At 36.2% G+C, this 72,089-nt stretch overlaps 3 protein-coding genes across 3 annotated transcripts; 2 read left to right on the top strand and 1 right to left on the bottom strand.

Annotated features, from left to right (window-relative positions):
- Positions 1-24,502: 24,502 nt before the first annotated feature.
- On the top strand, positions 24,503-25,537 carry LOC145565403 (uncharacterized). Its single transcript, XM_081625422.1, has one exon. The coding sequence runs from the start codon at positions 24,503-24,505 to the stop codon at positions 25,535-25,537; it is 1,035 nt and encodes a 344-aa protein (XP_081481548.1).
- Positions 25,538-36,337: 10,800 nt separating this feature from the next.
- Positions 36,338-37,666, top strand: LOC145564106 (peroxidase 41-like). The gene is made up of 2 exons (XM_081624450.1): positions 36,338-36,841; positions 37,145-37,666. The coding sequence occupies exons 1-2, from the start codon at positions 36,338-36,340 to the stop codon at positions 37,664-37,666; spliced, it is 1,026 nt and encodes a 341-aa protein (XP_081480576.1).
- A 971-nt stretch (positions 37,667-38,637) lies between these two features.
- Positions 38,638-46,672, bottom strand: LOC145562534 (chaperone protein dnaJ 16-like). The gene is made up of 10 exons (XM_081622837.1): positions 46,144-46,672; positions 43,881-44,004; positions 43,576-43,770; positions 43,276-43,380; positions 41,624-41,674; positions 41,160-41,249; positions 40,967-41,075; positions 39,609-39,757; positions 39,343-39,396; positions 38,638-39,229 (listed from the first exon to the last, which is right to left on the bottom strand). The coding sequence occupies exons 1-10, from the start codon at positions 46,314-46,316 to the stop codon at positions 39,011-39,013; spliced, it is 1,269 nt and encodes a 422-aa protein (XP_081478963.1). The 5' UTR covers positions 46,317-46,672; the 3' UTR covers positions 38,638-39,010.
- Positions 46,673-72,089: the final 25,417 nt, after the last annotated feature.

Genomic DNA, 72,089 nt, shown 5'->3' with positions numbered 1-72,089 from the left:
CGAACCATATTTTAGTAAACCCGAAACCAAACTGACCCAAATAGTGTTAAATCGTATAAGAACCGAACCCGTTCTAAGCCAAAATAAAATAAAACCAAACTGAAAAAGAACCTAACCATTTCTAACTCGAAAATGTTTAATTTGAACCAGGACTAAAATTGTTTGACCCGAACCATTTACAAACTGCAAGTCGTTTTGATGCGAGAGCATCGACACTACTTTTGGTCCATATTGACTTGACAAGACCGGAAAATATTTGGACTCGATTTGAATTATTTAGATGATTTTCATCATATGTGGGATGCGACTTAGGTTGTATTTATTTTCGTTATTATCTTGTAATTAATCTTAGCCTTTCATTTTGTATGGATTAGATTTAATGAGGGGTTAGGGTATTATTTCATGAACTAAAGCCTCCTTATAAAAGGATTTATTTATGATGTAATAGATAGACTTGTTTTGATTATTGAAAATGTGAGAGTTTATGGTCAAAAAAAAAAAAAAAAAAAAAAAGGAAAAGAAGAAGAAAATATGAGAGCTTTTCTCTTTATTAATTGAGTTCTTTGTGATCTCTCCTTTGTTGTAAAACCTCAATCTTTAACAAACTTTGTGATTGATTAGATTGAAACCCTTGTTTCTCTAGACTTTGTGACTAATGAACCAAGTTATTTTGCTAAATAATCTTACTTGGTGTTTGATTATTTTAGTTTAGTTCTTAGATCTTGATCCAAGATCATATCTTTATTTTTCATTTCCCTTAAAAACTCATAAAAATTCCCCAAAAGTAGATATTTAATTTGTTCCTCTTTTTCACATCACGTTTGCACCGAACCATTTACTACCCAAACCGTTTACAACCCGAACCGACACTATAAGAAATCAGCCATTTTGCGACAGCCATTTTTTGTCGCAAAAAATAACAAAAACTGTCACTAAAATTAATTACGTCGGTCAACCGTCGTAATCAAACTGTCGCAGAATTTCATTTTTACGACAGTTTGGTTGTCGTGACGGTTTAACTAATTTCAACGACAGTTTAATAATTTGTCACTGAAATTACTTTATGACGACAACTTAAAACTTTCGCAATTTACGAAGGTCCATGTAAACTGTCATAATTAAGTTTTAGCAATGGCCTGTAACGATCGCAAAAACCGTCGCAAATTACAAAAAAAAAAAAAAAAAAAATAGAAAACCCATCCCAACCCTGGTGCATCCCACCACCACAACCCCTTTCTCGTTTCCACTGCCCACTACCCACTCCCCACCGCCTACTACAATAGCCCCCCTTTTCCCATTAGGCCACCACCACCGTTCCCACTATCACACTCCCTCTTCCCACCATCTCCCATCACCTATTCTACCCAAAACCAAAATCAACATCAACATGAAAAACCTAAAAAATTGAAAATAAGAGAAAAAACCAAAAACACTAATATAATAAAGAAAAAAAATCGAAATTTTACATAAAAAACCCCATAAAATACAGAAAATAAATCAAAATTAAACCCAAATTAACATGAAAATTAACAAAACAACACAAGATCTGAAATTAAAGGCAAACAAACCAAAAAAATACAAAAATTAACCAAAATAAATTGATGAACAAAATATTCATAAACCAAAAATAACAAAAGAAAACAAAAAATTAAAAAAAACAAACAGTGAACTAATCAAATAAACGGAAAAAAATCAACAATATAATAAATAAAAAAATGCGCAAAGGAAAACTACATACCTTTCCACACTCTACCTTCAATGGGTTTATATGGTCAAATTCGACCATGAAAACTCCACATCTGGAATTTTCATGGTCGAATTTGACCAAAAAAACACTAAACTTTTTCAAATTCATGCCCACATTTCCATGGGTTTGCTTGAAACCTTTGTTGCTCGAAAATTTTGACCCAAAAAAACCCAGGAAGATCCGAGAGAAGAGGAGGAAGTAACATAGAGAGGAGAGGTAAAAGAAGAACGATAGGAGAGAAGAAAGCCACTGAGAGAAGAAGAAGAAGAAGAAGAAGAAGAAGAAGAAGAAGAAGAGGAGGAGGAGGAGGAGAGAAATAACGAAATTGAGAGTCTGAGAGAGGATAGAGAAACAAAGAGAGAAAGAGAGGAGGAAAACGGCGCCTCATAAAATTAGGGTTGGGACTTAGGAGTTGGGTATTTAAAAACCATGAAGTAAAAAAAAAAATACAACTTTACGACAGCTATAAACCGTCGCAACGTACGACAGTTTTGCTAAACCATCGTAGTTTGCGACAATTTAGTTGTTGCAAACATTCAATTTTGGAAAAATTGTCATATATAATACGACCTTTCACCCGTCCGCTAAAAACAAGTCGACCTTTTGATTATCTCTAAATAATACCACCTTTAGTGCTAATCCGCTTTAATTAGGTAAAAAAAACTGGCAACCTAGAACTAATTAGTTAACAGGTTAAAAAAATCCCTTGACTTTTGTTTCCCTCCCAAATTGCACAGCTAGTGATTAATTACTCCAACTATCCAAACCTTACTGCTCTAACTCTTCCGCCATTATTGAATCTGACCTAAATTTGTACCAGTTGCAGATAAGGATGAAGGCAAATCGGGAAACAAATCATAAGATACGAATTGCGCTGGAAATTGCCCTAAAATTGGTTACTTGCGTCAATTCGCCATTAAAGTTGGTTAATTTAAGGTACGATCTCAGATCAAAACTTTTGTTGTTCTTTCTTCTGGGTTTTGTGGACTGATTCGATTATGCATGTTTAGCATTTGGGGGAATTAAATGTGTGAAATTAGTTTGTGTTTGATTCACTACTAAATTCGGGCAAATTGCGATCGTTTTTCAACGACCGTCATTAAAACGGTCGCAAAATATGAGATTTGCGACTGATTTTTATGCGGTCGACCGTTTTCAAAGCGGTCGCAGATTTGCGACCGTTTTTCGGCTATTAAACCGTCGTAAAGCTATTTAAATATTATTTTTTAAAAACAATATGTGTGAAACATAATTCTAAATAAAAATAAATCTGTTGCGACCGCTTTTAACGGTAGTAAATAGCACAAATTGCGACCGTTTAATAGTCAGTGGCAATTCTGCGACCGCTTTTACCGGTCGCAAAATGACTAATTTTTTTTTTTAAAAAAAAGGGTATAAAACGGTTAGCAAACTCACACTAACCCTAATTTCAGCCAAGAACGTCGCTCCCTCTTCTTTCTCTCTCTCCCTTTTTCCTATTTCCTGTCATTCTCTTCTCACACCCCTTTCTCTCTCTTCTCTTTCCTTTCTTTTCTTCTCCTTCTCCTCCTCCCTTTGTTCTTTTTTTCACCGGCGATCTCTTCTCTTATTTTGTTCGTATCTCACGGAGTGAAGCCGCTCCATTTTTGTTTTCATTTTCTTCTTCATTTTCTCCAGATCTGGAGTTTTGTTGTTCGAACTTTCGTCAACAAACGAATTATGGTGTTAGAATTTTCTTCAACAAGCGAAATATTGTTTTCATGGTCAAATTCGATAATAAAAATTCCAGATCTGGAGTTTTCATGGTTGAATTTGACCATGTAAACCCAAAGACGAAGAAACATTGTGAAAGGTTTGTTGATTTTTCTGAAAATATTGTTTGTTATTGTTTATTTTTTTGGTGTTTTTTGGATTTTTTGGTCAGATTTAAGTTTGATGTATTGGTCGAATTTGTGTTTGAATTTTCGATTGATTTTTATTCCAACTGTAATTTGATTTTTGTTCAAATTTTTTTTTCCGGATTTTTGGCCTTATTTTCTGTTGATTTTTAGGTTGATTTTTTGGGTTTAATTTGTTTTGTTCATTGTTGTGGTATGAATTTTCAAGGTATAATTAGTTTTGTGGGTTTAATTTTGTATGTTGAATTTTTGGTTGTAATTTTGTGTGTTTCCTTTTTAGGTGTAATTTTGTGGGTTTAATTTTTGGGTTGAATGTTTGATTTAATTACGTGGGTATTTTGATAGGTTTAATTATTTTGATAAATTCATATTTTTTTAGGTAATGGGTAGTTAGTGGTTGGCGGTGGCGTTACTGGTGGGCGGTAGTGGTGGTTTATGGTGGGATGTGTTTGGGCTAAATTTTTTTTTATAATTTTAGCGACCGTCTTCGGCGGTCGCAAATTTTCAGTTTTGCGACCGACACAAAAAAACGGTCGCAATTATTATAAATTGCGACCGTTTCACACACGGTCGTTGAAAATTAGAAAATGGTCGCAATAAAATCTGCGACCATCAATCAGTCGTAATTTTGGATTTTTGTCACCAAGTAAATAACGATCACCTTGTTACGACCGTTGATGGTCGCAATTATTTTCAGCGACCATTTTTACTATTTTCAACGAGCGTTTGAGACGGTCGCAAAAAGCGGTATTTTTAGTTGTGATTATGCTTGTTGTATCTTAATTTGGTTTTGTCAAAGATGTTTGATTTCTTGTAGAGTAACAGTAATTGGCTTGCTAAATTTAGGGTTTTTTTGGGTTTTTTTTGGGTGCGATCTATTACTGATCTATGTGTGATGATAAATCTTGGTTAATGTGCTTAATTTTAGGTGACAATGAGCAATAATAGGTTGTTTGAGAATTAGACTTTGAGGTATTGGCATGGGGGAAGATTTAAGCATGTTGGTAATGGAGAGTTAGTGTACATGGGTGGTAAGGGAAGGTGTAGACACCTGATTGTGTCTCCCCAAAAACTAAACCAAGTGATGAATATATTTCATGTCATTTGATTATTGAACAAGGTGGAAATGTGAAAAGTCTTGTGATGTGGTCGTTTTAATAAAAAATACTTCTTTCGGTTTTCGAAAATATTTCTTTTCGCACTCTATTTATGGAAAATATTCAGTCCAGTTTAGTTTGGTCTATGATAACGGTCCAACAGTAATGTAGTTGGATTGGGCTCGAAAAGAGCTTTCCAACAATATATTATAAGCCCAATTCCGATGAATAATGAGGAAGTTATGGCCAAAATACTAAATTAGGCCTTAAATGAGTTTTATATACGGCCCAATGATCAAGTGGAGGGCCCATTAATGATTATTCCTAAAGTCATTAGGATTGATTTTAATCTTCTAAAATAATCTAGAAGGTTATTTTAAGTTCTAGTGGGATTAGGATTAATAATTATATTCTTTAGAAAATAAAGAATTTTATTTTGGAATAAAACAAGTGTTTTAAAAGATTATATCTCATTTTAAAAGATAAGTACGGACTTTAATTAATCTAATTTAATTAGATTAAGGATTCTGTACGAATTTTAGGTAACACATTCTTCATTGCGAAACGACAAGATCCATCGCGTCGCGATGGAGCCTGTCGCACCGCAATGAAACCATCGCGCCACGATGGACCCTGTCGCGTCGCGATGGAAGAAATTTTACTTTGAATCAAATTCGATCTTTTTCTGATCGTTTCGGGGCCTTTTGTCATTATAAATAGGGTCTTTTTCCCCGTTTACAATCATCAACAATCATCTAATTCTAATCTCTTCTTTCTCTTAAGCTAAAGCTTATTCTTTCTTTATCTCTCTTGATTTCTAAGCCTAGCCTTTTCAAACACAATACCGCATTCACGAGTTCTAGACATTTTCCTAGCCAAGTTCGAAGTTGCTTTCGCCCTAGACGTGAAAGGTTGATAATTTTTGAGGGTTTGGTCCCAAATCTCTATTTCAATTATTTAAATTAATCGTTTGATTTAATATTTTCATTATTGAAGTCACTAACGTGTGTATTGATTTGATAGAAAGAGATACGAGGCAACAAAGTAAGTTGTTTTATTGCTCTATATTTTTAGAATGCATGTTTAGATTATTTTAATTCCTAGTATCTTGTTAGGATGCTTTTATTGCTTTCTAGTATCATATTTAGGTTGATTCCTATTTCTTCTATCATGCTAGTATCATGTTAGGGTTTAAGCTTTGATTTTTAATGTTTAGTGACATGCTAGGGTTTGTTATTAATCTTGTTAGTATCATGCCTAGGATCTTGCTAATATTATGCTTTGGTGAGATTTTTTATGGTGATGATGATTTGTTGTATCTATAATTATTATTATGTTGCTTGACATATATTTTTGTTATTGCTTGATCACGCCCTCTCTTGTAGGATTAAAGGGAATTTGTACTTGAAATCACGCTTAATAAGATAATTAATAATTTTATTTAGGCTAATATGATTTTAATTCAAGTGATCGCCAATAATAATTTTGTTTGTGCATTAATATTCAACCAACATAGATTAAACAGGTTTAAGATTAATATATTGATTGTATGTTAGTCAGAAAGCGCACATGAATATGAGAAGAATAAAGTAGAGGCCTATTTTTAGGGCAGGTTCAATCTCTTTTAGGTTGGATTTGTACCTTCATCCCCGAATATGCAGTCATGGTTCCAGACCACTATGGAGTAGCGATCTCATGGATCGTGAAGGGGTGTAACCTTCACCCTGTGAAAGGTTTACAAGTTCCTAAAACTTGTTGGCGACTCTTTTGCTTTAGCTTCCTGCCCTTTGGATGCCACCATACTTAAGTGTATGATCACAGTAGGGCTCAAGTGTGGGATGCTTGAAATATTCCCTACAGAAGGACATTTCAAGTTGTTCTTGATGAATTATGTTATTGGGAGCTAGTTCACTTTGGAAAGAAATGTGAGGATTATAATAACATTGCTGGGCTATATTATTTAGTTCCCAATATGTCTTTAGCAGATGGGTTAAGAAAGATATCAGGGGATGCAGAAGTCTTAGAAATGGGTGAGATAGTGATGAAGCATAGGACTGTTGATGTGTATGTGTTGCACCATCTAGAAGAGCCACATTTGTCACCATAAAACTCATCTCGTTCTGTTAGCCACTCAAGCTCACCAATTTCAGAAAATTTCCCATCTCCCATACCAACTAAGCCTAAAAAATTAACTCCAAAAAAAGGGTCCATAGTCACTACATTTGGGCCCACCTAGAAGAAGCCCTAGAAAGCACATGGAATCCAATGTAACAACATCAACTTCTTTGGCTGGTCCCCCTTTAACCAAAAAAGTTGGCTCAAAAGCATCTACTTCAGCACATGCTGATAATAGCACTTTGGCTGAACCATCCACTACTACAAACCCTATTTCCAACTTAGAATCTGCACATGAAACTCTCAACCAAAATCAGCCAAACCCTAGTGTGACTACAGAGTATGAGTGGGAAGACAATAGGCCAGATAGTCCTCTAATCCTTAAGGAGCTTTGTGGTTTTGGTACTGAATCTGAGGATGAATTAGATTCCGAGTTTGTGCCTGATGAGGGTCAGGATGATGAAGGAATTGATGAAGATATTGATATAGATCTAGAGGTAGAAGATGATTTGTTTGAGGTTGATGAGGGTCTTGATAGGGTTGATTTGGTCACTGGTGAGCCAGACAACAGTGATGAAGAGGTTGAATTAGCTAGACAGAGGGTTAAAAATTGCAATAACCAGATCCTTGAAATAGCAAGTCAGCTTTAAAGAGAGGCCTATGAAGGGAGATTTGGAGGTCCAAGACAACCAAAGGGTAAAGTAGACAGTGCTGCTAAAACATCTGGTGCTGGTGGTTATGTTAGTGAGTATAAAAATAGTGAAGATGAGATTCACACACCTGAAAATAGTGATGATGAAAATGCAGAAGCAAGAAGGAAGGGAAGGAGAGGTATGCTTATGAGTGGTGAGACAGATTTTTCTACATTCACGTGGGTTGTAGGGCAGAGATTTGCAAGTAGGAGTGACTTTAAATAGGTTGTTGCTAGGTATTCAATTATGCAGGGCAGGGATTTGAGCTTTGTTATGAGTAACAAGAACAGGCAGCAGCATGCAGGAGTGAAATGTGTAGGAGGGTGTCCTTTTTATTTGTATGGTACATGGCATTCCAGAAATGCTACATTCTTGGTGAAGAGGGTGGATGGCAGTCACACCTTCCATAGGAATATGAACAAGAACAGACAGCTCAAATCGACATGGGCTGCAAGAGAAATGTTGGAGGTTTTTAAAGCTAGGCCTCACTGGCCAGCTAAGGAAATCATTGAAGCAATTAGGAGAGCTTATAAGGTTATTATCAGGAGGGACTTTGCATACAAAGTCAAATACCATGCACATAGACTGCTCCATGGCTCCATGAAGGAACACTATATCAAAGTTGAGAGGTATATACAAGCTGTCAAGGAGTCAAGCCCTGGATTAACTATTCAATTGGTAGCGGATACTTCCAAGCAGACAAATCCACCTATTTTCCAGAGACTCTACACCTATTTTGAAGGAGTTAAGCAAGGTTGGAAGGAAGGCTGCAGAAAAGTAATATGTGTAGATGCAACTTTCTTAAAGACCTTCCTTGGTGGGCAAATTCTAAGTGCTGTTGGTAGGGATCCTAATGAACAAATGTACCCAATAGCATGGGAAGCAGCTGAAGGTGAAAACAACTCATCTTGGACATGGTTTATCACCCAATTGCAAGCTGATTTGGAGCTAGGTGATGGCACTGGGGTTGCTATTATATTAGATGAGCACCAGGTAAACACTAAACCATACTTAGTTAATTAACTACTACTAGTTAATGTTGGTTTTGTTTGATGATCTATGTTTGTTCAAGGACTTGTGGGTTTACTTTGTCTTGTTATCATGTTTGGTGATTTATGTGTGTTTGGTGAGCTGTAGTTGATTTGTGTTGCTGTCCTTTTTTTTTTTTATGTTTTTACAAGGCTATTATTCATGTTGTTGTTGTTGTCCTACCAAAAGTTGAGAATCGTCACTGTGCTAGACACATTTTTGCATTATGGCATAAAACATTTAGAGGAGGTGAAATGAAATTACAATTCTGGAAAATTGCTAAATCCTACAACTTGGCAGATTATAATGAGTATTTAGAGGAGTTGAGAGAGTTAAATCCAGATGTAGCCACAACTTTCACTTCATATAACCCAAAGCTCTTTTGTAGAGCTTACTTGAATTCTGACATTAAGACAGATGCAATAACATCTAATATGGCTGAAACATTCAAATCATACATTATTAATGCTAGAACAAAACATTTGATATATATGTTAGAGGACATCAGAGTGGCTTTGATGAAAAGGTTGGTGAATAAAAGACAAGAAATGCAGAAGTCAACATCTGTTCCATGTCCTAGAATCCAAGCCAAATTAGAAAAGGAAAAAAGTAAGGCTGCATTCTGTGATGTTTTTCCTTCTTCAGATACAGTGTTCAATGTGAAGCATTTCCTTGACCAACTCAAAGTAGATCTAGAGGCAAAGAAGTGCACATGTAGAAGATGGGACATGTTAGGTGTCCCATGTTGTCATGCCATTGCATGTATCTTCATTAAGAACAAGGATGTTGAATCTTTTGTGGATGATTGTTATAAAAATGATGTATACCTCTGGGTTTATGGTGGGTCTATCCCTCCATGTGAAGGAGAGAGGCATTGGCCTAAGGTGCCCTATAGCTTAGACCCACTTGCCATCAAAATAGGTCCTGGAAGACCTAGAAAAAATAGGATCAAAGATCCTTATGAGAACCCAAAGAAGCCAGGCTCTTTGTCAAGGACAAGAATTGAAATGACATGTAGTCTCTGCAAGGTTAAAGGCCACAATAAGAGGAGAAGTCCTAATAAAGACAACTATGTTCACCAAGAGCCAGCAGCAAAGAGGGGAAGAGGAAGACCTAGGAAAGATGGTTCTGCAGGAACATCTTCTGATCAACAAGTAATTGACCCCACCTATGCTTCATCTTCTTCTGTTGGTGTACAACACCATTCCACCACTGCACAACCAAATCATTTAGGCAGGAGTGGAAGGGTAATTTACAGTGGTAGGGGTGCTAGAGCTGTTGCTAGAGGTGATGCTAGAGGTGGTGCTAATGCAGGTCCTTTAGTTAGGGGAACCAGAGGAGGAAGCGGGAGAGGCAGAGGAAGGGGTCAAGTTCCAATTGGGGTTGGTGTGATTTTCAGTGCTGATGGTACCCTAATACTACAAGTAAGCTTATTCTGATCTGTTCTTTGCATCTGTTCTTTGCTAACTGTTAACTTAATTTTTAAAAAATCTGTTTCAGGTCCCCTTTACAAAGAATAGAGCAAGGAATCAAGAGCCACACATATCCACACAGTCAAGCCAAACCTCTACAGTCCATCAACAACAACCATAAAAACTTGTTTTCAGATTATGTAATTTTGAGACACTATGATTAGCACTAAGTCTTTTGAACAACAATTTAGTGTATATTGCTTTGTCTTTTGAACAATGTAACATGTGTAAGCTAAGTCTTTTGAACAATCATTCTCTATGTCAAATTTGCATATGCAATTACTACTGAATTATTATCAGCTTTCACATTTATAAAGACAAGGCATATGTTATCAAATTAGCTCTGATTGCATTTCATTATTGAAGTACCATTACATTTGCATACCAACTACAAATACAAAACCAAAAGATGACAAATCAAGTCCCCTTACTACATCTTCAAGGAAATCTTAAATTACAATCCCACCTAAAATTTGACATAAAACAAGACTACAACAAAGAAAATCCAAGAAAAAACCAAAGCCATGGATAAATTCTTCTCGTTCCTCAAACACTTCATCATCTCTACTCGCATCGCATATACTTCGTTCTTCATTTCTTGAACATCCTCTTCTAGGTTATCCTTCTTCAATTATTGTAACCTCTTGATTTTATCATCTCTGCATTATTGCTCATACTCTAACTCGCAAATTCTTGTTTCCTCCAAAACATGATATTGAAGATCTTCCATGGGGTTGCTCTGATTAACCCACCTAAACATCTCACATTAGGTGTTCTACAATAATGTAACGGAATTTGCAATTACAAACTGTCAAACTCAAATTAATCAACTTTAACAAAATTGATAGCAATTTAGAGCAATTTATAATTCGTAACAAACCGGCCATAAAGGACAACCGAAAAACTTCATCCCAATGTTAGGACCCTATTTTACAGATCTCACCACCGCATAATTGCCACAACTGCAGCGAATTTTCTGATTTTCCTCCCTCGCAAAGCTTGACGAAGAACCACTGGATGACTGCCTTTTCCCAGCCATTCAATTGCAATTTTTATTTTAAATTCACAGAGATGAACAAGAAGCACTGAAAAAGAGAGCAATTGAGCTTTCATTTTAATGGTGATAAATACGAAGAACAACTTTTTTAAGAAGGGATAAATAGAAAAGATTAGGGAAAGGGGTTTTTTTTTAAATATTAAAACAAATTTCCCAACGGTCAGTGACACGTCACTAGTTCACCTACTGTAACCGGTTACAATTTAATGAAACCTAATTAAAGCGGATTAGCACTAAAGGTGGTATTATTTAGAGATAATCAAAAGGTCGACTTGTTTTTAGCGGACGGGTGAAAGGTCGTATTATTTATGATAATTTTTCCTTTAATTTTTTTATAATTATTTTTTATGTCTTTTTTATTTTAAATACCTATTGCGACAGTTTTATTGGCTAAAAACCACCGCAAATCAGCGACAGTTTAAATAACCGTCGTAATATTACGAGAGCTACTAAAACTGTCGTAAAATTAAAAAATTACGACAGTTAAAATCACGACAATTTTGTTAACTGTCGTAGAAAATGTAGTTATTTGCCCGGATTTTAGTAGTACGAATGAAAACCGCTTAAGAATAAATCGAAACCTAACCAAATCGATAATAATTTGAACCGAACTGAAACCGACCCGTTTTCAATCCGAACCAAAATCAAACTGTCAAACCGTTTCGACAATGCTGTGTAGAACTAATAAGTGCAACTTTTGAGGCATGCATATGCACAACCTGCTTAATATAAATTATTTACCCTATTAAATATGTATATGCTTAAGCAAACCTTTGTCACAATAGTGTAATTTAAGTAGTTCGTACACCATGACATCCTTACATAAAATAAAAATTATACTGATTGACATACATATAGCCTTTGTAAACAGGGGGGATGAGATTAAAACTAGTGACACTATAATTGATATTTTATTAGGATCAACTGAATAAAAAAAAACAAATAAAAAATAAAATAAAAACTTTAATAGTTGAAGCCTATTACTTTTTCTGTTCAACTCACATCCCTTTCCTTTCTTACCAACCCTTGAACCCTTGTCCTCGTGTAACCAAGCAAATGATTTATGCCAACAAGACACAAAGAAGGTTGGTGTTGAAGCCTATTACTTGTATTATAAAAAGAGCAATATATATATATTGATTAAGAAATATCAAGTTCGGCCAAGGTTAGAAGACCTTGAGGAAATGGACTCATACAAATTCTTTTGACACAACCATTAGTATCCCACCTTACTAAGTTGTGAGCTACTACATTGCATGCTCTTTTTACACGAGAGAAACTACAAACATTAAAAGACTTAGATAACAAGCACACATCATCATAAATAAGCCAAATAGGGGGACCATCCATGTGAAAAACCGTCTAAGGTGTTGGTCACTGTCAAGGCATCACCCCCAAGCCACACCCGCAAATTCCCCCAACTTTTTTCCCAACCTGGCAGCCAAAGCGAGCAGTAGCCACCTATGCTATCTTTGCATCCTATCCCATTGGAGTTCGTCTTACTGCAACCCATAACACATAACCCTCATTGTTCGCTCCCTTGCCACTACACCAATACCAACAGCAAAATTCGAGCTGACATGGGCATCAAAATAATTTTCACTATATTTGCAGGGGGTAAACCAAGCAGCAACACTTTGATTCTTCATGGAGCACTTGGAGCCTTTGAGGAAAGACATTAGTAGCATAAATCTTATAATCGTGGATCAACTTCGATAACTTGCTGCCGTTACATTCATATTCAGAGTAACTCCTTCAAAGATGCTCTTATTACTGTAAAATCGTATTAACCACGTAATTGCCTACAGGAGACAGAGATCCTCGATCTTTGTTGATCTTGTTCACTATCCACAACATTCTTTCAATAAATGAGATATGCAAGAGAATTAGAGGTAAGTGCCACATGCTCATAATTATCCCAAACATGCCTGACCACAACACAATCACATTGTGATTGACTCTGCGTCATTCCCACAGGTCGTGCACATACATTTCACAATCAGCAGTATGTCGTCTATACAACACCGTCCGAGGCAACCCATACAAGCTCTCCACACAAATTAGTGGCTCTCTTTTGGAGAGTCATGTAATAGAATGTTATTCTGCTATAACAGAAGCTAGTAAGTTATTACTGTAGTTATAAATAAATACATGTAATAATTTCAAAATCACAAGTTGGAATTACAACTCAAAACCCTCCTATCTTTTTCTCTCTATCTATGTCTCTCTCTATCTCTTTGTCTCTCGATCACTTCTATCCTACTATCTTTCTGTTTTCTCTTTAGTTCAACTCCATTATAGTAGTTGAACTGAGCTTAATGTAATAGGTCACCCAATCCCACACCAATTTCCACATCTTTAGTTCATCCTCATTTTGATTCAAATTACCCATAAAATCCACACCCATCTTACCAAGCCAGTATGTTGACTTAATGCTTTTATAGGCCACCAGAAGCAAATATCAAAAGTATGTGCAGTAGCTAAAGGTAAGTTGCAAATTCGAGAACATAGCTCAACATCAAATAGAGTATTAAGTGTATTAGTGTCCTTGTCATTGCAACAAGTATCAAGCAGCGAAGAAAATCGCAATTCAGTATCAAAATTAACACCATGAGAAGGGGTTACCTCAATATTGGAAAGGTCAAGGAGCCACGAATCAGTCCATACTCTTACCACATTTCCATTGCCTACTCTTCATTTAAGCCCATATAACATCTCAAGAAGCAGTAACAACTTACAGTCTAAGTACATTTAAGATTCAAGTTGGGTATATTTTGGCGTAACGTTTGCATGGCACGTGGATTACCATATGATCAGGATGTCAAACTTTAAATATTAGTAAACGGACGATCAAGATTGAAGGATATGGAATTACCACAAGAGTATTGTGGTAACTGTAGACTTCAATTGAAGCACCTCTACTTAAGTATGTGGTAAATATGCTTGGCAGTTATAGGAAGTGGGATTTGACCTATACGTAAAGGGACAAAAATTAAGGAGCCGCTAACAAGTTTTTAAGGGAACTTGTAAACACAGATCCTTAAAGGTAACCACGAAAAGGTACAAACAAAAGGCAACAACAATTAATCCACGAAGGTTAGATGTCATTCATAATACATGTGATTACTAACTGCATAGGATTACAAACCACGAATAAAGGATCGGGGATGATAATACGAAGTGAGTCATGGAAGTCAATTTCGCTTGTATTGGCGTCTACTCGATTCTTATTGTGAAAAATATTTTTTGCGATTTCAAAGGCATACAAACAACATTGAATTTGCTCCAAACTAATATTACTAAATTAGTTGAATATTTAATGCTCATAAATTCTAAACATCATGATCGCGTATTAAAATCCTCAAGATTAAAAGGGAACCCAAACTTGTAACACCCTGAACTCAAATCAAGGTGGGGCCTATTGTCACGAAATGCGCATCCGGACCAACAACGGTCCCTCAAAAACCAACACAAGTCCTCCTGGCGCATTTTGTTCTCACTCATGCGCACCCTGAAAAAACTTCTTAGGATTAACTAGAGAAGTGTCTTAGCATATGAGCTTCCTAAAAGGAAGATGTATCTTGTTGGTATGAGTAGTACATTAAGTTTCTTTAAAGCAATCATGAGGGATATTACAAAAACGAGTGTCCAAATTATCTTATTAGGTGTGATTTTCAATAACATATTCTTGATTAAACATGCAAAAAGGTGATCAAAACACACACAAAAAAATAAAAAAAAAAATAGTACAACATAAATATTGGAAGCTAAGCAACGTCATAACATTGTTAATTTAAGCATAATAACAACACTAAACATAATACTAGCAAAATAAACAAAATAAGTAATTAAATAAATTAATTACTTACATTACGCGTGCTCCTTTGAATTACTACATCATGAATAAGTTGTTAATAACTTCAAGGAATAATAAATTAAATCGAAATAATTAAATTAAAATAAGAATAGAAGTATAGTTGATTTGGTCAAACTCTCAATCGGTTCTATCTTTCACGCCTTGGTTTAAGTAAAGAAATTAGAGTATAGTACGATCTCCTTGGAGTGCTTAAGGGAGGTATAGTGACGTTATAATAACCATGCTTAATGTGTAGTATAAGGGGGGGGGGGGAATAGAGAAATTTTCTTGCTATCTTGGAATTCGAAGAATAAGCCCCATATTTGTAGGCGAAAAGGAGTAAATATGTCCCAAATGGAAAAAATAGAGTCGTATAAAAAATATAGTGTATCGTGCTATGATAAAAGGTATCGTGTCAGATTTGAATTAAATTTATGGGGCCAAAAATTCAGTATTGCTTGGTCTTAGGTTGTGCCGTTGTGGTCACGAAAAGAGAAAAATGGGTTATGGTTTGTGGATTTGGGCTAGGGAAAGGGTATGAATGAATGTTTGGCACTACTAGAAATAGGGCCATTTCCGACGGAAAAATTCCGTCGAAAACACCTTGAAATCCGTCGGAAAAGGGGTTTCAGACAGAATTCCGTCGGAAGTGGTTGTCCGAAACGACATGGTAGGAAAACTGACCTTTTCCGACGGAAATTCCGTCGGAATTTTCCGTCGTAACATATTTTCCGGCACCGGATAAATCCATCGGAAATTTCCGACGGAATAGTAAATTCGGTCGGAAACTTCCGACGGGAATTCCGTCGGAAAGCTATTTTATGCAATTAAAAAAAAACGTCGCGCCACCACCGGCACGGCGTTTCACCACCCACACCAAAGCTGTCAACCCCACCCCAACACAAAACCACCCCACCTGACCCTAACCCTCCACGCCCCCCCTTAACCCACCACAGCCACCACGCCCCCCTTAACCCACCACAGCCACCACGCCCCCCTTAACCCACCACAGCCACCACGCACCACCTAACCCACCACAGCCACCACGCACTACCTCACACAACTAGACCCACCAACCAGATCTACCACAACCCGAAAAAAAAACCACAAAACACAAACCATAACAAACTCCAGATCCCCAGCCACCCCAAACCCTAGCCGACCACCGAATCCCACCAATTCTGGCCCAAACCCTAACCGCAAAACACAAACAGAAAACTTACCACCACCACCACCACGTACCCACCCACCACGGCTTCCTCCTTCTCGTCGGAAAACCCAAAAATTATTAAAAAAAACACATACATACCTTAAAACTTGAATTTTCTTCGAAATTAACCTCGAAATTGGTTTAATAAGGCCAAATTCGACCACGAAAACACTAGATCTAGTATTTTCATGGTCGAATTTCACCTTAAAAACCATTAATTAGTTTTAAACCCACCACCATCGTGAGAAGAAAAGGGGGAGGAGGAGAGGAGATAGAAAGAGAAGATGAGAAGGCCGAGGAGGAGAGGAGAGAAGGGGAGTCAGAAGAGAGGGGAGGAGGAGAGGAGAGATAAAGAGAAGATGAGAGGAAGAGAGGAGAGAAGAGAGACGGATCAGAGAGAGAGCACTACTAGAAAACAGGCAAATAGCGACGGACTGGTTCCGATGGACACATTTTTCCGTCGGAAAAGTCAAAATTTCCGACGGATTTTTGATCCGTCGGATATTTCCGACGAATTCAACAATTCCGTCACAATTCCGTCGGAAAATATGTGTAATCCGACGGAATAATCCGTCGGATAAGACATTTTCCGACGGATTTATAGTCCGTCGGAATATATTTTTACTATTTAAAAAAAAAAACCAAACTTCTTAAAACCCTAGACCCCCCTTTCATTTCCGCCTCCTTCTTTCCTCTTCTCTCTCCTCTCCTTATCCTCTTTCCTCTTCATTCTCCCTCTATCTCCTCTCTGTCGTACCTCCTCCTCTCTCTTCTCACCTCCTCCTCTCATTCTCGATCTTCTCCTCTCTCTTCTCCTCTCTCCTCTCATTCTCGATCTTCTCCTCTTTCTCTTCGTTGTTTTCCTCTCCTCTTTCACCCCCTACCACCACCAACAACAACAACACCATAAAACACCAAGCAAGCAACAAAACGGCGACTACAACAACACCGTAAACACCAAACAACAACAACACGGGGGACTACAACAGCACCGGCGACCAAACCAACAACGGCGACCAAAACAAGAACGACGACCATAGATCTAGTTAATTTTTTATGAAATTGTAATGTTAATTTATAAATTTTATTAGATGATTGTATAATTATATATTTCCTTTAATTTTTATGGTTTAATTATCGTTTTTTTTAATTTTCTTTATGAAATTCTTGCTAAATTTGTAGATCTATTGGTTTTGATTTATTTGTGTGGTGTTTTTCGATTTTATTGTCTCAATTTTCGTATTTTTGGGTTGATTTTCGATTATGGGTTATTTTTGGTTTTTTTTTGCTAAATTTTGTGTTTTTGGGGTTTATTTTTGGAGTGGTGGTGTTTGAAGGTGGGTGGTGGTTGTAGATGGGTAGATCTGATTAGGTAGGTGGCTGTGGCGGTGGTGATTTAAGTGGGTGGTGGGGTGGTAGATCTGGTTAGGTGGCTGGTGGGTAGGGGTTTCGGTGTGGGCTGGTGATACGGTGGATGAGGTTGGGTGTGGGTCTGGTGAGGGTTTGGCTGGTTGTGTGAGGTAGGGGTAGGTTGTGGGGTGACGGCTTGCGGCGGTGGTACGGGGTGGCGGTGTGTGTTTTTTTTTTTTGGTTTTTTAAAAGCGTTTTCCGACGGAAATTCCGTCGGAAATTTCCGACGGATTTTCCCGGCACCGGAATTACCTCCTTCGACGGAAAATTCCGTCGGAAAAGTGTTTCCGACGGAATTTCCGACGGAAAAGGTGCTTTTTCCTACAAAGCCTTTTCCGACAACCAGTTCCGACCGAATTTCCGTTGGAAACGTGTTTTCCGACGGATTTCAGGGTTTTTCCGACGGAATTTTTCCGTCGGAAATGGCCTGTTTTCTAGTAGTGGAGAGAGAGGTGAAATGAAATGGGGTGGGGGGGGGGGGGGAGTCCCGCCATTTTAATTAGGGTTTTTTTTATTATTATTTTACTAAAATCCGTCGGAAAGGCTTTAAATTCCATCGCAAATTTCCGACGGAATTAATTTCGGTCGGAAATTTCCGACGGATTTTTAATTAGTCGGAAAATATACCACTTCCGACGGATTTTCCGTTGTAAATGGTATATTTTCCGATGGATTAAAAATCCGTCGGAATTTTCGTACTTTTCGTCGGATTTCCGTATCCGTCGGAATTGGGCTGTTTTCTAGTAGTGTGGGTTAGAATTGAGTTTTTTAGGAAAATATGTTGGATTAAGGCTGTGGTTTTAAGAACTTCACAGATTCAATACGCAATCCGACCAAGAACGGCGACAAAAGGTTAGTTGTTCATCATTGAGTTTGGATTTCGGGAGACATTTTTACTTTTTTAGGTGTCTACGGTAAGATCCTCTTTAATGCAGTTTGTGTTGAAAAAGGCAGAAGAAATTACATGCAAACCATTGTGGTATGCTGTGAAAAAGATTCATGAAGCAATTAAAAAATTGGATGATATTGAGTACTTGAAATATGCAATTGATTTATTGAAATCACAGTCAAATCTTATACTTGCTTTGTTTTTTATTTATTGCACCACTTATCTTTTAAGGAAATTTCACAAATATTACATCATTTCAATTTTAGGAAACAAAATATCTATGTTCACACTACAAATACCCAATGAACCCTTTTTTTTGCCATTTGATTCTTTAGTTTATGCTACATTACATGGATAACTTTGTAATTTTACCCCTCTATGTTCCCCTTTGCCAAAAAAAAGTGTGCCAACTTCTATAATGTATTAATAAAAGAACGGAGGAATGAAGTAGATATCTTTCATGCATGGGCCACAAGCTACTATTGTCCATAAATACTTTGGCTAAATTGCCATTTCATGAAGCCGATTTTATCCAGCTATTTTATAATTGTATGATGAATGTTCATATTTAATTTAATATAATAAATGTTCATACTTAATATACTAAATGTGCAAATTTTTTTGACGTGTTTACTTTTTATTACTAAATGTTCATTTTTTTTATGAGTTTATAATTTTTTTTTTTACTAAATGTTCATTTCTAAGGTCGTGGTCCAACAATTCTATAATTATATGATAATCATGTTCATTTTTAATAGGATAAATTGCAAATAATAATATACAATCTTTAGCCCGTTCTTTTTTAATAATACAACCTTTGGATTATACATGAATATTACAATTTACAACCTTTGAGAGGTGTCAATTTTAACAAGACAAAAAACCTATAACTTACTAAACTGGTTACCCATGACACATGTCATCATGTAATTAGTCTAAATATTAAATTTTGATTTTTTATTTTAATAATTAATTTTAGATTAAAAAAAAATAAAAAAAAAACCCTCTTAACCCCAACAACCACCACGATATCCCCCTTCCTTCCCTGGCGAACAAATCACCCCAACCCATAGCCCCGGCCGACCAACCCCACTCTGGCGAATTATATGACCGACTCCACATCCCTAGACACGTGAGCCCCACCCGTTGGATTATTTAGTGGTGGCTACAAGGGTTGGAATGTCAAGGTGGTGGTGGTTTAAAGGGTGGCCGCGGTTGACCTCCATTGATATGGAGAAGGAAGAGTAGAGAAGTTGGAAAAAAAAACTTAAAAAAAAAAATAAAAGCTCAACAAATTATAAAGCAACACGTGTCCTATTAACTTGTAAAAACAGGTTGCCAACCGGTTTTGACAATTTAAAATGAACACCCCCAAAGGTTGTAATATTTATGAATAATCCAAAGGTTGTAATATTAAAAAAGAACGGGTCAAAGGTTGTTATATTTTTTACAATTTTTTCTTTTTAATATACTAATTGATCATTTTTTTTATTATATTCACTTTTTATATTAAATATTCATTATTCTACGTTTTCATTCTTTATTACTGAATGTTCATTTTTTTAACATGTTTATTACATATTCATTTATAGGATGCAGCTAAGATTTATTGTTGATTTATTGGAATCATGCTCAAATCATATATTACCTCCGTTAATTATTATGTGCAACTTTAGGCTATTTTTTGTGAGATATAAAAAATTCCAAAGTTGCACGTAATATTGAACGGAGGTAGTAGATATCTTTCATGGGCCACAAGCTACTATTTGTCCACAAATTCTTGGGCTAAATTGCCTTATCATTAAGCTGGTTTTGGATCTGGCGGACCCATATTAATGAGGGGAAATCTTACATTGTAGCAAGTTCGATTAGTGATGGAAGGTTTTTTGTGACGATCAAGTTGTTCACTTCTCATGTGAGGGCTTTTAAGGAGTACTTCTACAAGATTATTAACAGCAAACTTTGAATTATTTGTACACTCACTGCTGATCAATTACTCATCAACTGGCTGAAAGTAGGAACAATCTTGTAGAATTGATATAAGTACAAATTTGACAACCCCTTTTATATACATCTGGGTGTACATAGAAATAGGTGCATCTAATGGTAGTTGTTTGCAGACCTAGCAAGCGGGTTGTTTGAGTTGGGTCAGTTCAGGTCGGGTCAATTTCGGGTTGGGTCAGGTCAATTTGGGTTTCGGGTCGGGTCAGTTTGGGTTTCGGGTCAATGGTAATTCAGGTTGGGTCGAGTATCGGGTCAACACTTCATGTCGAGTTTGGGTCGGGTCAATCTTTGGGTCCAATTATCAAGTCAAGTTCGGGTCGGGTTGAGTTCGGTTCAGGTCAATTTTCGTCTATGTCGATGTAGAAATTTGACCAATAATATAATATAATCATCAAAATGTATAAAGTATAACAATTGAATATTAATAATATATTCATTAGACAATTCGAACAATACTATATACACAAGATTATATTGGTTCATATGTATGATCACTATCATTGATTAATTGGTCAAAAATTAAATTAGATAAAGTGAATAGTGGAAAAAAATTCAATGTAACACTTAAAAGAAGAAGCTAAGAGTAGTAGTAATAATAACAATAACAAAAACTAGTGTTTCTAATCAAATGGAACTCTTTATGAATTACAAGTAATAAATTACACGTACATTTCAACGGTATTATACGCACAATATTATACTATTTAATTTAGGTTATTTTCGATAAGTGTTTATTTGGGTAAAGTAATTAAGCCCTAAATCAGTTAGGTCATTTTGAGTATTTGTTAATTTTGGATCGGGTCATTTCAGGTATAGTTCGGGTCGCTTCGGATTTCGGGTTTGTTCGGGTCAATCGATTCGGGTGAAAATAAGGTCGGGTCACTTCGTGTAGGGTCGCTTCGGGTATCGGGTCAATTTTTGGTTGAATTAATTCGGATCGGGTCAATTCGGGTATCGGGTCAAGTTCGGGTCAACTCCACTTCGGGTCGGATCGGGTTAGCTTTGTGTTCGGGTCAATTTTAGGTTTACATTTTCGGGTCACGGGTCGGGTCATTTGGTCGGGTTAGGATTGCCGGCTCTAGTTGTTTGCTCATTTCATATTTTTTGCGCATCTTATATCCGGTGTATATAATTAATTTTACAAATTTGAGGGAGAATTGAAACTCAAAAGTATTTTATTTATTCAATCTATCTCTTCCTCTTAATCTTTCTTTCATCATAGAGTAAATCTTATACTCCGTACTTATTACTTTTGTATGATCCACGGTTTAGCAACCCACTTGCATTGCTTCTTCTCTCCAATTATTTTTTTTTTTCTATTTTTTTTTTTTTTATATTTGAAATTCAAGGTTAAAACAGACCGTAGCAAGTCTTGGATTAAGTGGGTAAGAACCGAACCTCAAAGCTCTCCTTCAAATTATATCTTTTATCTAAACCACAAGCTTTTATATGTCTATGTTAGAGGTGTCATAGAGTTTAATTAAGACTAGTTGATGAAAAAAATTTATTCCAAGTGAAGCCTCTAAATACCCCTTTAAAAACATAAACAATTTACATATTTTTGCCACAGTCTAACATTCCGAGTAGCGCGGACAACACACGAGGTTAACAATTACTCGCTGGGAGGTATTAATTTTTTTTTTTTTTTTTTTTTGTTCCATCCAGTTCACCCTTTGGGCTAATTCAAATTTAGGGATCAGTTCTGAACAGTTATGTTTCAATCTCCTACCAATTGTTGTTGCGCGGGATCGAACATGGGTCTTCTCTACCAATTACAGTCTCAATCACTACTGCACCAATAACCAAATAGTAGGTATTAATTATTTAAATATCATAATAATTGCATATATATCCTGGCATATATGAGTGGCCTACCAATCTAAAAAATCCCTTATCTCCGCTTTCAACATGCGGACCAACTAATAACTAACGTTGAAACTTCATCTATAATATTATAATAATTTTCAACTCTGTTACAAAAAACCAGCTCACGCAATATCAATCTGAGTAGTACTCCGTATTAACTATAAAATGATATGATTACAAGTGGGTCAAACTATGAAAAAATAAAAGACGAGTATTTTGTAATCCAAAACAAACAATATACATTTAATACCTTATATACTATATATATATACGTTATAGCTAAAAAGCTAAATAATAGACTTGCACAATTTAACACATACAAAACTAAAATTTCATAAACATGTCTTTATTTCAAAGAAAAGGAGCAACATATATGGTTATGATTTGCATTTTTCTTAGTATTATTCTTATAAATATGGTTGAAGGTCGTGGCGGAGGTGGCGGTCGTGGTGGTGGTGGTGTTGGTGGTGGTGGAAGCCGTGGCGGTGGTGGAAGGACGACTACAAGGAGATCTCCGGCAATTATTGGAGTAGGAGGAGCTGGTCATCACGGATCATCTCAAAGCTCCCCTATTTATCAACCATCATTTAAACTTATTTCTTTTATTTTTTCATTCATATTCTTTACAATAAGTTGGTAATAGAAGATATTCGATACATCATATGTTCATTTTTTTGGGATCATTTTTAGCATATGTATATACCTTAAGCATGCTTGATTGTATATTATTACATGGGTGATTTTGGGTTTTTGTTTGAGAATTATGTTTGATTCTACCTTATATTTAATTTGTTATTTGATTCTCAATCGAAGAAATAAAGATCAAATCTATTTTATGCTTATTCTACCTTAATTTGCTTTTTATTTTTTGTAATCTGATGAAATTAAAAATAACCCTATGTTCAATCGTTTACTTCTAGACCGAGTATTTGTGCCAACACCCGTGAATCGTGTAGAAATCCAAAATATGAATGTAATAAGTCAGTCAAAGTAGGAGGCTTTTAGTATACTCTGTAACTAATTATATATTCTTGTTTGGTCATTATATATCATACAAGTAAAAGATTATCCAATATAATAATAATGAATGTCCCTAAAACATTGTTCCTGTACGGGATAATACCGACTGTACGTGATAATACCGACAACTCACCTATTTGGCCGATAATTGACTTATTAATTAGCCAGCAATTAAGCGAACCAACTTAGCATCCATAATGGCCGGTTTCTCGGCCACGTGGAAAGCAGCTTGAAACCACGCAGGCACCTGCCACCTATAAGGTCGGTGCGCCACCTGTAAAGTCGGTGCGCCACCTATAAGGGCTGGTGGCACCTGCTTGGTTACTCCCCTATATATACCCAGCCACATTTTCACAATAAGGTACGATCTCTCTCTCTACACTCTTTCTCTCTCTTCAAACCTTCCTCCTCAGATTACTAACTTTGGCATCGGAGCGGTTATTCCTGGATAACCCCCGGGCTAGATTATCTGTGCTGACTGTGCAGGCATCAAATTGGACGGTAAACCTTTACCATCCCCAAGACATCTCAGTATCGGAACTCATCCGGAACAATTGGCGCTAGAAGGAGGGGAAGTAATAACTTCTATCGTCCAAAAAAGACCTCCCACAGTCATGGAAGGAAATAGCGAAACTGCACCGGAATTTTGATAGCGGCATCCTGGCCACTGACGCCAACAAGGCCGTAAACACCGTACCGGATATAACGGTGGAGGATGAAACCCACCTTCTTCATAAGGACACTGTAAACGTACTACTAACACCGGAAAGAACTCAGGCTATCCTGGATCCCTTGGGAGAGTTCACTCCGGAAGAGTTAGAGATAACGGCCAAAGTCATGCAGGCAATGTCCCGGAAAAGGAAAGAGGCCGGGATTGCGGCCACGAAGGAACCACAGAGAAGGCCGACACCGCCCGTAATCATCAACCTCGAAGATTAGTTCAATCAGGCCGAGCAGCAGCCTCAGCCACGACCACCACCGTGTGAAACGGTGATGCCCTCTGAACGACAGGTTACAAGAACTGCGCAAAGGGGGGAATCAGAATCATACCGACAGGAGGCCAGTAGCGGGCCGCCGAGGCACTTGGCCAGGACCATCATTCGACCAAGGACGTCTCCCTTTACGCAAGAGGTCCTTGATCAGCAAATGGAAAAAATAAAAATGCCGGCATGTACCTATGACGGCAAGGGTGATCCAAAGAGGTATGTAGCGGCCTTTGAAAGCCATATGCTGTTATATACCGATACTGATGCGGTGTGGTGCAAGGTTTTTCCTACAACGTTGGTGGGGGCTGCCTCAGATTGGTTCACTAATCTCCCACCCGGGTCTATCGACTGTTTTGAGACCCTTGTCGAGATGTTCACAAGTCAGTATGTGAACAACAGTGCAAGACAGAGAACCTCAGGGGAACTCATGTCTATCAGGCAAAGAAGGGACGAATCACTGAGAGATTTCGTTCGGCGTTTCAATAATGAAGCTAATACCATTCCAAAATTACAGCAAGAGATAGCCGTCATGGCTTTGATGAGTGGTCTAGCCGACAGTGATTTTAAGAGATACATGGCGCGGAAATCCTTCCCCAACCTGGGGGTAGCATTCAGCAAAGCTCATGAATATATCAAGAGCGAAGAACTTCTGAAAGCAGGCAACCAGACGGTCTCGGCAGAACCGTCTCGGCGACAAAACACGTATGTACCAGTAGAAACCCCGGTGGAAGGGGTTAGAAGGCAGAACCCACAGAAAGCGAATAGACCTGCCAGAGGTCTGGGACGGTACAATAATTATACTCAACTGAACACACCAAGGGCCGCTATTTATTCAATAAATCAGCACAAGGAAGATTGGACTCGGCCAGCACCAATGATAACGAAGGGCCGAGATATAAAGAAATATTGTATGTTCCACAAAGACGTCGGCCATTATACTGAAGAGTGTATCCAGTTGAAAGAAAACATTGAAGACCTTATTAGAAAGGGACACCTCTCCCAATATCGGTCTCAGGGGGGATCAAGCCGACAACCCGCACCAGTGGCCCGGCAAACAGAATATCGGAAACAAGGAGATCCGTCAACACAAGATGATACATACCGTCCAGGTCATGCTGATTCTTACCGGAAAGGTACTACACCTCTTGGACGTAAGATAACCATAGAGGTACGCAATTACCGGGGGGCCCGTGCATGGGGGTTCCGTTAGCGGAGCAAAGAAAAGCTTGTCGGAATTCAAGCATGTTGTGAATGCTTTAGGAGTGGATGAACGGCCTCGGCCTGCGATGATGCCATGTGTATCATTCTCCGAGGACGATGCAAAGGGTATAGTCTTTCCTCATGACGACCCGTTAGTGTTGATATTGGCAATTAATGGGTGCGACGTCAAGCGCGCGTTGGTAGATGGGGGCAGCTCAGCAAACATTTTGTTCGCAAGAGTGTTTGATGCAATGATGATAGGCCGAAAGTACTTGACGCCGGTGTCGTACCCGGTTATCGGTTTTAACGGGTCAACGGTCAGACCCGAAGGAAGCATAATATTCAGGTCAGAATTGGAAAAGGATCGATGGCACGGGACGTGATGACGGAATTCCTGATTGTAGACGTGCCATCAGCATACAACGTTATCGTTGGTCGACCATTGATTCATGATGTACAAGCAGTGGTATCGACATATCACCTCACGATGGTTTATGTGTCTAATATCGACAAAACAGAACGTATCCGAGGCAGCCAGACAACGGCAAGAGAATGCTATGTATCGGCATTAAAGAAACCTGGCCGACAAAGTTCAACGAACTTGCATAATCAGAAAAGGGAACGATCCCCCTCTACCCAAGATTTAGCAATGACGAATTTTGATACAAGGCCCATAACCATCCCAAGACCGCTGCCGGGAGGAGAAACTATTGATGTTGAATTACAGCCCGGAGTAACTAATCGTACGGTTAAGATTGGCTCCGATATGGATAGCGATATGCAGTGCCACTTGATTGAACTCCTGAGGGAGAATGCGGATGTTTTCGCGTTCTCGGCCGATGAAATGCCAGGTATTCATCCAGATATAATGGTGCACAAGTTGAATGTTGATAGGCGAGCCAGACCGGTACGACAGAAGAAAAGAAACTTCTCAACAGAAAAAATCGAAGCGATACAAGCAGAAGTGAATAAGTTGTTAGCGGCAGGTTTTATAGAGCCATGCACATATCCAGAATGGTTAGCCAATGTCGTAATGGTTAGAAAACCGTCAGGAAAGTGGAGGATGTGCGTTGATTTTACGGATTTAAACAAGGCGTGCCCAAAAGACTGCTATCCATTGCCGAGAATAGATAGATTGGTCGACTCCACCTCAGGCCATGCACTTTTAAGTTTTATGGATGCCTTTTCTGGATATCACCAAGTTAGCCTCTATCAGTCGGATCGAAACAAAGCGGCATTTATCACAGATGCCGGAGTTTATTGCTATAAAGCCATGCCTTTTGGGCTGAGGAATGCGGGAGCAACATACCAAAAACTGGTAGATAAAGTTTTCGCCGACCAAAAAGGGAGAAATGTCGAAGTTTATGTTGACGACTCCATTGTAAAAAGCCGTCTAGCTGCAGATCATATTGAAGACTTAAAGGAGACATTCAATACTCTCCGACAATACCGGATGAAGCTGAATCCCAAGAAGTGTGTGTTTGGAGTCAAGTCCGGAAAGTTCTTGGGCTTCATGGTTAGCGAAAGAGGGATAGATGCTAATCCCGACAAAGTTGAAGCCATCCTCAGCCTTCCGCAACCGAGATCAATTAAAGACATACAAAAGTTAACGGGCCGGATGGCGGCGTTGACAAGATTTATCAGCAAATCGGCAGACAAGGCACTACCATTTTTCGTAGTCCTACGTCAAAACAAGACTTTTGTTTGGGGGCCAGAGCAGGTCAAAGCATTAGAAGCCGTTAAGAAACATCTACGATCATTACCCACAATAGCAAGGCCAGAAACGGGGGAAACACTACAACTTTACATATCGGCATCCCCAAAAACAGTAGCGGCAGTACTATTAGTGGAACGCAAGAAGACACAGATGCCAATATATTTTGTAAGCCATGTGTTAAATGCCGCCGAACGACGATACCCACTGGTAGAGAAAACCGCATACGCAGTCGTAATAGCAGCAAGAAAACTAAGACCGTACTTTGACGCACATACCATTGAGATCTTAACAAATCAACCGTTAGAAAAATCTCTGCAAAAGATGGAAACCTCTGGGCGTCTGCTGAAATGGGCGATTGAATTGTCGGAATATGCGTTGATCTATAAGCCAAGGGTGTCGATTAAGGCGCAGGCCTTGTCAGATTTCATAGTCGAGACCTCTTACAACGAAGAGGAGGACAAAATCGGCATCTGGAAAGTGTCCGTTGACGGCTCTTCTGCCGCAACAGGATCCGGGGCCGGTATAATCCTGACTTCCCCACAGGGAGATATATTCGAATATGCAATAAGATTCAAGTTTAAGGCATCCAATAATGAGGTCGAGTACGAAGCAGCACTGGCCGGGGTCCAATTATGCATAGCGGCAGAGGCAAAGAAAGTAGAGCTTTCCACAGATTCGCAGTTAGTAGCAAGCCACTTTGATGGAACGTACGAAGCACGTGAGCCGACAATGATGGCCTATCTAGAAAAACTCTGAAACGCAACAACAACACTTGATCAATTTGTGATCAATTTAATACCCTGTGGACAAAACACTCAGGCAGATGCGTTGGCAAAGTTAGCAAGTTCTAGTTTTGATAACTTAGAACGTACAGTGATGGTTGAGGTTCTGGAACAGAAAAGTATAGATGAAAAAGTACAGAAAGAGGTAAATTGCGTAACTCAAAGCCGAGAATGGTATGACGATATTCTGGCATATAAATTGCAGGGTGTACTTCCGACAAATAAAAGCGAAGCACAAAAGATCAAGAAGGATAGCGTCTGGTTCATTATGTTTCGGGGCATGCTATACAAGAGAGGCTTCTCGCTGCCATTGCGTAGATGTTTAACGGCATATGAGTCAGCGAGATTAATAGAAGAAATACACGAGGGCGATTGCGGTAATCACTCAGGCGGCAGGTCAATGTCCTTAGAAGCAATGAAAAGAGGGTATTATTGGCCGACAATGAGCTCAGATACTCTATCCTACGCCAAGAAGTGTGATAGGTGTCAGAAATTTGGCCCAGCAATTAATCAACCACCTAACAACCTAACACCTATCCTCAGCCCTATTTCATTCGCCCAATGGGGAATGGATATTGTCGGACCTTTTACTTCGGCAACGGGAGGCCGTAAATTTCTGATAGTAGGAATAGACTACTTCACGAAATGGATAGAGGCGGAGCCGGTTGCGAAGATAACTGTCAATGAGGTAAAGAAGTTTATTTGGAAAAGCATTTACACCAGATTTGGGTTGCCGATAGCAATGGTATTTGATCACGGTTCGCAATTTGACTGTAATCCGGTCAAAGATTTCCTCAGCATATATAAGGTGAAGTTCGCATATGCCGCGGTTTGCCACCCTCAATCTAATGGCCTAGCTGAAGCCGCTAACAAACAGATACTAATTGCATTAAAAAAGAAGATTGACGACGCCAAAGGACTTTTGGCAGACTTGGTGCCGGAAATATTATGGGCTAACAGGACGAAAACAAAAGAGACGACAGGAGAGTCACCTTTCAATCTGGCGTTCGGCTCGGAGGCCGTCATCCCTACAGAAGTAGGGTTACCGACATTTCGAATTCAACACTTCTGCGAGGATCAAAATGACTTGCTATTACGACAGCAGTTAGATTTCTTACCGGAAGTAAGGCTAACGGCTTCCATTAAGTCTGCAGCCTATAAGAACAGAATGAGCCAAGCCTACAACAAGCGCGTCAGCCATAGGCCGTTAGAAGATGGAGACCTAGTATTGCGTAGAACAGCTGCAACGGGAAAAGGAAATGTCGATGGTAAATTCATGGCAAACTGGGAAGGTCCGTATCAAATACACGAAACAATACGCCAAGGCTCCTATCGTCTTATGAGACTAGAGGGCGCCCAGTTGAAAAATGCTTGGAACGCAGCTGTCCTGAAAAAGTATTATGCTTAGTCCTATGTATTTAGTACTAGTAGTAACTAAATTTGAAGTTCTTAGATGTCAGCGTAACTATTCAATATGTGTTTTGTACTTATCCTTTAAAAGGACAACTTTGTGCGCAAGTTTTATTTTTGCGGAAAGCCGTTAATAAGAAATGCGAAACAATCAGCAATGACAACGAGAACCATCTGCCCACTTTCGATATGGACATGTAAACGGCCTAGCTAGCCGTAACAGCCATTCAAGTGCCGAGATGGTTGGATAACTATGCACCTAAAGGTGAGTTGAATAGACGGTCTGATCCACTGTCGTTGCTCAGCCTGCCAAAGGTCACAACGAAAGAGCACAGATTTGTTAAGGGAAGTAATGGATTTTTTCCAGGCCCATCACGGCTGTAATTTTTCAAGGACAACATTAAGTTTCACGAATAAATGTTAAGACATTTACTCGTCAAAACTGCGGGGCTAGCATGATATGAATAAGCAAAATTGGCAGCTAACACAAGCACAAGCCCAATATCACAGAAAATAAACATAAATTAAACATAGCTACCAAAAAAGAACAGATTATCGTTTACAGCCGATAGTAAAATGAAAAGTTTGCTGATTAAAACATAGTCAGAAAGAGGAAATACAAAACCAAAACAAGTAGTCCCTTATCGGACATAGCATACAGATATGAGTTTTTTCAAAAGACAAGTAATTAAACAGCTGGATGATGACTGCCCAAAACACTTCAGTTCTTTTTGGGCTCAGACTCCTTCCCTAAACCGTCATCATGAGAAGGAGTAGCAAGAAGGGCGTCATCAAATTCTTCATCAGGAAGGCCGCGAGGATCAAGGTTCTTCATAGTTGCAAGGCTGGGAGGATCATCGAAATAATCCTTCTCGTAGCTAGTAGGAGAAAGATGTCGGTCAGACCCATAAGCGTCCTCCACTGCCTGCCATTTGTCCTCGCCCCAGTCCTCGGCTTTACATACGCACCGATGTGCAGCAACCCACCCACCAGTGTAACGGTCAATCAGCTTGTGACAGTAGATATCAGATTTCAGAAATTGGTTCACGGCCCGACGTTTCAGCGCAGGCCTCTCTGACCGTGCCAGCTCAAGGTCCCTCTCTGCCATTTCCCTCCGAGTCTCCTCGGCCTTCAGCTTCTGTTCCAAATCAGCAATTTTCTTGGACAGAGACTCCTGGTCGACCACTTTGAGCTCTAGCTGATTGATCCGAGACTGCAGGCCTTCAACCTCAATCCGATGAGCTTTGTGCTCCTCATCAGCCTTCTTCAAAACCGCCTCAGCTTTATCGGCCTGCCTCTGATAATGCTTGTACATATGAACAACCTCAACAGCCGAGGTAACAGTCTGCAAAGATATACACAAGAGTAAAAAAAAATGTATATATACATATATGTATATATACCCTCATAAGGTTGTTCATCAGCAGACCACAAGGGGCCGTGAACCTACTGCCAGTCCTATCTGCGGGGGTAGGTAAGTCCTTCAACATTCTCCAGCCAAGACTACCCCCGGATAACGGATCATCAGCGTAAATAGATTCACCCCTATTAACGTTCAGCTGAGGCCGCCGAGCCTCACTGGCATTGCCGACAGGGAAGTCCAGAAGTTCGTCAGCAATTTCTTGAGGAACCTTCACATGTGGAACCTCAATGAAGTCTGGAACCGGCGCGGGCACAAAAGCGTTATGAATACCAGCTGTTGAGAGGCCGATTAGGACGTGGGGAGCCCCCTTAGAAACAGGAATGATCCTTTCAGCTTGAACTTGGGTATCAGCCCCTTGAATTTCTTTCCCAGAGTCGTCAATTTCAATATCCTCTAAGTTTACGACGTCCGGGGCAGCAGAAGACTCCTTTCGGCCAGTAGCTGAGGTTGTTCTCTGCTTTTTCGACTGATCACGATCAGAAGCCGAGTTAGCTCTCTTCGACCTTACGGTACCTCCACCTCGTCTAAGTGGGAGACTGGTAGCCCCAGTAGGTCTTGATTGAGAATGGGCTGTCATATCTCGCCTACTTCTTTGACGGCCTTTCTAGGCTCTGGTAGCAAATTTAGGAAGAGTGTCGAGTTTGCCCTTAGGGTTAGGTGGACACTGCTGCTTAACACGGCCGTCAGGATGAAGCCCTAATTTAGCGTTATCTAACTTATCAGGACCTGTTTTTCAATAAAAAATGTATTAATACGGTTAGCGAAAAGCTACAACGGCGAAAAGTTCCAACATAATAAACACTAGTCAAAATCGAAACAATGTATAATGAGCAAATATACTAACGGTCGCAGATACTCAACGATAAATTAAATATTACAAGAGGCCAAATAATGCACGAGAACGAATTGGTATAAAGGATAATTAACACAAACTTAAAAACAATGGCTAAATTCATACCATATTCATCAGTATGGCAGAGACCGACATGAGACAGGGGAGCGTTGCCCAGAATATAGTTACAATTGGGCAGCCACTCCCTTGGAACGACCTTTACTTTCCTACCCTCATTTACATAAAGACAATCGAAAAACCGAAAGGCTTTTCGTTCAAGAACGCCTAACTTTCTATCTCTAAGGGTGTCAAACCAAGTATGAGGAAGGTGGAAGGTCTTCCGTAACCCAAAGTTATCAGGAACCTTCACGAAATAGAATTGATTTTGCCATTTTTTACAGCTGGTCATTTTCGGCCATACTGTAATCTTACCGGTAGTAGTAAGAAAAGACCACCAGCCTGGAGATTGACTGTCTTTTTTCAATCGATCTGAATTTTGCGAAACAAATTCAAAGTTAGCGGAAAGTCCATATAAATCATAGTCCAGACCAAGGCTACAACATTGCGAACCGCTGTCGGAGTTAGCTGCGCAATACAGACGTTCCAAGCTTTAAAGATATTTTCTATGAAGGGATGAAGCGGAAAACGAAGACCAAACTCGAAATGCTTAGCATATACCGCAATATGTCCCGCCGGACAATCAAAAACGTTGTTGCCGGAAGAAGGCAGAGTAAGCACATAGTCATCGGGTAACCTGAAGAATCTCCTACCGACACCGCAGTAATTCTTCTCAATAGCAGTCTCCAACCACTTATCATCAACTTTGGTAGTCTTCACCTTTATGTCCTCGGCTAGTTCCAAAGGACGCCGATGCACGTCATCATCATCTTCTGAATTATACGCTTCATCCAATCGCTCCTTGGCAATAATTTGTTCGCCGACATTGATGTCTTCGTTTATTTCAGAATCTGTCTTCTCGTCATCAGAGCCATTACCTTCAACCTGTTCTCCGCTACCATCAACCTCATCACCTGAGTTTTCACTCTTCTCGGAAGCTGTGCTACGCTCAGTAGACTCCACATCCTCATCAGGGATGTCGGCTGTTTCATCTTCATGTTCTACCAAAGGCTCCTTGCCTGGACGCCTGACTGAACTCTCACCTTGGCTAGGATCATGGCTGGGACGTTTAGTTCTCGGCATTTTGACTCTTTCAACACCAATTTTACCAAGATTAGAACCGTATTCGTCGAGGAAGATGTATGAGTCAACGTCCTCAATAACACTGACAGACTCAAGTTCAAGAAGATCAATAACTTCTAATATACCAGGATTAACAGACCGGGAAGATTTTTTAGCTTCCTTTTCTGATGCTGAGGACAAGGGTACAAACGGGTCAGCCTCACAGGCCTCACCCGTAATAGAATTTTTTATAGACTTACGCATAACCAACTCAACAAATGTAGAAACATCAAAACCCACTACATACAAGTCACAAACATCGAACAAATAAATTAAAAAGAGAAATTCAGAGTATTTTTTACCTCTACACAAAGCGAGAACTTCGACGAATCGCAAAAACAGGAGGGAGCAACCAAGTCTTGACGCGACTGAAATTCGTCCACCAGAGTATAAACCCAGAAGTATCTTCGCACTAGAAATCAAGCGGAAGCAAACAAGATTTATGTTTGGGAATTTCTTGAGGAATTTTTTGGGAATTTTTTGAGAAATCTTTCGCCAAACTTGAGATGAAATGAAGGAACTGTTCGTATTCCTTATTTATACCCCCAGTGAACAGTACTTTGATTTGACATTTGGTGCATGACATCCAACGGTGGAGATAAGCGCACCTCTTCGTCAAAAATCGTTCGACGTTTGACACGTGCCCCACTACTTTTTACTTATTTTCAATTTTTCCCGCCTATAACAATGTCCAAACAGGAGCATGACTAAGGTTAAATAACTGTCGGTACTTTGCTCACTTGGGGGACAAATCGGAGATTTTTAAATCTCCTACAGTTATTTTATATTGAGCAACGCACTGTCGGTACTTTGCTCACTTTGGGGACAAATCGGAGATTTTAAATCTCCTACATCTATTTTATATTGGAATTTTTGCTGGGCCACATAACTCATTCGAAGTCATAAAGTGCGAACGATGACTTTTTGTCAACGTCCCCACTTGGGGGGCTAGTTGTACGGGATAATACCGACTGTACAGGATAATACCGACAACTCACCTATTTGGCCGATAATTGACTTATTAATTAGCCAGCAATTAAGCGAACCAACTTAGCATCCATAATGGCCGGTTTCTCGGCCACGTGGAAAGCAGCTTGAAACCACGCAGGCACCTGCCACCTATAAGGTCGGTGCGCCACCTGTAAAGTCGGTGCGCCACCTATAAGGGCTGGTAGCACCTGCTTGGTTACTCCCCTATATATACCCAGCCACATTTTCATAATAAGGTACGATCTCTCTCTCTACACTCTTTCTCTCTCTTCAAACCTTCCTCCTCAGATTACTAACTTTGGCATCGAAGCGGTTATTCCTGGATAACCCCCGGGCTAGATTATCTGTGCTGACTGTGCAGGCATCAAATTGGACGGTAAACCTTTACCATCCCCAAGACATCTCGGTATCGGAACTCATCCGGAACAGTTCCTACGTTAATAAGTAAAATTTTCCATCCACTTGCAACTCCACTTGCTTCCTCTATCTTTGTCCTCGTCTAAAAATGTGTCCAGTGAAACCTGCTGCAACTTGCAAGTTAACACTAGCTTTGGTAGGAGGGCGTTCAAAAGGAGGATATACAAACTATTGCATAACGAGAGGTAAGGGTGTAACTAAAAATAAATGCATATTCTAAATTTAGAGTAGTATCATTAGGTGATGAAATGGTATCATTGAGTAATCAAATACTCCCATCATCCCATAATATAGTTATTGTTTGTGTTTTTTCACGGTATTTAAGAAATAAGAGGAAAAAGTGGATGAAATACAATAACTAAAGTGAAAAGTACAATCATAGACAAAAGTTAGAGAGAGTGTGGAAAAAAGTACAAGGCATGTGCAAAATTCAAATGTAATTTAGGAAGTACAATGAATAAAGTTAAAAAAGTGATGGTGTAATGGTCTTTACATACTATCAAAAATAAAAACAAGAACTACATTTTGAATCTCCAAAATAGGAAAACATAAACTATATTATGGAACGAAGGGAGTACTACCTTCGAGTGGTACTCCCTCTGTTTTTTTTTTTTTTTTTATTTGCATCACTTTCCTTTTATGGATGTTTTTTTTAATGCATCACTTCTATATTTAGTAACTTTATACTATATTTTATCATTCTCTCTTACTTTAAACCCTACTCATATCATTTCTCTTTCTTCCATGGTCCCCACTTAATAATAAAAATATATATCCTCTCTCACATACTTTCTCTTTCATGGTCCCCATCTTACTTTTACTATACTAATTTATTCAACCACTCACAATATTATATTACTCTCCTAAAACTTTATGCATTTCCAAGTGATGCAAAAAAAAAAAAAAAAAAAAAAAAAAAAAAAAAAAAGAGGGAGTGCTATATATTTATGTTGGTCGTTCAGTTCACCGCTTGTTTCACCATTATCACGTATTTTGGTTGGGTTCCTTGATATGCTTTTAAGTTTAGTTTAGTTCATTTCAATTTAATAATTTTTTTTTTTCAATCTCCTCTTATTAGGGTTTTTTTATTATTTTTTTTTAATGGTAAGGAGAAGGACCCTGAACAAACATCAACCCATACGATTTTTTTTGGTTCTGTATTTGTAGGTCAAACACTTTGAGAGTGAGGGGGAAAAGATAAGGGATCCCCCACCCTCAAAGTGCCTCTAGCAGGAATTGGATCCCTAACCTCAAGGTTGGAAGGTACAATCCTTACCACTAGACCAAGCTTCACTTGGTATTTCCTTATATTAGTTTATCCATAAGATAAGGACTTTTATAAATTACTCTTATAGTCGTATTAGTTTATCTATGAGATGGAAAAACTTTTATATTAGGTTTGTCTAACCCTAGGTTGTGAGGACATTAAAATTCTTATATTTTTCTATAAATAAATTAATACTTTTGTGATCTTAGCTACCTTATATTTGATTATATTTATATTCTAAAAGCTACCCTCTATCTGTTGCTAGTTGATTCAACAATACTACAAGAATAAGAATATGATTTAGAATGAAAAAATGCACCCATTACTATTTTTAACATGTAAAGGACAACAAATCTATGGTATTTAATTTCCACGTATCTAATATAAGAATTGTAGAAGAATATGTCAAAATTGTTCAAATCAAAGAAATTGGAGAAGCCAATTTTAGTGTATCTCGTTAATTTATCCCATCATCCATTCAAATACAAGCAAAACATAAACCAACCAAACTTTATTACAACTCTAATCTCTCTTGAAAGAATTAATAAACTCCAATTATATCCAACCTCCTTCCTATAATTACTCTTCTCCACCAATTAACCCTTCTCTTTTCCAATCTAAAATAAAAATTTAGATCCTAAAACAAACACCTTAGAAAAACACTAGGGTGAAAAATAAAACTGTCATAAATATAAAGTAACAAAATACCAAAAAAAAAACGCCATTTCTTACAATGGCGGAGTTATTATCATCAAATAATATGATGAGAATAAACAAATTTTCGGTTGTTTTGGTCACCATCCTTCTCCCATTGTTGGTAGTACAATCAAAGAGGCCACCTCCTCTTACAAAGGACTACTACAAGAAATCATGTCCTCGTTTCGACGACATCTTAAATGGCATTATAACTACCAAACAGGCAGAGACACCCACAACAGCAGCTGCTGTGGTTCGAGTTTTCTTTCATGATTGTATGGTGGATGGATGCGATGGATCAACCCTCGTGGCATCGAACCATCTCCATGGCAAGGCCGAAAGAGATGCTGACATCAATCTCTCTCTCCCTGGAGACGCCTTTGATCTCGTGACTCGGGCTAAGACAGCCCTTGAGTTGGAGTGCCCTGGCATTGTTTCTTGTACGGACATTTTGGCTACCTCGGCTAGGAACCTTATTACGATGACTGGTGGTCCTTTCTATGAGGTTCCCCTTGGACGTAAGGATGGTCTAGTTTCCCAGGTCTAATCCCGACCCCACTTATATAACTTTGTTTCTTAATACATACAATATTTTGACTTTTACACTTAACAATGCACATCATTGATCATTATTTTTTAAAAAAATAGTCTAAAGAATTTACAGAATAGGTGATTCTGTTATTGGTTAAAACATATCTAGCTATTACGACCTATTTCATACATATATCATGTAGACTTTGTTATGTAATAAAGGTTGTTACAAGTCTTACAACAATATATATGGCAATATTTTAAAGATAACATATTACATTCTAACATGTTGTATTTGTCTCTTTGATACTAGGCCTCAAGAGTGCTTGGCAATTTAGCCCTTCCAAACATGACAATGACTCATATCATAGACATGTTCAAGATCAAGGGGTTCACAGTCCAAGAGATGGTGGCTCTTGTAGGTGCTCACACAATTGGGTTCTCTCACTGCAGCGAGTTCAGCAACCGTATCTTCCACTACAGCAAAACCCAACCCGTGGACCCGAAGTTGAACCCTAAATACGCTGAAGGGCTCAAGAAGTTATGTGCCAACTACACCAAGGACCCAACCATGGCGGCTTTCAACGACGTTATGACCCCTGGAAAGTTTGACAACATGTACTACAAGAACCTCCAACGTGGCCTAGGCCTCCTCGCCTCGGATCAAGCCATGGCCGAGGACCCCCGGACCAAGCCCACAGTGGACCTCTATGCTGCTAATGAGACAGCCTTCTTTAATGACTTTGCTAAGGCAATGTTAAAGGTGAGTATTTACAAGGTTAGAAGTGACAAGGACGGAGAAGTCAGGCACAGATGTGATTCCTTCAACAAATAAATGGAAAATCAATTATGAGATGAAAAGGAATTCTAATTAGGAGGAAATGAGAAAGAAAGTCCTTTATTTTCCTAGGAATGAGATGAATGTTGGACCTAAAAGAAAAGGAAAAAACACCCAACCAAAAAATTTCATGTAATCATATTGTAGTGACATCAATTTGATTTTATTGTCATTTTCCTTTCTTTTTTTTTACCATGTTTTTATGGTTTGATTTAATTTCTTTTATGTAACTTAACTTTCCATTGTAACCCAAAAGAGTTTCATTTTACATTTGTCGTACTGTCTTATCACTATATAGAAATTATGGTATGCCTAACTTCCTGTTAGAATTTTAATGATTTAAAATAAATAAATAATAAAATTCTATTGTATCATAGTAGGAAGTAGAAACTACCCGTCTTCAAAATCAGCTCAAAACATAATTCCAAAAGTAGAGCTAGCTGTTGAGGTTGAGATGATGAAGTAGTAACATCACTCTCACCTTGTATCCCTGAGATCTAGGAATCAAGCCTCATAGGACTCATTTGAGGGATTTCCCTTATCTCCCCCCTCAAATGACCCCCCTTCTTACCACCAAAAAAAAATAGAGCTAGTGCGACTTGGGTTTGTATCCGAGTTGCTACCCTGAATTGTAAGGTCTAAGCTAAGGAGTAATGCGCCAGGGACTCAACTCAAGTATTGGCCGTTTATGTTTATGTACATTGTTTCACTTGTCAAAAATGTCCTCCTGTATTGGCCATTTATGATTATGTAACTTGGTTTGCGTATGTGAATACTGATAAAAAGTTGATTTAAATGTTATTAATAAGAAATCAAAATTTCAAAAGTTGGATTAATTTACTTGAAATATGAGATTGTCAATACAATCCAACAGAAACGCTCTAAAATTTTAATAAAGTTCAAGCAATATACCCCCACATTTACTACTGTTGACCACTAAAAAGTTGCATCAACATCAGCAAAACAAGTAATGAATAAATCATGCATTTTATACAAGCTGATGCTCGGAATACATGAAAAAAGTAGTGTATAAAAAAGGAAAAGGAAACTACATGAATGAATATTACACTAAAAATGAATGACTAATGCTTTACAGGAGAATTACCAAACAAATATGTAGTCGTATCAGCAACTGCATGAAAGAGAACAGCCTGATGCATCTGAATCCAAGATATGCTTGCCCCATATCCTGAAATTTTGCACAAAATTGCAGTCATCGACATGGTTTCTCCATTTTAATCCAAGCAGCTGGATTAAAGATTCTCATCACTCCCCATCCGTATTATAAGAATCCCTAACTCTGAGATAAATAAGATATAATATGACATCATCTTACTGCACTCAGCATGACTTCCTCTTATCGGCCTTTAAGTGGATATTAAACCATTTTTTCTTCTTCAGCCTTTCCCTAACAGGCTTCCTTTCTCTTGAGCTTGAGTAACCCTCTTCTTTAGACTCTTTAGCTGAACTCCTTTTGGTTTTACTTGAACTACGCTTCATCGGAGGAGCAACTGTATATGAGGCATGTATTTCATTTCGCTGTTTTAGAAGGTCATCAATCTGCAGAACATGTTAAACGCATAAATGAGGTTGGGATTCTTTACATTAACAGCAGAAATAAATGAAGATCGAGCTTTAAAATGAAAAGGCTCTAAAATACTCTTCAAACTAACCGTTTGCATTTCTTTTGCGTATCTATTTGTCATCTCAGTAAATTGAGTAAGAACCTACACAAGTACACATGCAGAAACATGTAAGACAAGAACAGCAAACAGCTCAAAGTCTTCACACCCTACCCTATCTTTCCTTTTCTTTTTCTTTTTTAGGGTATGTTAGTTTTTCAGTAGATTTATTCCCTGAGATCGAAAGCTCTACTGTGTTGTTCCTTGCATTATTCATAAATAAATAAATAGAAAGATAGAAGAGTGCTAGGAAATACTTCTCTGTATTCACTCTCAAACTTCGAGAGTTCTGCCCTTTTAGTTAACAAGTGAGCTTCTACTTCTCTAAGCTCACCCTTCTCTTTTATAAAAGGTGAAGCACAGAGAGCTTCAATTGTGTAGCTCATGCTTTTGAAAAAGTTATCACCTGTAAGTATGCAACAAAAAAAAATGTTTAGGTCTCTCCTAGCAATTTATTTATGCGTCAGGATTCCAAATACATATTATAATAATCATCCCATACTGAACTTCACATTTAGGTTTACCATAAACTAATGTGGATTGATAAAAAAGAGTTATGTAAAAGTTGAGAATGGAAGAAAAAATAAATGAGGACAGTTCAGCAGAATTTTTAATAGAACATTAGAACTCCATTCTCCTTCCCCTATCATACACCCTCCACTTAACCAAACAACACAAAATCAACAATGAAACCCAAAAATCGATTCTGATTCAAATGTTAACACCGCTAAAAAAAAACGAATACATTTTGTTCCACAGTACATGCAACACTTATATTCTTGGTAGCTTTTTACCATATTCTATCATTTGTCTCTCTCGCCATAATCCCACTCAAAATATTCTCGTTTCTCTCTCACGATCCCACTTGCCAGTGGCCACTTGTATAGTTTAAAAAAAAAAAATTAAAAATCTCACATTCTCTCTTCATGGCTTCCATTGTTCTGTTATTTGTTTTTAAAAAAATCAACCATTTGCCCCACTTGCACACTATAATACTCCACTACTGCATATAAACTCTCAAGTAATGCACTTATTTTGGAACACAGGGAGTACACATAAATCATGGACAGAGAGAAATTCACTAGATCATCATAGCTAAAAGATATCGGTGACAATAAATTATTCCATGAAATTTCATCAATTCTAGCAAAACCAATAAAACAAGGGGAGAATAGAAAAGCCACATTTAAACAAGTACCCTCACAGCATCAAAACCTGACATATATAACTTCAAAATTCCTCGGGTCAAATTTCAGCTGCTCTCAATCTATTAATAAAATAAATCTGAAGGGTAGCAGACGCTGGGAAAATAAAGGAGAGAAAGAATAAGAGACAACCAGAGTGGCAATAGTGTTGGTTTAATTTAAACCATTTTAGGCTAATAAAAAAAACCAGCAACTTCTATCAGAATTCAGAAAAGAGGGGAGAGAAACTTTGAATCAATAGTAAAGGGTTACTTTGTAATTGGTAATTGGTACTTCAAATAGAATGCAAAAAAACAGAGGAATATCAAAGTGTGGATGATGTTGGGATAATATAACGAACATTCCAAAGTGATAATTCATGCAACAACAAAGAAGCAGGTGCAAATTTGACCATAATTAGATCCACTGACCATAAACTGCAAATACGTGTGTTCCAGCTTTCAATTCAATCACTTCACACGGTTGAAATCCATCCAGCTTCTTAAAAAAGGCAGCATCTGGATCTTTTGCAGCTGCCACCTACAATATTCACAATACTGGGTATAACAAATGCATGCCTTAATTTGAAGTAAATAATTGAAAGTGCAATAAATGATAGCTCACCGAACTAGCAGCACGATCTAATCGATAAACAGGGAAACCAAGAAAATACATTCCAGCAGATGTGACCTTTCTACTCTTGGTGCTGTCTTCCTATTTCGAAAGAAGCAAGACGTTAGCACTTTACAAAGACGAGCAAATTTAGCACATCTTTTATTCCTTTCAATTGACAACATATGTAGTTGAAGTAAATATTTAGACAATAAAAAGGTCAACACTATATTTTTTGATTAAAAAAAAAAAAGAATATACTACCTCCGTTAAATATTAAGTTTTACTTTGGAATATTTTATATCTCACAATTAATACCCCGAAGTTGCAACTTATATTTAACGGAGGTAGTATGATAAAGATTGCAATTTTTCTTTAAATTTAAACCAATTTATGCAGGCCTACCAAAAGAAAAAATATAGCTATTAAACCTCTAGTGGAATCATGTAATCATAGTTGAAAGAAATGAGGAATACCTGTAGAGCAAGACTTAAACCTCCATTTTCTTCTTGTTCAAAATACAGTAGCTGCACAAAAGGTATACATCAGTACGCAACAATGATTTTGCCATAGTAATTTTTTAAAAAATAAAAAAATTAGAACCAACAGAGATGAAGTCCAAAGCCAGTGGGTTCCAACTAGAATACGACAATCAAAGAAATTCAGCAGCCAAATGCTTTAGAACAATCAGCATCAATAATTAAGCAAATTATCATTTAAATAAATGGAAATTAAATCTGGAACTCCAACCAACAATTACTTTCATGGTTGATAGTTGAGAGAGCATTAGTACGTTTCCATGTTCCTTTTCCTGGACTAGCATTCTGGCAAAGTAGAGAAAGTAGCAGCAAGAAAGAAAAAAAAAAAAAAAAAACTCTTCAGTGAAGCCCATAAAGTGTTGGCTTTTGACAAGTTATGCAACCATAGGTATATGATGAGAAGATTAGCATGGGTTGCAGAAGGGTGAAGCAACAAAAGATGCTAACAGAAACAAGGTGAAAATCCTAAAACTTCACAAGACCCAAGAGTCCTTCTAGAAGAAACTTCTTATAAAAACTTGTGCAGTAGAGACCACCAAACCAGCTTACTTTCTTGATTTGTCTTACATTATAATATAGTATAACAGTATATATCTTAGAGGTCATATATCAGCTTATAATTACTTCTCATTACTCATCAAAAATAAAAAGCACTCTTAACTTCAAAAGTTCCAAAATTGCTTTCTACCAGTAATACAAGAATGAGTGAAAGAAAACATAGATTAAGGAAGAACAGAGGCCTTCAAATATCTCAAGCTTGCACATAGAATTGTGATGCAGAGACAGATTCACTTACCAAGCACTAGAATGCACATTATTGGCTCTGGTTAAAGGCAGACTCAGTTGATGAATCACCAGCCTTTTATTCAAATTTGACTGTTGTCTAGAATCTAGAAAATTCATGCCAGGTTGCAAAAGGTATGCAACTATTTTTACTCATGTCAACTACCATATAAACCACTAGCAAAGAAAGTATAAAATTCAACGCTTCACCAGACTTTTGCATTGATTTACGTAGTCAACTACTAAATGCAAACTAGCAAAGGCAGTGTCTTGCTGGCGTAGCAGTTCAACACCTAAACCGTTTTTCTGATTTGATTTACCTATGTCTAGACTCTATAACATCAATGCCAAGTTGCACTGGAGCATTCATCCTTGCATGCATAATATCATATGCACCACTAACAAAAGAAATACTTCCTCCGTTTCTATTTACATGACTAACATTCCTAAAATGGAAATGTCATATTACTTGACCCATACTATAATTGGTAAGCTTTTGGCAAACAAATTATCTAAATACCCTCATAAAGTGCATGTGGGGGACAACTTTTGAGGGTAATAAGGTGAACCATGTGCACCAAATACTATTTCTCTCTCCTCTTCTTAAATATTGTGCCAAAGACTATAGGTCAAGTAAATAGAAACGGAGGAAGTATTACAGAAGCATAGTGGTTTAAGCCCTAACACACACTAGGTTGGGTATAGGATTCCAAGATCAGTAGTACAAGCCCTCCCAGGAGCCTAGACCAACTCTAGGCCTGAGAACTAGAAGCGGAAAGGAAATAGAACTGGCACATAACACAAACCTTAAATTTGCTTTTATCAAATGATTGCACACGGCAGACAAGTCCACCTTGCGCCTCTTCTTCAGTTATTGAGACGGAATAAAAATGAGCAGACTGTTTTTCTACCTGTAAACCAGGTTGGGATTAAATAAGTCCAAGAAAACAAAAACAAAAACAAAACAAAAGACAGATAATTGACACTTCAGCTATTGAGACAGAATAAAATGGGCAAATTGTTTTTCTATATGTAAACCAAGTTGGAATTCAACAAGCCCAAGAAAAAAAAAATCAAAAGAGAGACAATTGACACTTCAATCGTACCTTTCTAAATAAAGGTTGGCCTAGAGGAAGAGGTGAGACAGGTACCCTGCCATTTAATGCCTCTTCTAACACTGTGGCAGAGACTGTGGTCTTGATGGGCACACCAAGTTTGCTAAATATTGCCGCAAACATTGTATTTACAGTTCCCAAACTTGAAAGATCAAGCTCAAGTTCTTGATTTTCAGATTCAACAGCCTAGTTTGTAAATAAAACAAATTCACCCAAAAAGAAGAGACATATATTGGAAAATCAAAGGCCATTCAAATAACATTACATGCCTAGGCAGTTCCTAGGTGGTTGCTCACCTCAAAACCAGCTGTGTCATACTGGCGTCTTTTCTCAGGATCGGATAGTATGTTGTAAGAGAATGTGACCTCTTGGAACATATCCGCAGCCTTAGGATCATTTGCATTCTTGTCAGGATGATACCTGAAAAAAGTCATAACAATAGTCTTATTCAATTGTAATTGTAATCACTACAATCATACGAAGTATATAATAACAATTTGTTATGATTGTCATCCATAATACGGTTACTGAGCATGCTTTCAAGGTGGCAAAAAGTAGAATAAATGAGCAACTCATAATGTAGCATTCATACGACTTTAATTTGCCTCATCTCCCTCAAACCCATCACAGGCTCATAACACAGCTTGCGATTCAGGATCAGAAATCGCAAGCTCCATTCAGCTATCTAATCTATCTAAGAAATAGAAGGACCAACATTACCTAATGTAAACAGCGCGATGTTTGCCTCAAAGTAAATACAAATATAAATATACAATTAAATTTTCAAAGTAGAATTGTAGAAAACATTTTTTTTTTTTTAAATAACCCTCCTTCCCTCTAACATCACGAACCCACCAAATGCCGTTGGACCCACTAATACCCAGTGAACCCTCCATCCAAGCTCGCTCCTCCTTCCTCCCCCCGCTCTTTCCTACCAAGAAGCCTCATCTTCCTTAACCCACTACAAGTCCCAATAAAAGATCTGTCTAGGAGGAATCTATGCCTGAACAAAAGGTTTAGCTGGGGACTGAATGACTGATGATGGGAAAGAAGATGCCTCTTTCCAGAAGGAAACAACCAACAAGGAGACTACATTCCAGTATCCCAGTTCTATCTAGCATAGCGGAAAATAAGGAAGATTGCACGATTCAAGCAACATAATCAAATATGCATAACACAAAATCCAACAAGAAGCCTTGCATTCTCTTCTTTTTCTGCTCAGATAAAACTATCTGAAATACTATTGAATTCTGACCAAAAGCTCCAGCCGCAAGCAGACTTAATCAAGATTCAGCCAGCCTTCCAACAGGGCTTTGTAAAGCCTGTGTGACTTTTCCACAACATTTGATGCACACAAAAGGTCTCTACCATCACAAACTCATGGTATTGACGCGTTCATAGCATCTAGTAGCAGGATATAGCAATGTGCAAGCTTGAATTGTCCTCACAGTCTTATCAGTAAACAATCTAAACTTGCTTCTCCTACAACCAACAATGAAAGTTTATGTAATTTCATGTCTTTAAAGAACTATACATAGATTGATACATCCATTTTCAAGCTTTTTCAAGCCATCTTCAACAGTGTAAAAGCATACTTCAAGATTTTCAGCATAATTCTACTTTGACAATGATGCCAACATAAATAATCAAGATTAACACATTCAAAATCCTCACGCAAACACCAAGCACTCCCCATGATGAAGCTCGTAATGCGGTAATGGACCGTAGCACCATCTCTTGTATAACGATCCTTTAAGATTGGCTTGTGTTCCATGACAAGCAAATAAAAGATGGAAAATCCTAGGGTGAGTTTTGTTAATATACAACGTACAATTAAAAATATCCAATAGAAACAATAAACCCTTATTAGTTACAAAGTATTACGCTTTCGAACCCACAATGTCATTAATAATGACACAAAAGGTTTAGCACGCAAACAACCAAATGTTCCATGAGTCGATACAAAAGCCTCGCACAAGTCTTTGATTCCAACAGCAGGCCATTTATAAATAGTCTTGGTCTCTTGAAAGCCCCAACTGGGAGTGATTGATGGTCACAAAGTAAATCATACCTTCTCCTTATTATATGAACTACAGCTACTTGAATCCTGTCTTGAGGGCTCGATGCAACACGCAGTCACACACCCGATGCCATTTGACTAACTAGTAACTACCATTTCACCTAAACACTCTTGTATTTGCATATACAACAATTTAGCCTCCATTTCTCCATTAAAATCCTAATCTTTATTACATTCCCACCACTCATTCAATTACCCACTAAAAATTAAACTCACTCAAAACACATTTACACTAATTAACTTCTAAAACTACAACAATTTCCTCTAATCATAACCCAAAAAAAATTTCAAATTCAAATTTCAAAATAAACCAAATTAAATAAGAGCCCACAATACATGAATGAATCTTAGCTCAGCAATGTAAATAAATAAAAACAAAAATAAAAAACAGACCATAAATGCCAATCAAATCAAAACCCATAAATTCAAAAATAAATAAAAGACATTAATTTAAAAAATAATATTAGTAAAGAACATACTTAAGAGCTAATTTGCGATAAGCGGATTTGATTTCTTGATCGGTGGAGTTTAGAGAAACGCCGAGAACTTCATAAGGATCACGACGGAGCTGCGGTTGTTGTTGCGGCGGTTGTTGTTCTTGCTTCTTCCCGGAACTCACTCTTTCCGGCTTCGATTTCTGAGCTGCCGGCATTTTCGGAATCGATTAACCAAATTCTCTCTCCTCCAACAAGAAATCAACCAACCCCAGAAAAAAAAAAAAAACAAACCCTAGAAATCTACACTCTTCTTCAGAAATAGAAATCTACCCTTCGACATAATTATAGTAACAAACATAGTAGATTCAGTGAGATACGAATCATGAATAATTATTTTCGAAAAATGAATTTTTTAAAATTAAAATGTGATTTTCGACACTTTATTTCGTTGAGAAATTATGGAAATTGAAATTTGGGGTTAATTGAAACTAATTTTCATATGCGTCACAAAGTTTGAGTTTAGCTTAGAAAGAGAAAGAGAAAGAAGAAAGAGAAAGAAGAGAGAGAAAATTTTAGTACGGTATAAAATTTAGGTGAATTTTTTTTAATGTTTCATAAAAAGAACTTGAGCTTTCATTCAAATTTTTAAAAATTGAACTTGAGCCTTTTGTGTTTTGTCTCTAGAATTTTGCTCACTAGGATACACAACTAGTTAAAAAATTTTAAAATGGTGACTCAATTTTTTGCTGGAATTTACAAAATTAATCCATATATAATTAAATTGTGGTGGATTTCTTATATTTCTGTAAGTTCGAATGAGTTATGAAATACTGTACGTCTGTACTCTGTAAGTTTAATATAGCTTAATCATAACTCGAATCGAGATCGATCTAGTCAAAATGATTTGAGGTACGTATTGAGTATTACTGCGTAGTATTCAATCATCATTTCTTCGTTATTTAAAAATTGCCTCATTTGTCATTTTAGTTAGTCCCATAAAATCTTTTTTTTTTATTTCTGTAATTAACCTTACTATTTATCTTAGCAGCATAAATCATTATAAGGTGAAAATTGAATGGGACAAACATTAAAGGAAAAAGGGAGTAAGTTAATTTAAATAGTCTAATGATGACTCGAACTAAATACTCTCAAACCAATCCAAAATTAAACCAACTGATCATTTGTCTAAATAAGATTCCACGTGTAAATGATTTGAATATGATTGAATTGACTCATTTGTCACATATTAATGATCCACGCCTCAATTTAAATGTAAGGAGAGATATCCACAAGTAAAACTTAGGCCCTGTTTGGTAATTAGCGGTTAGCTGATTGGTAAGAGCTAGATGTATTAGCTGTTTGGACTAGCTAGTTGCATTAGCTGTTTTGACTAGCTGATTTATAAGAACTCTTTATGTGGAGTTGTTTGGTAAAATTAGCTTATTATTTGTAGTTGTTTGTTAGTTGAACATATAAAATGACAATTTAGGACATTGTTAATTTTTTTTTACTTGACTAAGATAAAAAAATTGGGAGGGCAATAATGTGAATTAGAGTAACTTTTAGGATAAAATAGTCTTTTGACATCCATTACTCAATAAACTAATCTAAAAAGCTCTATTTTTTAGCTTTTTACAAATAAGCTTATTTGCCTCAATAAGCTCATTTAAAAAGCTCTTTTACCAAACAACCAAATTAGATGATTTATCTAGTCAAACCTCTAATAAGCTCATTTTTTTTATCAAAAATTCTAATCCAAACATGGCCTTAGACTTCGCCTTTATTAACATCTAATGTTAATTTTCACCAAACAGCTCTTCAAGTTCACATCCTACAAAGTTGTGCTTACTACACAATTTAAATATACGATGCTAACTAAATGACCACTTAAATTAGCAACTCAAAGTATATCAGTGTGGAATCAACAGCCTAATTAAGAATTACTTAAACAAAAATTATTTATAGGATCCCATGTGAGTAAATGAGTATGTTATGGAGGGTGCGCAGTGTGCACCTAAGACAAGATAGATAAAATGTGATTAAAAATCTATATCTATACTTAGTATTTAAAAACTCAAACCAAAAAGACATGTGTCCTCATCCTATTACACTTCTCCATCTTCTTTTCCAAGCCAATGTGCCACATGTCATCTTATATGTTTAATTTTTTTTTTTATTACAATATCTTTCTTCACTCTTTCATTAAACCCTTCATCTTCATCTCCCATCTTCAATTCAACCTTTTCCTTTTCGTATTTAATTTTATTTCCCCTCACCTTCTTTTTTACAAAGCTTCATTTTGAATCAAAGTCTAAAAAGATAAATTTCTTTAATCATGGTTTTTGTTATACATTACACCCATACTAATTTATTGATATTTCCTCACTCATCTCTCAATACAATTATCTATGAACAACCCGTGCATTGCACGGGACAGAAGGCTAGTTAGATTAAAAGAGTCTTTCACAGCTTTCAATGGTTAGAAAGGAGAGAGAAAGAGAAATGAGGTTGATTATTGCCATAATCAAAGCAATAAAGGTAGGGCATTGAAATCATAATCTTTAGGCTAAGGAAACTTGCTTTTCAATTCATATACTGTAGTTCATATTTTTATTGATTTTGAGTATTTTTCACATTATCACATGATCCTTAATAGGAATATGATGGTGTTTTTACCCTTTTTCTTAGATAAATTTTACGGGTTGCTTGGCTTCCAACTTAGTGGTTGTAATTATTACCTATGTTTTATGTTCTGTTCAATCTTTGCGCACAAATTATTGACTAAAATAGGTGTAGATTTTTGTTGTTTTGATGTAGAATAAATGCTATTGCTACCAATAAAAAAAATTACATTTTGAGTATAGAAAGTCATATGTCTCATAAAAAAAAAGTCATTGTGTAAGTGCTTGTTCATTTAAGCTTAATTTCACTTCACTTCACTTCAATTCAGCTTCAATCAGTTCAATTCAGTTCAACTCCTAATTTCCTTCTCTCATAAAATATTCATTTAAGCTCTATTCAGTTCAGTTCAGTTCAATTTAGCTTCAATCAGTTCAGTTCATTTAAGCTCAATTCAGTAAATGTGAACAGTCTCTAAGTGTAACCTCCGATTCAATAATGTATTAGTAATAGGCATAATTCAACTTTTACTCCATACTAATTATCTTTGATTAAGGTATCTTAATTTTTTGATTAAATTAATTGAAATGATCTCATCAATGTCTCTATACTCTATACCCCTCCCACTCCCCAGTCCTCAATAGCTCGTTTTGTCTTTCACTCAAATTAACCCCTATAATCAAGTGTAATTTAATGAGGTTTTCAACTTGAAAATAGGAAAGTTTACTACTCCATACATCCTAATTAATTTGAAAAGGTAAACCATCTATAGCATTAGTTTGAATTGAATAAAAATAATACTAGTGAAATTGTACAAGTTGGGATTAATTTCGTTAATTTCTAAAATCTTTATTTATATTATGAATATAAAATTTGTAATAGTTACTGCTTCGTACTAATCATACAAAAAGTCGAAACATCTAATAAGTCGTATTTTTTTCACCCTCATAAGAATGTGAAAGTGTCAATTTTATTATAGCTACACACTTGCTTCTTCCATTTCTGCAAACTTATAAGGCTTTGCTTTAAAAGGAATTATTTATTTAATTTTTTTTTTTTAATGTTTGGTAAATTTTATTGACAAAGGTCCGTACTTAATTGTTATATTTTGCGTGTCATGTCAATTGAGCGCGCCACTAATATAATGAGTCTCCACGAGTCTCTAAAAATAATCATCACCTTGGTCATTTATTTAAAACAACATCAATAATCAACTCCAATAACATACATTTAATTAGGCACCATTAAACCAATACTTAACCATGAAAGTGGGTTCCTGGAACACACTGTCCATGAGAGCTTTTAAAGTCATGTTAAATCATCTTGCTAGATAACCAACCCCAATTACTCAATCAAAGCAATGCTAGATTGCTAGTTATCTAGCAAGTTGTAATTCTGTTTGGTTAATACCTAACAACTACGAAAGAAGAAAAGTCTAGAATATGGATATGTGGGGAACTCGAGAATGATTCATGATCATTGATAAAGATAGAGTTTTCCCTTCAAAAAAAAAAAATAAAAATAAAAAATAAAGATAGAATTTTCACATAGCAAGTGTGTCTTATTTTATTTATCAATTCTCACATCTAAGGGGTACAAAGCTAGAGTTAAAATGTATGGTATTTGCCAGTAAATGATACATACAAACAAGAACTTACAAAAATGTGAACCTCTTATGCATTCAGCATTATACCGCCAAAAAAACTATAGTAAAAAATTGAAAGATTGCAACCAATTACAATATGTAGTTTTTTTTTTTTTTTTTTTTTTTTTTTTTTTTTATTTTTTTGGTTTTCAATGTAGATGATAAGAAATGTCATATATATTGAACCAAAAATCTACACCAATCAAAATCAGCCTAGTTTAACAAATAACATAACTCCGCCCTTTGAATCTTTGATTGTAGGGAAATGGTAAGAGATCCCCTTTCTCACATCTAAACTGATCCTATGGGGATTTGATTCATCGACCACAAAGTTGGTACTCATTGAGAGATGTAAACTTTATCCATAGACAAGGCTTAGCTTAGTTTTTACGACTATAACTTAATTGATGTCACTTCATGCAAGTGTAAGTTGTATTAATTGTTTGTTAATCAGTGTGTTGTTACACTCGTTAGCATAAATGCAGTAGTTAGTAGCGGATCTTTCCTTAATAAATAGCAGGAGGAGGTTTCCTTGCAATGTCTCTGACATATGACACTGACCAAACACCTAATCCACTGCTTGATATCTGTGAACTTTGTCTCTAAGTTCAAACCAAACAAATTAATTACAAATAATCATATAGTAATAATCATATTATACAAGTAAGATGTCATTGCTAATTATTCCTCCACTGTACTTCCCTCTTTTCTTAGAGTTTAACATAACTTTAAGATAAATCCATGTCATTTTTATTGAGTTTTGACCGAGGTACCGGCGATAAGGAGTTGTAAGGCCCTATTTAGTTTACCTTATTTTTACTTATTTCAGAAATATAAGTTCAGATCAGATCATATTAGAAAAAAATAAGTTTAGATTAGATCATCGTTTTATGTGCAGTTTTTTATCGCTAAATATCTTTAATTTCGTAATGAAAAAAATTATGAAAATCACATATAAATAAAATACAAATTATTATGATTATAACAAGATCCCACTTGATATATTTTATCCGTATAGATTATCATATATTTAAAGTCAAAGTTTGGTCAAATCTGCCATTCAGATCAGATCAGACCAGACCAAATTAGATCAGATCAGATAAGTTCAGATAAACAAATATAAGACGAACTAAACAGAGCCTAAGTACAAGTAATTAACTTCTTAGGAAAAATTAATGAGTTTAACTTAAGGTCGGTTCTGTTCACCTTATTTTCACTTATTTCAGATTTATAAGTTCAAATTAGTTCAGTTCAGAAAAAATAAGTTCAGATAAGTTCATTTTAGGAGAAATAAGTTCTTATAAGGATTGTTCAAATTCAGATAAGTTCAAATAAGTTAAATTAAGTTCATATAAGTGAAAATAAGGTGAATAAAACAGACCCATAGGTTTAGCTCAATTTGAGTTGGAATTAACTTTGAACTAAACTAGATTTTGAAATAAAGTACTTTGTTTACGGAATATCGACGTTAAATATGAAATAATCACATTGATACAGATATTGGTGTATATCCAACAAAATACTCCATCCGTTTCATTCTAATAATATCTTAATTTGTTGTAAAAAACACAACAAAACCATAGTAATTTTAAATTGTCTGAATCTTTAGGATTCAGTGACTTCAGTTCAGTTTGTTTACGGTTAGTTAACATTCTTTCCTTGTTGTTCATGTTTAAGTACTTGAGTCACACATTGCTGGAAAACATGAAGTACTCACAGTTCTCAGCAGGCGGGTGCTCTCCATGCCTTGCTTTCACAGTTCACAACTTCACACCAATGCTTATCAGCTTATGGAAACATACACGGAGTACTTCACTACTTCATACAACATGAAACTAATAAGACGAAGGAAAATGCATTTGACATCATACTTTCTACAGTTATCATGATCAACCATTATTCAATTAACACAACTCAGACATGCCCTGTTTAGCCCTCCCATTTGGAGGCCAGAGGAAGACTCTGCTTCTTTGTCTTGCAAGTTTAAGCCCTCGAGGTGCTGGACCTGAAGGCAGGCCAATTACTACTGCGGCCAGAATGTTTACAGCAGATTATGGGGCAGATGCATTTTCCTTCACTGAGAATCACAACAATTTTACAAGAAAAAAACTTTTGTTTTTGTTTTTTGTTTTTTTTTTTTTTTTTTTAAATGCTTAAGAGGATACAATCCAAAGAAGAAAAGAAAAACAACAAAAGAAAACAGAACTAAAAGAAACAACCAAATAAACTAGAGGCAGACTAAGGAGGAACTAAGCAAGGAAGAACTACACCTCGTAAAACCTTGTAATTCTGCAAATGCAAGGTCAATAAATCAACAAGCTCCTGCAAAATTCGATCTGGTTGAGTCACTTCTTGATTTTAAGAAAGAAAACAGAAACTGATTTCATTTGCTTTGTTATGAAACCTCATTAGTATGCTGTATTTCAACTTCAACACATAGAGAATAATCACTTATTAATGTGTTTGTCTCTCTATGGACAAAGGTAACCAGTGTAAAACTATGACATTCTCATAGTACAACGGACAAGTATACGAATGAGAATGGTTAACTAATCGCTCATCCCCCACCCCCAAGTTCCTGAAGAAAAAACTAGAGCAGAAAGAGAGAAAATGTTTCCACAACATATAAAATAAAGTCTCTTTGACTATTCATGCATGCTCCAAAATAAAATGTTGCATTCTTCCAAAAATAGAGGCCAGTCAGGGACAGTTCTTCCAATATCGGACAGGAAGACAAAAGCTGATGCATAACACTATCCTGATTAGGGAGTATAACTTTGAAACCAAGTGACTTAATATGAGGGAAAACAAACTATTGACTCGGGTATGCGTATATCAAAACATGAATCTAACTTAAGCACTACCAACGTGCTGCAATCAAGAATGCATTCTGGCAGGGGAGGTGCAGGTAATTCCGGAATCCATTTTTGAAAGTAGAGGAATAGCTTTTCAATTTTACAGCTAAGAACAGCGGAAACCCAAGCATTCATACGTGTTAAGCCTATTTCATCTGGACAGGAACAATTGAAAAAGAATTGATAATTGTCAAGCACATGCTCCACAAGGTTTGCAAATCTATCAGGATTAGACTTACCACCCTTTAAGCAAATACTATGAATATCTTTCCAAAGATACTTCCACCTCGAAGACAAAATGCTAGTTCTAATTGCCTCATGTGTCAGAAGGAAAGAAATTATGTGTGCAACTACATGGTCCGGTAAATTACTAATTATGTCTGATTGTTTGAATTGATTTTCCCTTTCCATCTTACCTTTCCTGCACAAAAGACTGCTTGTATATCAGCTCTTGACACCAATAATAATCAATCATGAAAAATACGACTCATCGATAAATAATAATGCATCAACATGTTCAAATCCAGTCAAAATGCTCACAAATTAAACCATAACAAGAAGTATCAGTTCTTATGAAACTATAAATATCAGATGAATTGGCAAGAAATGAAACTCATAATTCAATTCCAAGAATATGCTCAAAACAATTTGACAATGGCAACAACAAAATCAGCTGTCGGCAATCTATTACGATTCTCAAAAGTAGGAACATTTGAGTCCAATAAAATCAAATAAGGGCAGAGTTTAAAAAATAAATAAATTGGTGTAAATTTCTTAGATTAATCATGTATTTTAACAAATGTTAGTGAGCAATTTGAAGAATAATATGACATAACATATAAACAAAGTAAATTCATCAAAATGAACATGTTAATTGACTGGAAAAAATCAAATTGAATAACTTGATGGGATGAATTGCTCCCCAAATCAAAACCCTAACCTTTTAGACTTAATTTGCATGCATAAAACAAGTAGCAATAACATCAAAAACACAATTGTAAATATAATTGAAAGAAAAGAAGAAAAAAAATGAAGAATCATACCTGGGTAATTGATGAATGTAGATGATTTTTACATGAATGAACTTTGAGGGTACGGGTGTAAATGAGCCGAGCCGAGCCGAGTACTACCTTGTTCATGTTCAAGTTCATTTAACTTAGGCGAATCCGAGCACGATCCTGAGCTTTCTAACGAGCTCAAAAATCTGTTCAAGCTTGGCTCATTTAAATTACTATATGTTCGCGAACAGTTCGTGAACGACTCGTTTATTAAACGATTTGATAATCGAGCGTTTCATGAACGAGCTTAGTAATAAACGAGCTTCTCTAATAAACGAGCTTTGTACTTTTGACATTTAAAAATCTTTAAATTAGCATAATAATTAAATCTTATTTATAAATCTTAGAATTAAATCTTAATTATTAAAAAACTTCAGAATTAAATTAAAAATTGTGAGTAAATAAATAATTTATGAATATAAATAAACGAGTAGTTCACAAACATAGATAAACGAGTTGTTCATGAAAATATATGAACGAGCATATCTATATTCGCGTTCAAGCTCATTTATTAAACGAGCTTTAAAATTTGTTCAAGCTCGGCTCATTTATCAAATAAACGAACATGAACGAGCTTCAACCGACCTTGAACCGAGTACTTTATTGATCGGCTTGGTTCATTTACACCCCTATTTGAGGGTAATTCAGAAGTAAGACTGAGATGTGCAACTGCATATTTTACCAATTAGTATTATATAATCTTGTGTTATCTTTGTTATTTTGATAAAATAATACTCCCTCTGTTTTCAAATAGGAAAATTTGTAAATAATAATCCCAACTTTGCTCCATTTTCTTTTAATAATTCCAACTTTGGAGGTTGTTTATTTTATTGGTCCAAAAAAGAAAAAAAAAAGAAAAAAAATTAAACCCCCACCCAGCCCCTCCACCACCGCCCACCGGATTCCCAAACCCCAGCCACCCCTATCCCCCTAAACCCACTGGAAAACTTACCCAACCCTCTTTACCCCATCGGCGAACCTAACCCAACCCCCTCCGTCGGCCAGCCGCCACCTCCTGCCTTCCCGTAAACCCCCTCTCTCTCTTTGAATTAAACATTAAAAACCTCCCTCGAGGCTTCAAAAGCCCACGAAACCCCTCCCCTTACCCACGAAACACCTGTCCCAAGTGATTCGAGGGTGGGGGGAGGGGTTTCGTGGGCATTTGGAGCAGCGAGGGAGGTTTTAAGTGCTTGTATCGAGGAGAGAGAGGGGGTTTACGGGGATGTGATTCAAGGGGAGGGAAGGGGAGGGGACGAAGGGACTGGAAGAGTGGTGGTAAGGCGGTCGGAGGAGGGGTGTTGGTTTTCCGACGCGGGAGGGGATTGGGGCTGCCAGGGTTCCCGTGGGTGGTGGGGGCTGGGGTGGTCAGGGAAGGGGCTGGGATTTCTAATTTTTTTTATTTTTTTAAAAAGTTTATTTTAGCTAATTAGATCTCAACACGTGGCATTTATGAAGAAAAACAAAATAACCTTTTCAATCGGTAACCGGTAAAAGAGATTGAAGAAAGTAAACAACCCCCAAAGTTGGGATTATTCTAGAATAATCCAAAGTTAGGATTATTAAAAGAAGAAAAATTTGCAAATTGCAGCCATTTAAAGTTCGTATTTTGCAAATTGTAGCCATTTAAAAAAAAATTGCAAATTGCAGCCCAAAAGTTCGTATAAATTGTAAATTATAGCCCGATTCAACTTTTTCATCGGTTTACATGTCGAAAAATCTTCGATTAAGGTTTTAGGGGCTATTTTAGGCCTTAGGGGATCGAATTGAGCTCAGAATTAGCAAAAAAATAACGCAAGTGCCTTGTTTTGCGTAACAAAAATGTATCGATTTGTGGGAAACTGTAAAAATGAGACACTTAAGTTATTTTTTTGCTAATTCCGAGCTGAATTCGGGTCCTTAAGGACTAAAATGACCCCTAAAACCTTAATCGAAGATTTTTCGACATGTAAACCGATGAAAAAGTTGAATCGGACTGCAATTTACAATTTATACAAACTTTTGGGCTGCAATTTGCAATTTTATTTTTAAATGGCTGCAATTTGCAAAATACAAACTTTAAATAGCTGCAATTTGCTAATTTTCCTTAAAAGAAAATGGAGTAAAGTTGGGATTATTATTTATAAATTTTCCTTTAAAATACGTAGTACGGAGTATTTTCTTTCTTTCAAAAAAAAAGAACGTAGTATTTGCTTCACTATTTATTTTTGGCCCTGTTTAAATAGTTGTTTCACTAGGTTAGCACCCGTGTATATAAAGCCTATTTTAATTTGTACATTTTAAAAATAAATCACTACTATACATGAATATAAATAAGAATTACGTACATTTTGTAATTTTAAATTTTTTTATTTTCATCAAAATTATGATATATTATCTGTTCAACGTCGTCTAATTCATAGTTCAATGTAAGAGGTCATTTATTAGTGTGCTGTTTAAATTGTTTTAAGTTCCTACGATAAATTGATAGGTTTTAGTTGTAATGTAGAAGCTTTTAATATTAAAATTTAAAAAATGTTAAATATGATAGCTCTACAAACAAACAAACAAAAAAAATTGACATCATCATTGCATTCAGACGGGAAATTTTTTACTAAGAGAGTGACATGTGGGCAGTAGTGATGTCAGCATCTTTTGTTTTAGTAATAGTTAACTAGCTTAAGGCCCGTGCCATGCACGGTAAGTCTAATTTCACTACTAAAATTCGGTCAAATTACGACCGTTTTTTTACGACCGTCATTAAAACGGTCGCAAAATATAATATTTGCGACCGTTTTTAAGGCGGTCGCAGATTTGCGACCATTTTTAAGGCGGTCGCAGATTTGCGACCGTTTTTAGGCTATTTAACGGTCGCAAAAGTATTTAAATTTTTTTTTAAAATAATATACACGTTAAAAATTATTCTAAATTTAAACAATTTTATTGCGACTGTCAAAAACGGTCGCAAATTGCGACATTTACGACCGTTACATAAACGGTCGCAATTTGCGACCATTTGCGACCGCCAAAACCAGTCGCAAATTGCAACCATTACGACCGTTATAGAAACGATCGCAATTTGCGACCAATTGCGACCGCTAATAGCGGTCGTAATTAAATAATGATTTTTTTTAATAAAATGGAGTATAAAAGTGCTGCCAACCCACCCTAACCCTAATTTGGCCTGTTGAAGCAGCCGTTTTTCTCATCATTTTCTCTCTCCTCATTTTCTCCATCTTCTCCTTCCTTTTCCCTTCTCACGCCCTCCTTTCTCGATCTTCATCTCCTCTTTCTCTTCTCCTCTTTCTTTCTTTCTCATCTCCTCTTTCTTTCTTTCTCTTCATCTCCTTTCTTCATTAAATCACATCAGATCAAGCCCCACAGTCACAGCAAGCAACGAATGAACGAGATCGACGCGCCGTCACCATCCTTTTCAAGAATTTCGATTTTCATGGTCAAATTCGACCATGAAAACTCCAGATCTGGAGTTTTCATGGTCGAATTTGACCATATAAACCCCATGAGGAAGAAATATTAGGAAAGGTATGTTGATTTTCTGATTTTTTTAAAAATAATTTTGTTTTATTTTCGATTTTTGTTGTTTTATTTCAGTTTTTGTTCGAATTTTTGTTTGAATGTTGGTTCGAAGTTTTTTTCAAATTTTGTTGATTTGTTTTTCGAGTTTTGTTCGTAATTTTTTGTGATTTTTGTTCGTTGTGGGTTTCAATTTTGCTGGGTTTAATTTTTTTTTATTTTTGTTCAAATTTTAATTAGTTTTTGTGGGTTATATTTTGTTCGAATTTTGATTTAATTTTTGTTACATTTTCGGTTTGATTTGTGTAATTTTGTTCGAAATTTTGTGGGTTTTTTTTTTGGGGGTTGAATTTTTTTGATAAATTTATACAATTTTTGGGTTGAATATGGGTGGTGGTTAAAGGTGGTTGAGGCTGGGCGGTGGTGTTTTAGGGTGGCTAGTGGTGGTGGGTAAAGAGGGTTTGGGTGGGAAGTGGTGGTGGGGTAGGCTGCGAAGTTCAGGAGGTGGCTGCGTTTTTTTTCTTTTTTTTTTGTTTTTTTAATTTTTTTTGCGACCGCCTAGGACCGTCGCTAAATCCATATTTGCGACTGCTTTGTAACCGGTCGCAATTTGTAAAATTTGCGACCGTTGTCTAACCAGTCATTGAAATTAATAAAAACGGCCGCAAAAAATCTGCGACCGCCAAACGGTCGCAATAATGATTTTTTGCGACCACGTGAATAACGACCACCACCTTACGACCGTTGACGGTCGCAATTACTAATTGCGACCGTTTTTACTATAATCTGCGACCGTCAGAGATGATCGCAATTTGGCAGAATTTTAGTAGTGTTTTTTTAAGAAAATTAATTATACCCAACAAATAAAATTTGATAAGGCATACAAATCAAATATATAGAAATTATAATGTCATAATCTATATTAATAGGCAAAGCAACAAATTATCTAAAAATTGAATTTTTTTTAGTCTGCCCAAACTCGAGAATTTTTCAGGCGGAGCTTTATCAGGTCTAATGGCCATATTAGTGAACACTTATTTATAAATGCATTTTTAATAAATATCAAAAATCAGTCGAACAACAAACTAAAATCTCCAAAAAAAATTATTAGCAAAAGTGCAAGCATACACAAAATTACAAATAATATGTCACCTTTATATCTAAAAAATAATTTGTTAAACACAACATTTATTTTATAGCTATACTATAGCAAAGTTATCTACTTGCACGTGAGAACCGTTCTCTGATACCAATTGTTAGTTGAGACAAACACTACAAGAGGGAGGGGGTGAATTGTATGTGAGTTCCTAGTGGCTAATTTTCGCGGAATGTAAACAAAATGTAAAGGAACTTGCAATGCACACATAATTTTACGAGGAAACCTTCCGGGGCCCAACTGGAAGTAAAACCTCGACCCTTCTAAGGGATTTCCAAAACCAAATCACTTCAGTATAATAGGGCAATCCCAAATTACAATCTATTATAAACAAACCTTTACTCACAAGTTCCACACTGAACTTGCTACACACTCACCTACCCAATCTAAGTCCCACACTTAGATTCACTCTTACTCCCTAAGTACTACCTCTCAGCTTCACACTAGAAGCTTACACACTGTATGCAAAGTATAATTCACACACTCACCCAATAACCCCAACCAATACAAAATATATGACACTAGTATATGATAGGCAAGTTACACATGAAACCCGAAACTAATATGACAAAGTTATAAGCTTGGCAAACTTACGCAATTAAAGCACAAGTGATTTCTTCACGCATAAACTCACAGAAAAATGTGAAATGAGATGTCTACTATTTATACGAGACTAGCTCATATAGTAAGTAGGGTTTTCAAAAAGATAATTATGTTAATCTAGCTAAATCTCAAAACACGGTTTTATGTAAATCAAGTTTAAAGAAAATCTTTTGGAAAACTAGATAAAGATAGATTTATCAAATAGAACAATATCTTTTGATAATCAATTTTTAAGAAATAAATCCTTTAGGAAAATCTTTTCTTAAAAACCTGTCTTTTTTAACTTTCCGATTTTAATTATTTTGCCAAGCACTTTGTCACGCTTCTAATAAGATTCATGCGTAACCTACTTAACATATTTACAACGAATCTAGAAGATAAAATCTTAACTAAATTAAGTTGCTACGCCGTTATTCTGTAATTGTAGCTTACTTGGGCTTCACGCAGACCAGGACTAAGTTCCTACATTCACTTGAACTCTAGTACCAAACTGGAACTTCGCAGGCCAAGTTCCTCCAGAACTTGATGTCTTCAACGCAAACCAAGTCAACTCCTTAACTTGCTGTCTTCAAGTTCCTGTTAGGGAACGTTCCTGTTAGGAAACTTAGATAGTTCTTGTTAGAGAACTAAGTTCCTGTTAGGGAACTCTTCTTCTATCTTGTTTAACCTTTCTATGGAATCTCCTCATGTCTTCTTAGATTAGGCTAATCTTCCACTTCCAAAGTCTACTTCACCTGTTCTAATCACACACTTAGAAAAACCATTATTAGACGAAGTTTGCTTGAGTTTAAGTTCATCATCATCAAAACCTTTAAGCTTCAACACTGTATCCTTTGAGAACATAACACCAAATTTGAGATTCTACTTGTGTATTGGTATATGCTTTGAAATACTAATCCAATCCAATAATCATAATTCAACATGGACATCTCATTTACTTAACATCTTTGCAACTCTAGCATATACAACTGAACAAAATATCATTTGTATCCTTAATAAGTTAAATTCATTGAATCATTATAGACAAAAAAAAAAAAAAAAAAAAAATCAATCTGACCTTGAAAGATAAAACAATATTGAAAAATTGATGATGAAATCAAGAGATCGAGGGAGCGATCTAAACCATGGGTACGCTCATAGTCTAGAAATCATTTCTGCTCCATCAAACAATCTCTGTCACTATGTTTTGAGTGATAAAAAAAAATGACTTGTTTTGCTTGAATACAGCCAGATTTCTGTAAGAGACAATAGAGTTTAAAGATAAAGAAAGATTGGGAGTGTGAGATAGAGAGAGCTTAAAAGATAACTCAACTCAACTACTCAACACAACCATTAGAACCAAAGGCTTTTAAGATATCTATAAGGATAAAGGTATACTACTTTAAATCACACTACTACAAAAAACCCCTAATAAGTCGGACTTTTAGAGTCACATGTACATAAGGTGCAACTTATAAACCTATCGAGTCGCCTCATACTTATTAGGCGACTCTTTAAGTTGGGGTTAAAATCAACAAAGCACCTAACGAGTCGCCTAATATATATGAGGTGACTTGATAAGTTAACAAGTCGCCTCATATATGCATGCGACTCTATAGTCCGACTTATTTGGTGGTTTAAATTAGATTTTCAAAGTCACCTGTACATAAGGTGCGACTCGAAAACCTGTCGAGTCGCCTTCTACATATTAGGCGACTCAATAGGTGAGTTTTGTTATCTATGACTCTCACCTAATGAGTCGCCTAATATGTATAAGGCGACTCGATAGGTTAATGAGTCGCACCTTATATACAAGTGACTTTGAAAATCTAATTTAAGCCACCGAATAAGTCGGGTTATAGAGTCGCATGCATATATGGTGCGACTTGTAAATCTATCAAGTCACCTCATGTATATTAGGTGACTCATTAGGTGCTTTGTTGATTTTAACAAGTCGCCTAATAAGTATGAGGCGACTCAATATGTTTACAAGTCGCACCTTATATACAGGCAACTTTAAATGTCCGACTTGTTAGGTGCTTTATTATATGACCACTACCTAATAAGTCGCCTAATACGTAAGACACGACTCGATAGGTTAATTCTAAGAGTGTATTTAAAATAGTTACAATATCTTATATATATGAAAAGTAACTTTGGCATAATGGCAAGAACTTCAACCTTCCAGGCAAAGAACCAGAGATCAAGCATGCTGAGTGTCATAAACATTGACATTATATGAGCTAATAAAAATAATTGGAAAAAATGTTGATTTTTTACGTGTCGCCTCTTTCAACACAAGCGACACAATAGATAAATCCATGGAGTTGCCTGTTTCAACACAAGCGACACAATATCTTAACAAATAGAGTCGCCTAATAACTAATAGGCGACTTATATAAAAGCTATCGAGTCGCCTCAGAGGCGACTCCTAAAGTTGGAAGCTATTGTGTCGGTGGCTATAGAGTCGCCTTTAAAGCGACTCGTTAGGTCATTTATAGGCGACTCGATAGGGGTTTTTTTGTAGTAGTGTCAGTTCATATAAATTAATATCAGAATATCAGTCACATTAAAAAAATTCCAACTACAAACATTCCTCAAACTAACCAGCCAAATTTAATTAGCCTCAGCCAAAGAATTAATCCAAACATATAATTCTGACAAAGGAATTCACATATACATATATTTAGCATATAGCTTATCAACACAGTAACCAAAAAATTATATATAATACTTCTATACAGCAGTTTAAAGTCAGTAAAATTTACAATAATCAAATTTCATTTTATGAACACATTTTGTAGGATCTCAAGTACAAATCAAGTTCTATAATTATCCAACTCATTTCGCAGATTAACAAGCGACTAGTATATTACTAATCAACGATCCAGCTACATAGGAACCATTAAATTTCATAGCACTGTAATTTCATTCATAACTTCAATGAAAAAAAACGAGGTTTTACAAATTACACACCTGCTGACAGCAAAAATTACCCCAAAATTTAATCATTTCATCTATTATGATTGTGCCTTTCACTCCGAGCGCAACAAAAATTCTAGCAATACAACGCAATTATACATATTAGGTTATTGACCTCTAATTTTTTTCCCTCAAATCTTAATATTCAAAGCAATTATAATCCAAACAATACGGTTTCAATTCGGAACAATTAAAGCTAAAAATTAAAATTCAAGAATATGCAAATGATATTGATGGAAAATCAAAAAATTACCTGCGGCAAAGGTAGGGAGGCAAAAAAGTTGATTATGAAAGTATATTTGAAGTATTTCATCGCCATGTTCCACGGATCCTTAATAAATTATCGCTTTCCAAAAGGTACATTGGAATCTTTCTCTTGAAAAGTTCGTGAAGTTCGGCGTAGAAGACCCCTAAACTTTGCTGCTTCATCTTCTTCTTCAGAAACGTACAAAGGAGAGCGGCGTTTTGGCTTCTAAACTTAGGGGTTAGCAGAAGAAGGGATAATTAAGCGGTGAAATTGGGGGTGAAAATAAAGGGAGGTTCAACAATGGTGGGAGGAGAGAGAAGATGGAGGTAAGAAGAGTGAAGTGAGACCAAATTTGCCATTAAAGGAAGCAGATCTATGAGGAGGATGAGAGAGAGAAGGGAGAAAGAGAGTGTGACTGACGACTGCGAGGAGGTGAAAATGAAGTTAGGGTTTTTTAACATCTATAGGAGTAACTTATTTGTATCGGGCAAAAGATGCCTGTTACGAACACCAAATTATTTGTATCGAGCAACTGATACCCGTTACAAATAATGCACTTTTTTGTAATGGGCATTATTTTGCCCGTTACGAATACTATTTTCCATACCATTATGCAGCTTTATTGTAATGGACTTTTATTTTGCCCGTTATAAATAAGGTTTTTGTAAAAGGCAAATTACAGCCCGTTACAAATAGTGTTACAAATGAGATTTTTTCCACTACTGTGTGGCTCTGCCCCTCCCAACAATCCCCTTCATCCATTTATTCCGGCAAGACAGTGGAACTTTTCGTTGTACATAAATTAAGGGAATTGTACTATTAACCTGGAATGGTAGGTACTTTTCGTTGGCACTTTGATTTTAATAATGGAACTTCGTTGGGGTTCGATTTGATGAAGATCAAACTTGAAGAAAGCTGTGGGGTGGTGGGTGTGGTGGTGGTTGAAGAAACTTGAACGATCTCCTTGAAGAACACCGTTGAAGAACGTGAAAAATGCATCCTTTTGGCTGGTTTGACGGGAACCTGTGATTAGGGGTGGTGGGTGTGGTGGTGGTTGTGGCGGTGGATAGTTTCAGTCAACCTCCTCCATTGTAGAACTGTAGAAGGTTGAAGAATCGATATAGGTGAATTCACAATAATATCCCTAAATAGTTGATGGAAATGACATAAGTACCATGGTACATAAAGGTTTGTCAATATTGGATAAAAACGTGTATTGTCTCAACTAATTGAACTGTCAACCTTTCTTTAAAAAAAAAAAAAAATTGAACTATCAACCTCCTGCATTATTATTCTTAACTTTATTTGACAGTGATAACTAGCAGTTTAACGAATATATAAAAGAACAAGTGAGTGTTTGTTTGTAGAATACTCGTTAGGTAGTTAATGCAGACTTGATAGATGAGACCACTCATTGTTATCATCTTGCATTGTATAGTCCAATCTATAATATATTTTTAACATTTTGTGAAATTGCAAAGGATGCGTTTAGAAACAAGGAATTCATTTCAAATAGTTGAATTGAATTTTTGGAATTGAAATGATGGACTTCAAATTCTAAACCTTTGGTTGGGAAACATAAGAATTTCAAATATAGAAATTCAAGTACTATGGGTAATCAATAATGTTGTCCCTATACTACTCGATCGTCCATGCAAAAGACCCATAGCAAACCTGCAACTCTTAATTAAATTAAATGATAAAGATAATGAAATAACATATAGGTTACAAGAATGAGAAATTTTAAGAAAGCACTATCAAGGTTAGATTGCTTAAACCTTTAATGGTGGCTGAGAGAGGAGAAAGAGTCAGGGATAACAAATTTTGGATTTGAAGTAAATGCCTATGGGAATGAATTTCAAATTCTATGGGATAAACATATAATGGTAAAGGCTAGAATTTTGATCAAATTGAAATGCAAATACTTGTTATATCCAAACATGTGAATTGTGCTAAATCCATCATTTCAAATGAAATGCTGAATATCAAACAGGTCGTGAATTGTCACAATGATATTAGATACTCAAATGTGCGTGGCTTGTCAATTATGTATTTTCACTTTAAATAAGAAAAAATTGCAAAAAATAATACAAACTTTGAGCGGTCCGCCAAAAACAAGTCAACGTTTTGATTAATTCTAAATAATACAACCTTTTAAGGGTATCCGCTTTAAACGAGTTACGACCGATTAGTGACCTAATTAAGAGGTTAGATGAGACACGTGTCATAATATTATTTGGATTAACAATTTTAATTGATTTTTTTTATTTATTTAATTTTTTAAATTTAAGATTATTATTATGCCTTATTATTATTGTTATATTTATTTATTTTATTTAAAAAACCACCTACCACCTACCACCTACCTCCACCGCCAGCCACCTCCTTCCCTTCCCCGGCAACCTGCCAACCCTGACCCCCGGCGCCGGCGTGCCTAGATCCCCCTCCCTCGGTTCTGGCGTCGACCCCCTCCTCCACGCGTTACCCCATCTCTCTTCTCTCTTCCCCGTTAAATTGTCATCCCCACCAAGAACTTACTTTGTTTCTATCTCTTTTTTAAACAATGGCGCTCAAATCCTCTATTTTCTCTTTCCTCACCACCCTCGCCATTTTTACACTTTTAGCAAACTCCCTTGAATACCCACAACAACTAATCGGCGAAACTTACTTTCAAGATTTATACAACACAAAAATCCTCTAATCGACGTAAATATGGTTTTGTGGGGGATGAGGGTTTTGGGGATGGTGGTTTTGCGGAGAATAGAGAAGAGAGAAGCGCAATGCGCACAGGAGTATGGTCGGCGCCGGCGCCAGGAGAAGGGGTATTTGGGTGCACTCACCGCCAGGGGTTAGGGTAGGCAGGTCGCTGGGGAAAGGAAGGGGTAGGGGGTGGCCGATGGTGGTCTTGGTGGAAGTGGTTTTTGTTTTTTTTTTTTTTTAAAAAAATTAATTATATCAGTTAATCATAACTAAAGTTTAAATTAAGGGTTAAAAAACAAATGTATTGAAAATAAAATAAAGTAACCGGTTATTAAATTTACATGTAAAATATATCCTATTTAAAGCAGATACTCTTAAAAGTTTGTATTATTTAAAAATAATCAAAATATTAACTTGTTTTTGGCGAATCGCTTAAAGTTTGTATTATTTTTGACAATTTTTCCATTTAAATAATGACCATGCATTGCATTATTGTTGCAAGAAATTAGACACTAAAATGTCCATGGGTTGTCAATGAGGTGTTGTCACCTTCAGTTGTACCAATTCTGATACACAAATTCAAATAATTTATCATTTCTCTCTCCAATGGTCCCTACTATTCTCTCTCACATGACAAAATTTCATGGGCACATTACTTCTACTATAATAAATTATTGATCTAATCACATTGTATATTATACTCTTAATTCATTCTCATATAACTCCGTGTAAACACAACTGACGCAAATAAAAAAAAGACAATGGGAGTATAATTTAAGAAGTTTACGATTTGGGAGTATTTATGGGTTTGACATGCCTATTTTGATGATGTCAAGTTCCAACAACTAAACATGTAGACATGTTACTAGGTAACACATTTTTAAAAATGCAACCTAAACATGTAGACTTTGTAACTACAAGTATTTATTATGATTAGTAATGTTTATGTATCAAGTTGTGATGTTGTTGGGATATAGCATGCTATAGGTTTCATTTTTTTTATACGAGTAAAACATAAAAGTGCAAATACTTGTCATTATTAATATGACATATCTACTCCTACTTAAGTGTCATCATTACTCGTTACATAGCTACTCCTAGCTTATGTCATCATTACTCATTACATAATTCAGGATATAGATTATGTATACTAATTTGATCAAATTATAGAATATATAATTATAATTTTAGAGCGCGCTTAATGTAATTACATTAATTAATAATTACTTATACTAGTAGAGAATTGAATCAAATGTAGGTGTATTATAAGCGTAACAAACTAACAATAGCCATGAGGACTTGAGGAGGTAGAGTTGTTCCACAAATTTGCCTCAACCCCAACATGTACACTAATCGTTTTTTTGCACGTGGTAGTGGGGCCATTGGCCATTGAGTTGTTGATACATGGCAAGTGGTTATTTGAAATAGGAGAATTTTTTACGTTTTTTTAAATCATTTTTTTTTATTTTTTTTTAAAAGGCAACTTCTAAATGGGTTACTCCCTTATTTAATACAAGTACAATGTTTAAGTTTCAAAAAATACAAAATTGAAAATTGAAAATTGAACCTAAACGATTTCTCCAAAAATGAAATGTAACTCCTTTAAAATGATAAAGGAAATTAATTCCAACATTCATGTTCATTTCTCTCATTCCATTGTTCCCCTTCACCTCACTCCTTGTTCCAATAACCTTCATCTATCGCATCTCCGTGAGCGCACCAATTTCATTACTCTCGAATATGGTTAGGCGTTTGACTACTCGTAATTTTATCCTTTTCATTTTAATTTATGTTAATGTTAATCGTGTTTTTTACACTTGGCATGATCCATTGTTGTGCAGGCGACTCCCTCATTTATATTTGTTATAATGCTACTAGGCATAGCAAACACTTGGTGAGTTTATGTTACGATTATTATACTATGGTGAAGATTTGATTTGATTTGATTTGATTTAATTAGGAGTATTAGTTGGAAAAAGATAAAGTTTTGGTAATTTATGATTTGTTATCTAATATTGTTAACATAGTTAACCTTTGTACGCTAAATATGCACGACCGTGTAACTTGATATGGTTAAGCGATATTTTTCCCATAATTATTATATGTCATGGTATCGGGGAGTCGGTTTTATAAAAAACATTAAAGGTATACCGGGCCGGAGACAAACCGCCACCATCACAACCACCATAAAAGATTGATACCTAGGATTGGAGATGATGTATTTTATTTGTCAGTTTACTTTTTACATAAAGGGGCCATTTTAATATATGTCTTGCATAATTATTGTAGCCACTAGAGAATTGGTTTGGTGACTTCACCAGGGACGTGACCGAACATAAGTTGTATCGAGGAAAGATTGGTGAACAAAGTCAGGACATCCGTATATCCAAATCCAATGTGAGTGGATGGTAAAGTATCAGCGAAGGGTGGGAAGAATTTGTCCGAGACAATAGGTTAGAAGATGGGGACTCCTTTAAGTTGTACTATTGCTTTGACGGGGTTGTGCGAATCAAGGTTAAAAAGGGTCAGTTTGTACTCCATCCTCTTGAAAACTATGCACCCGAGACTTTTGATCTGGCCATTGGATCTAGTCACGGAAGAAAATCATATCTTGCGGGTTCATCATAGACAGTTACAAGTACAAGAGAAGGAGTCGAATGGTTCATTAGAGATAAAGGACTAAAGCGGGCTTTTTCGATGATGTGGAATAAATCATACATTACCACACGCATTATTGTAAGCTTATGTTTTTTTTTTTTATGTATTTTTAATATTTTAAAAGAGTTTAATTGAATTGATTATATTATAATGTGAATGTTGCAAGTTCATAATTTAGATTTAAACTCTTGTAGAATATCCCATTGCACTTTGCCAAAAAATATCTCAACCATAGCGACTTCAACAGAGGAGCGGCGTATGTCAGCTTGTCGGACGAGGATGCAAACCTTCAAGGGGAGGTTAAGTTGAAGGCGGAATATTCAAGAGGTAAGTTGACCCAATGTGTTATTTACAATGATGCTGTTGGAGACTACATTTAGAGGCATGACATTGTTGTGGGTCAGGGAATGGCCATTAGATTCAAACGCAATGACGACGTTTTGACCTTCTATGCGTGGCTTGTGTAATTGGTGTTAAAGCATTTGTGTTAAAATCTGTGTAAGTAATCTATTGTTAGACATATATAATGCGTAAATTTGTTTAGTTATAGTAATTCAATTAGTATTATATACTCTTGGATCATGTAAAATCTGTGTAAGTAATCTATTGTTAGACCAATTATGTTTGAGTTATTTTGCCTAAACCTTTGGTTATTTTGTTTAAATCTTGTGTTATTTTGCTAAAATCGTATGTTATTTTCTTATTTACTTTAACATGAATAAAAAAAAAACAAGCATGTAAAAATAAAATAACATATACTTATTTAAAAATAACATATATATAATTTGAAATAATAAGAAGTTCATTTCAAAATAATATGAATTTTATAGAAATGGTGTACGTTGAAATAATTGATGTTGAATATAAAAAAATTATAATATGCAATTATAAAATAACATGTACTTATTTCAAAATAACATATATATAAATTAAAATAATAAATAATTAATATCAAAATAACATAAATTTTATAAACCTGGAGTACCTTATGCATAGTACTCTAGGAGTAACATAGAAATTGCGATAGTCATTAAGGACCTGTATAATGCGTAAGTTTGAACCTCGCTTGTCATATTTTGATGCTTTTACTGGTCGTTGAACATTGAGATATTAAAACACAGTTTATTCCTTTTATGAAATCTTAGTTCAACATTGAGATATATATTAAAACACAGTTAAGTATTAGGAATCAAGTTTTTGTTAGATGTATCTGTGTTTTGTGAATAATCACCTTATTATAATTAAGGTAAGATGAGAATATTTTGAGCAAATTGAATGTCAAAGAATGATTAAAAGATGAGTACTTCATTTTACGTATCTTTATTATATGCGATTATCAAAGATATCAAATGATATCTTTAATTATTTGCGCGTATCAAAGATATCAAATGATATCCATAGTGATAAATACCCCGTTAATATAGTGGGGACAAGACAGAGCTATATTAGGTATAGGACAAGAGCATATAAAAATGGATGTAGCCGTGAGGAGAGGCATGCCTATTGCCTATAGGACTATATAGGGTATAATGATGAACATGACAAGACAAGTCATGCAAATTATCTTTTTTACTACTTTTGGGTGCCGTGAAGGGGTGTGACTAGTAGATTGTAGTTTGCCAATTTTCAATGCTTTGCTATTTTCAATGATTTGCTATTTTCAATGCTTCAACTTTGAATCTCTTAGTTTAATGCAATCAAAGAAACCATTACCTAGAAGAAATAATGATACTAGATAGTCTAAATTTGGTACTACCCATATCCACTACACTTTTATCAATCCATACATGGGAATAATTACCTATACAAGAAAAGATTTAAACTCTTTAGAGTCAAACAGTAGATAAATGAAGCAAAACAGACATTGCAACTTTGACAAAAAATGTAACATAATGGGTCAACTAATGTACGGCAGTAGAGCATTTGCAAGTTTCTAGGGCTTCCGTGTTGTAATACTAACATAAAATAGTACGGAGTATGATATTATTAGCTTTAAATTATTAAAAACATTGTACTCCGTAGTATATTTATTACATATCTTGTTGCAAAATTTGATAAATTACTTCCTCCGTTTCTTTTTAATTGACACGTTTCTTTAATCACGTTTGCGAATACACTAATTCAACCATTAATATATGTTTTGATGATTGCTTACAGCTAATAAAATTTACCATTTTTATGGCTTTAAAAATGTTATCTAATTATGTTCGTCGCAACCTTTTTATTACTCCGTTTATCAATTTTGTAGGATCTTATGATTCTACGATCCGATTTTACTGATTCGATCCTACTCCTCTCACCGATTCAAAGTAGAATCCTGATCCTAACAAACATGCTACCCATATCCACTAGACTCTTATCAATCTATGCATGAAAACAATTATCTATACAATTACTTGTAGTAAATTTGATTATGACATTGTTTACGGTGAAACTGTAGATAAATGAAGCAAAAAATTAAAGATATTGCAAATTTGACGGACATGTAACAAAATTTCTCAACTAGTGTACAGTTGTATTGGTTAAGCATTTGCAATACTAAAATGAATTGAATTTAAAATCTTTAAAACAACACATGCTTCGAATTTAATATAATATGATATTATTAAATTTAAAATCTTAAAAACATTGTTATTATATTTATTCATACCACCGTGTGAATTTAGTCTAAGGGCGTGTTCGACAAAAATATAGCTATTAGATATGTAGTTAGTTGTTAGCATTCAACAAGATGTTAGCTGTGAAGCTAAATAATTTAGATATAAGTGTTCGGTAAAGTATCGGTTAATTGACTGTTACACTTAAAAATCAATAGTTCATTTTCAATGCTATAGATTAAATTTTTAACATCTACCTTAAAAGTTACCTCTAATTTCAAAAGCTAATCTTTCTAACTCATCATAAAAGCTACCTCTACCACTAAAAGCTACCCTAACCACTACTTTACCAAACACTCCCATTCTTTTTAAGTTGGTCAAACCACTTAAATCTACTCAAACCCTAAGGCTAGTCAACGCGCATTAATACTAACAAGAAACACGTCATTCTAGTAACTTCTAATTTGAGCCTGTTTCCCATGAAAATTGTACAAAACTTAACAAATGTCTTTTCCTATGCTAAATAAGCGTGCCGTCCTAGAGAGCTAGTATATAGGTTTTCTACTTGTCTTACTTTACCAATGCAAATTGTAACAACTTTCAATGACAAAGACAACACATAATGTACACTATTTGTTTGACAGTGACAATAATTACTATATTTAATTTGTTTGACAATGACAACACATAAACAATCAACCTATGGGGGACAGAATCAAACCTAATAAGGGTGTGGGCCTGTGGGGTGCGTATCTGTGTCAAATAAGAGTTAAATGAGGCGAAATAGCTGAATCTTTTAATCATTTGGGAATAACCGAATAACTACTCGTTACCCGCAGAGTATGCCCTGCGCCCCTACTGAGTATGCCCTAGTGGAATATTCTATCCTAACCTTTATTTTAATTCCTGAATTGGTAGTCTCGTTTCCTTTCCTGAACACCCATAAATATCAATTTTTTACCAAATTTTCCACTAATTTGCAACAATATATGTGGAAATTTTACTTTACCGTATAAATTTTGCTTTTCCAATTACTTTTATTACATTATTTCTCTACTTTTTTGCATACTATTTCTACCAACATAGGTTAATTTACACCACTAACAAAGTCAAGCGAAGAATAGTCAAGAAAATTCAACCATATTTAATATTCAACAACTTAGCACCAACTATTTTAAAAAGCAAAATAATCAACATTATCATTTTCAAAGCTATTCCAATGCATCATTGTTCAAGAATAGCTAGTCAACCAAACTTAATTACTGCTAACCCCTAAAGATTCTAATTTGTCATCTACTGCATGCAACTTCCAATATACAAACATATTTATCAGTTACAGATTGACAAAACGGTATTTATGTCTTTTGCTACACCCTTAG

Source organism: Chenopodium album, chromosome 10, assembly GCF_948465745.1.
Source record: "Chenopodium album chromosome 10, dcCheAlbu1.1, whole genome shotgun sequence".
Classification (NCBI taxonomy): Eukaryota; Viridiplantae; Streptophyta; class Magnoliopsida; order Caryophyllales; family Amaranthaceae; genus Chenopodium; species Chenopodium album.
The sequence above is the reverse complement of the archived record's forward strand: the minus strand, read 5'-3'. Positions and strand labels throughout refer to the sequence as shown.

Bases quoted from the DNA above. Each gene is read 5' to 3' on its own strand.
- LOC145562534 (XM_081622837.1), bottom strand. From the start codon at position 46,316: ATGCCGGCAGCTCAGAAATCGAAGCCGGAAAGAGTGAGTTCCGGGAAG. The intron at 43,381-43,575 runs GTACGATTGAAG...CCTGGTTTACAG, and splicing joins GCCAACCTTTATTTAGAAAG to GTAGAAAAACAGTCTGCTCA. The intron at 41,250-41,623 runs GTATTCCTCATT...CTTTCGAAATAG, and splicing joins GTTTAAGTCTTGCTCTACAG to GAAGACAGCACCAAGAGTAG.
- LOC145565403 (XM_081625422.1), top strand. From the start codon at position 24,503: ATGCCGGCATGTACCTATGACGGCAAGGGTGATCCAAAGAGGTATGTA.
- LOC145564106 (XM_081624450.1), top strand. From the start codon at position 36,338: ATGGCGGAGTTATTATCATCAAATAATATGATGAGAATAAACAAATTT. The intron at 36,842-37,144 runs GTCTAATCCCGA...CTTTGATACTAG, and splicing joins AGGATGGTCTAGTTTCCCAG to GCCTCAAGAGTGCTTGGCAA.